Source organism: Citrus clementina, unplaced genomic scaffold (assembly GCF_000493195.1).
Source record: "Citrus clementina cultivar Clemenules unplaced genomic scaffold, Citrus_clementina_v1.0 scaffold_3, whole genome shotgun sequence".
In the NCBI taxonomy this organism is placed as follows: domain Eukaryota; kingdom Viridiplantae; phylum Streptophyta; class Magnoliopsida; order Sapindales; family Rutaceae; genus Citrus; species Citrus x clementina.
Genome location: NW_006262339.1, coordinates 37,969,889 through 38,035,681, shown reverse-complemented (window position 1 = coordinate 38,035,681; position 65,793 = coordinate 37,969,889). Strand labels below are relative to the sequence as shown.

Genomic DNA, 65,793 nt, shown 5'->3' with positions numbered 1-65,793 from the left:
GATTGAAATGAGCTAGATTGTAATAGGATTTGATTATAATAGTTATTTACTTGAGCTATAGGAATTGGAATCGGAATCGGAATGAACAACATTCCCATTGATGTATTTATTTTATTTTATAATTGGAATAAACTATTATAAGTTATTAAAATGCCCTTTGTTAATTGTATCCCTAAAATTATTTGTATATATTATAATTAAACAATAATAATAATAAAACTAAAAATAATAATTATGACAATAATGTTAATTAAAACAAAAAATTAAAAAAAATTAACAATAACAATAATAATAACAAAATTAACTGAAATAATAATATTAATAATGATAATAATAAAAATAATAAAAATTATTAATAAGTTTTAATAATAATAATAATAACAACAATAATTATTAATAATTAAAATAATAAAGTTAATATATTTTAATAACAATAATTTTAATCATAACAAGATAAATATTAATATTAATGAATTAATTACAGTATAATAACAATTAAAATAATAAAAGAAATAATTTTTAATAATAATAATAATGACAATAATAATCATAAATAATAATAATTAAAATAAATAAAAATAATAAAATTTAATAGAAATAATCTTATATAATAATAATGATATTAATAATAATAATAATAACAAATTAAAATTCTTTTCAAATGTCATTTTATTTCAAAAATGGACTTATATGTAAAAGTTTGTTACTTTTAGTGCCTATTGAATTTTACAGAAAATATAAGGTAGTGTAGTGTAACCAAACACAAAATGACAAAAGTTGTTGTATGTTGCAACTGTTGCAACATAGGCGGACCCATATATTTGATCTTCTTAATGATAAATGAGATTAAATTAATATTTTTAAAACCTTCAAGAGTGAATGGAAGACTGTCATTTTAAGCAGGGGCATAGACCAAAATTTGTAAATTGAAATTTACCCTAAAACTAACTATAATATTGTAAACTAGGCCTATTTATTTAGTGATAAAACCCATTTCCGACATATGATGAGCGTCCCAAGAGACTTTGAACTTCCCTAAATTTTATATGGTAGTTATCTTTCATGTGTTCTGGAGAATAGATATCCAAGCTAATGTTTGATAGACCTCTAAGTTATACAGTAGAATCTATTTATATAGACTTCTAGTAAAATATAAAAAAAAATAAGTATAAAACTAAGGGTAATACTGTTGCACTGGACTTTCTTTCTAGTGATAGCCCATGTTCATAAATGTACACTGCCAGTCCAAAAGCAAATTGAAGTTTCCTAAATTTTAATAACTATGTGAGACTAGATTTTCAAGCTAAAGCTTGTGCAACTCTAGATTTTCAAGCTAAAGCTTGTGCAACTCTAGATTTTACTACAAAATTAATGTATGTAAATTTTTAGTAAATTTTAAATTGTATATGTTTGTAGCTTGTAATAATTTAAAAATATACATGTAATATCATTGCATGTGTGATTATTGTTGAAAGGAAAAAAAAAATTGAAAACATTTTTTTTCTTAATGGCCAAACCATGGTTGAGCTAACTAAACTAACAAATGCTTCTTTAATCTCTATAATTTAAGTTAAGTAGCCTTTTAATTTTTATATTTCAAAAAATACCTCCAGATTTTCTTGCTATTAAATATGTTATACTACTCATACCTTTATTTTTTTTTCTTTACTTTTACAGTGATAATTTATCAAATAAAAGTAAAATAAAATTTAGTGTAATTTTTTTTGTTATTATTTCTCTTTTAGGATTAATTTTATAAATTAATTTGTTTATACATAGTTAATTAGTAAGATTGTTGTAAGGGTTTTAAATATTGCTTACATTGATTGATATTAACTTATTTAAAAATAATAATTAGCAAGATTGTTGCAAAATACCAATTCTTTCATATTAATATTTATTATTTTATTTACTAATAAATAATTATTGGTTAATTTGCTAATCAATTTTTTCAATGGATAAATTAATTAATGTCGAGAATATTATAGTAAGGATATTATTGTATGTTGAAATTTGATTGTGTGTAGCATGTGTGACAGGTCACATGACCAAGTCTTAAATAAAATTGATTAGTTTATGTTGAGTCCTAGTCAATAGGAGTTTATTATTTAATTGGTTATTAGTAGCATAAGTGTCCTATTCAAAAGCACGTGGTTCTATTTTTTAGGAAAATTTGTTTTGCACATTATGTAGTGCTCGGTTTCATGCTTTATTAGTTGGTGTAATTGCCTATATAAAGGCGATTGATTAATGAATAAATGAATCAATTCAACACTTCCTCTTTCCTTTATCTTTTGTATTTTCAGCTCTACTCTATTTTTGTACAAAGGCTTTATTTACAACAGTGGTATCAGAGCAAGGTTAAGAAAACGGCAGTTAAGGACAATAGCCTCTGACAATTTCGTGCAACCTGCAATTCCACGCTTTGATGGTCACTATGATCATTGGAGCATATTGATGGAGAATTTCTTCAGGTCTAAAGAGTAATGGCAAGTAGTTTCTGAAGGCATAACAGAAGCAGCAGCTGGCACGGTAGTGACGGATGCGCAGAAAACGGAGACTGAGGGGCAGAGGCTAAAAGATTCAAAGGCAAAGAATGACCTATTCCAAGCAATTGATCGTTCAATCTTAGACACCATTCTTTGCAAAGAGACCTCCAAAATGATATGGGATTCCATGAAGAAAAAGTATCAAGGGTCAACAAGAATTAAGAGGCAGCAGCTTCAAGCACTTCGTACTGAGTTCAAATTACTTCGTATGAAATCAGGAGAGTCAGTCACATAGTATTTCTCCCGAACAATGGCAATTGTAAACAAAATGCGAACTCACGACGAAACGATGACATATGTTACAATAATAGAAAAAATTCTTCGCTCAATGACTCTGAAATTTAATTATGTTGTTTGTTCCATTAAAGAATCAAAAGACATTGATGAACTTTCAATTGATGAGTTGCAGGGATCCTTGCTAGTTCATGAGCATAAATTCTCCAGGGAAGACAAGGAGGAGCAAGCTCTAAAGGCTTCAACTAACAACAATGTTACAACACCGAATAGATCAGCAGATCGAGGTAGAGGAAGAGGAAGAGGAGGACAAGGAAATAGAGATGGAGGTGAAAGTAGAGGTAGAGGCGGACGAGGCAATTTTAGAGATGATGAAGACCAATCATATTTCCAAAACAAAGGTAGAGGTCGAAATCATCAATTTGATAAATCCAAGGTAGAGTGCTTTAGATGTCATAAATTCGGTCACTATCGCTATGAATGTTATACAAAATTGCCTAACGACAAAGAAAAAGGGGGAGAAATCGAATTTTACAGAAAAGAAAGAAGTGGAAACCTTGTTGATGATGTTCAAGTTAATAAAGAACTTAAATAAGATGTGTGGTATGTGGATACACGCTGCAACAACCATATGTGTGGAAGTAAGTCACTATTTTCTTCCTTAAATTAAGACTTTCATTCTACAGTGAATTTTGGTAATTGGTCAACTGTTGAAATAATGGGAAAGAGTGATATTAACATTATAACCAAGAATGATTTTGTAGAAACAATTTCCAATGTTTTCTATGTTCCTGACTTGAAAAGTAATTTGTTAAGTGTTGGTCAATTGCAAGAAAAAGGGTTATGTAATAACCATTCAAAACAGTGCTTGTGAAATATATGACCCTTCTAGAGGAATTGTTGCAGTTGTTCAAATGAATTCAAACAAGTTGTTTTCGTTGAAGATTAATAGTGCACAATCTTGCTTAATGGTTGAAGTGAAAGATCCTTCATGGTTTTGACACTTTCGCTATGGCCACTTGAATTTTGGTGGACTAAAAACTCTCTAACAGAACAATATTTTAGGTCTTCCTAAAATCGCCATTCCCTCTCAAGTTTGTGAAGAATGTGTTGTTAGCAAACAACATCGTTCTCAATTCCCTCAAGGAAAGTCATGGAGAGCAAAAAATGTTTTGGAGTTGATTCATTCTGACAATTGTGGGCCGATAAAACCATCATCTAATGGAGGTAAAAAGTATTTAATTACTTTCATTGACGATTATACTCGGAAAACATGGATGTATTTTTTGTAGGAAAAATCAGAAGCTTTTGGTATATTTAAAAGCTTCAAGGCTCGTGTTGAGAATAAACAGGAAAAACAATTAAAACTTTTCGAACTGATCGTGGTGGTGAATACTGCTCAAAAGTATTTGAACATTTTTGTATTAATCACGGTATTTGAAGGGAACTCACAGCTGCTTATACACCACAACAAAATAGTGTATCGGAGAGAAAAATATAATTATTCTCAACATGGAGAGAAGCTTATTAAGAAGAGGGAGAATTCCAAAGAGCTTTTGGCCGGAAGCAGTAAATTGGAGCATCCATGTCTTGAATAGAAGTCCTATTTTTTTTGTTCCAAACATGACACCAAAGGAGGCTTGGAGTGGCCGAAACCCAGTTGTTGATCACTTCAGAATTTTCGGTTGCATCGTTTATGCACATGTTCCAGATGAGAAAAGGAAAAAGCTTGATAATAAAGGTGAACAATGTGTCTTTCTTGGCATAATTGAAGAATCCAAGGCATATAAATTAATCAATCCAATCACAAAGAAGATAATAATCAACAGAGATGTCATTTTTGACGAGGAAAGCACTTGGAACTGGAATGGGTAGCAACCTACACAAGTCATGTTTGACAGTGACAGTGAAGAAGAAAATCAACAATCGTTACAACAACAAATTTCAACAGTTCCTAATCTATCAAATGAAGCTTCAATAACTGCTGAAACGTCCTCATCAGTTGTAGAAGCTACTGAAGTAGCAGCTGAACCACGTCTTCGCCGAGGTCAAAAGAGGCCCATATGGATGCAAGATTATGAGGTAACTTGTGTTCAATCTGATAGTGATGATACAATTGCTTATTATGCTTTGTTCTCAGATTGTGATCCTGTTATATTCCAAGAAGCTGTCAAGGATTTAAAGTTGCAAAAAGCCATGGATGAAGAGATATGTTCTATAGAGAAAAATGAAAGTTGGGACCTGGTTGACCTTCCAAAAGGGCAAAAATCCATTAGGGTTAAATGGGTTTACAAAATAAAATTAAACAAGGATGGTGGAATTGACGAGTACAAAGCCTGTCTCTTTGCAAAAGGGTACAAACAAGAACATGGTGTTGATTATAAAGAGTTGTTTGCTCCAGTTGCAAGACTTGACACTATTTGTTTGGTGTTATCCATGGTTGCACATAATTTCTGGCCTATCCATCAATTGGATGTAAAGTCAGCATTTTTGCATGGCGAATTGGAAGAAGAGGTGTATGTTGATCAGCCTCCTGGATATGTGAGGCAAGGTTATGAGAATTAGGTATACAAATTAAAGAAAACATTATACGGATTGAAGCAAGCACCGAGAGCGTGGTACAGTCGTATAAATGCTTTCTTTACTAAGGAAGGTTTTCTTAAATGCCCTTATGAACACCCATTATATATTAAATATAGAGGTGATACGAAAATATTAATTGTGTGTTATATGTTGATGATCTCATTTATGTTAGTAATGACATAACCATGCTTAATGATTTTAAGAAATCTATGATGATTAAATTTGATATGACTGATTTGGGGTTGATGCATTATTTTCTTGGCATTGAAGTACTGCAATCCTCTGCTGGTGTCTTTATTTCTCAAAAAAAATATGCTCTGGAAATTTTAGACAGATTCATAATGAAGGATTGCAATTCGATTTCGACTCCAACATAGTATGGTCTGAAACTCTCAAAGAATAAAGCTGAAAAAAAGGTGGATACTACTCTTTACAAACAAATTGTTGGGAGTCTTATGTATTTGACATCAACAAGACCAGATATTATGCATGTTGTCAGTTTAATTAGCAGATACATGGAGAATCCAAGTGAAGCTCATCTTTTAACTGCAAAGAGAATTTTTCGCTATGTAAAAGGTACTGCAGATTTTGGAATCTTGTACAAAAATAGTGAAAATTCAAACTTGATTAGGTTCTCAGACAGTGATTATGCTGGAGATATTGATGATAGAAAGAGCACATCTGGAGCAGTATTTATGTTGAATTCTGGAGTTGTTGCATGGTCATATAAAAAGCAACAAATAATGACTTTGTCAACAACCGAAGCTGAGTTTGTTGCTGCAACATCAAGTTCATGTGAAGCTATTTGGCTGAGAAAGTTACTTGAAACTTTACACAACTAGCAGCAAGGACCAACTGTGATCTATTGTGATAATGTTTCTGCAATAAAACTCTCAAAAAATCCAGTCCTCCATGGAAGAAGCAAACATATTGATGTGAGGTTTCACTTCTTGCGTGATTTATGTAAGGAACTAAGGATGGTGTTATTGATTTGGTATTTTGCAGGAGTGAAGATCAATTGGCAGATTTATTGACTAAACCGCTAAAATCTGCAGTTTTTATGAAACTTCGAAGTATGCTTGGGATTTGCTCTTCAAAGGAAGCTGAAGTTGTTTAAAAGAGCGGATTACAATTTGGTGTATGTAAACTGATTTATGCAAATATCAATTTAAGGGAGGGTGTTGAATTTTGATTGTGTGTAGCACGTGTGGCAGGTCACATGACCAAGTCTTAAATAAAATTAATTAGTTTATGTTGAGTCCTAGTCAATAGGAGTTTTTTATTTACTTGGTTATTGGTAGCATAAGTATCGTATTCAAAAGCATGTGGTTCTATTTTTTAGGAAAATTTGTTTTGCACGTTATGTAGTGTTCGGTTTCATGCTTTATCAGTTAGTGTAATTGCCTATATAAAGGCCATTGATTAATGAATAAATGAATCAATTCAGCACTTCATCTTTCCTTTATCTTTTGTATTTTCAGCTCTACTCTATTTTTGTACAGAGGCTTTGTTTATGACATTGTAAAAGTAAAGAAAAAGTAAGGGAAATAGTGTAACAAATTTAAGAGCAGGAGTGCCTTGAGATATTTTTAAAATATAAGGATTAATGGATAAATGTTTATTTAATCTCTATAATTTAAGTTAAGTAGCCTTTTGATTCTTATATTTCAAAAAATACCTCAAAATTCTCTTGCTATTAAATATGTTATACTCATACCTTTATTTTTTTTCTTTACTTTTATAGTGATAATTTATCAAATCAAAGTAAAATAAAATTTAGTGTAAATTTTTTGTGTTATTATTTCTCTTTTAGGATTAAGTTTATAAATTAATTTGTTTATACATAGTTAATTATTAAGATTGTTGTAAGGGTATTAAATATTCCTTAAAATTGACTAATATTAACTTATTTAAAAATAATAATTAGCAAGATTGTTGCAAATGTATGGAAATACCAGTTCTTTCATATTGATATTTATTAGTTTATTCACTAACAAGTAATTATTGGTTAATTTGCTAATCAAATTTTTCAATAGATAAATTAATTATGGTTGAGAATATTATAATAAGGATATTATTGTAAAAGCAAAAAAAAAAAGAGTAAGGACAATAGTGTAACAAATTTAAGAGCATAAGTGTCTTGAGATATTTTTAAAATATAAGGATTAATGGGCAATCAAATCAAAATGCAAGAACTAAACGAGCATTTATTCTAAACTAATTTGATTGACAAATCAAAGAAAAGGAAACTAACCTTATTAAGTCAAAGAGTAGGACTATTTGAACTCATCAAGTTACTCACAACTTTTTTAAAAAAAAATAAATCCATTACTGGAATTTAATTAGTAGGGTTTTACTCCATGCACCCTAAAAAGTCTAAAAACTAGCCTCTATTAAAATATTATCGAGAACCAGCTTCTCTAGATTTTTATTTAAAGCCAATCTCTCAAAAAAAAATTCAAATTTATAAAAATTTCAACTGCTATGCATAGAGGAATAACAAATTAATGAATAAGAGGCTTTCAGAATCTCATGAAAATCATAGAGGAATTATGATTTATGAGAATTTCGTTGTTAGTTCATAGTAATTTAGAATGTAAATTAAGAACTGCCAAAAAAATTGAGTCATCCTTCTGAAAAATTGAAGACAAGAGTTTTAAGTGATTTGTGAAGGAGGAGAGAGGAGACATGGTTCATCACAAAAATGGAGTGGGAGAATAATCTTTATTTATTTATTATTTAAATTACATTTTCTTGTCCTTAAATGTGATTTTGTTGAAGGATAAATTAATAATTAACAAATTTATTAAATAATGGGTCTAAACTCTAAAGTAGAGATGACAAAAAGCGAGTTTGGGCTGGGCTTTTTCAAGCCCAAGCCCAAATTCACTTTAAGTTAAGTATGAGGGTTTGGGTTGGGCTCGAACTTTATTTATTATTAATTTTTTTTAATTTTTATAAATTTGAAATAAATTAATGATAAAAAAGTTATTATAGTCATAAATAAATTAAAGAAAATGAATATTTCAAAGTAAAATAATAAACAAAACAAATAAAAGCTTATAAATTTAATTTTCTTTAATATTAGATTCTCTAATTCAATACTCTCTTAATTAATTAACATTTAAGAGATAGTTTAATATTATAATTTTAATTTTTTTAAATTATCATTAATTTATAAATTAAGAATTTAAAATCTTTTCAAGTTACTTTTCAATTTTAATTATATTATTCTAATTTCTAAATTTATTTTTTTTTAAATAATGGACTTGAGCCTAGTCCGGATTGTTTTTATTAAGCCCTTGTCCAGGGTTCTCATATGTGAGACATGCTTGGGCTGGGCCAGAGTTTTTTGTCCATCTTACTCTAAAGAGTAAAATCATGAGTTCAACTTATCTTCTCTATAAAAGAAATTAAACAAAAACTGTTTGGTTTTAAAACGATTAAAAACATAAACGAAAAATAAATAAATAAATCAGAGATTGGTCAAATTGTTTAACCATGGAACATTAATTCTTTTATATACATATATACACACACACACACACACAACAAGTTTGTGAACTGTGATACGGTGGCATATGGCATCTATAAAGCACCAGCAAATGGTGCATCTTTTATATATATATAGTTTTCCAATAAAAAATTTCTGACTTTAATAAAGTCAGAGATCAGCTTAAAGATAAAAAAATTTAAATTTTAATACACTACATGATAAAATATAATATATTAGAATCTGTATTTATTTTATCTTTTAACTTAAAACGACTAAAAACAATTTAGAAAAGGATAGAAATTAACTGCAATCCTCAAAACAAACCTATTAAAAACTAAACTAAATTAAACCAAACAGTAAAAAATGTCCAAAACAAATCAAATCAAACCAGGTATAAACTAAAGTGAACCAAATACTAAAAAGTAAACCAAAAGTATTAATTTTTGAGAAATAACTGATGGACATAAAATCAATTTACCTTTTTTTAGGTAACAATTTCTATGAGAGAAGTTATGACAACTACTGCTTGCAGCTGAATCTGCACTATTCAGTGCCAAAATTTGAAAAGTTATTATCACTATTTATTTTTTTAATAAGTTATAATTTAAAAATTGAATTTAAAGTTTTTATTATTTCTTCGGTTTGGTTTCTGAGATACGTTTAGGTTCGGTTTGATTTTTTAGGAAAAAACCAAACCGAGCCCGAATAAATCAAATTCAAAGGAGAGGGCTTGAGCATTCGCAAAGTTATTGAAAGCTTGTTTATTTGCTTGCAGAGTTTAGTGAAAAGAACAAAATCTAAGATCCATCAGCATGGTATCCGAATCCGAAAACCCGGAGCAGAACTCATCCGGACTCATAATTTCAAACAACGATTCCATTCGATCTTTTCTTCTCTCCGCTTCAGAAGACGTTCAGCTCCTGCGAGAATTGCGAGAAACTGCTTTGAATCTCTCCTCTTTGAACAAAGTTCCATACAAGTCAATCCGAAAAATATGGGTCGGGTCTCTCCCTTCAATCCGACCCGACTTGTTTCGCCTCTTCTCTGGCTCTGAGTTCGTCTTCACCAGCCCCAAGCCGAGGGAGAAGGTGAGAAATAATAATGGGTAATGAAATTACTTAATTAATTTCGATGCGCTTTTTGACTGATAAAAATGTCTGTTTGTTGAAGAGTGAAGAACTGAAGGCGAGATTAAGGCAGCTAGCGGAAAGAGCGGAGAGGGATGAGTATCGAGAGCTTGTTAAGGATATATTGCCCAAGAGCAGTGCTACTGAACCCTTCTCCTCTTACAAGGATCAGCTTGGTTTTGGTAAATTCTTTTTTTTCAACTTTAAATAATTTATTTTAGTTTATTTTTAATTCATTCATTTGGATAGTTTGTTTATCTTAAGCATGTCAACATGCACTTGCAATCCAGCTAATTTTAATTACCGGAGTTCGTTTAAGGCTGTAGTTTCAAACTAGATGACTATTGCAAATTTGACGGAGTACGAGGATGATTTTGGAGATATCATTTACGTCTGTGAAGATTGGTTTTCAGATATTGGGTGACTTGAAATGAATATGGTTTGTTTACAAGTGCGGAAAAAATTTTATATTCAACTCAACTAATCACAAATGAGGCTAACGACTTGGGGGTTTAATTGCCCCCAAGGACTTAGCTGAGTGGGTTTTCAACCAGCTTTCTTTGGATGGACACCTGAATTCAAATCTTGTGGTAGGGACTAATATATCAATTCAGCTTTCGTTATGTGAACCTGTTCCTCTTCTAGCAAGATTTTATTCTTTTTGTAAATTTTTTATCTGTCATCTTTTTTGTCCCAAGTCTTGTTGACTGTACTGCATATCTCCATAACTCTGTAATTGTAATTGTCCTTGATACCATATCGTCTGCAAATAACAGGCAACAAAAAATATCAAAAGTTTTCCTTAGTCATGTGAATTAGGGACTGACACGCTATTCTTTTGCAACATCTCCACAAAACTTGTCCAAATTTATATTCTTTCTCCCACAACATGACCCAAAATTTATTAATCTCCGTCTTCGCAAATTTCGCCGCTTGAGCCACCTTAAAGCTAAATGTAGACACCACTTGACTATCACCTCATCCCCCCACCAACAAGATTGCTTTTGGCCCATTTTGTGAGAAAAAAATGTAGTGACTATTGGAATTTGTATGCTATTTGGGAGAAATCTTTGTGAGCTTCCTTTGTTCAGGCAGTTTCTTTTTGGGTTTTTCACTTCTAAGTTGAGTGCAACCTCTACAAGTAATGAGAATTTCCCTACACTTATACGTGCGTAGATTGAGAGTAGTGGAGAGATGCAAGAGGCCCACCAATGAGTGCATGGGAAACTCACCAAGAGTATGTATTGGAAATGCATCTATAGATTGAGACCACTGAGTTGAGAGAATTCAAGTATAGAGCCTCTGCAAAAGAGTGATTGTATCTCTATAGGGTATAATTCTGAGAGCCAAGAGAGATCTGTCTAGTGGAAGAGATTAGAGGTAGAAGAATCTTGTCCATTTTACTTCATTGATCGAGGGTGAGAACCTTTTTCAGACTTCCATCAGTGTAGACCAATTGGGAAAACTGCAAAATGTAGTGTCGTATCTTTTTATTGCTTGTTTCTCTTATTATACCATTTTTGACACCAACTTATTTGATAATACCTGAATTTGTGTTCAGTTATGCTCTTCTGAAATTTCTCTGTCCCACAAGCTTCATGCCTATTTTGTGTATGACTTTAAGTATCACTTTTTTTCTTGTGGATGTATGAAGTTTTCTTTATTTTTTTCTTTTTCCCTTTCTTTTCTTTCTACTGCAGTTATTGGCTAATTTTTTGGTATTCAAGACCTTATTGAAGAAATCAATCAATTGCACTGGCCTAGCACTAGCCACACACTTCCAAATTGTGCTGAGCGTATAATTTGTGCCACTGTATTTATGCCATTGAGCATCATGTTTACTTTTTTCACTATTACGATTTTTTAAAATCTTCTTTTTTAAGTTCTACATTTTGATTTAGATGCTTAAGCTTGTATAAACTCTTTTTCATTTTCTGCAGGTTTACATGTTGTACTTATAATGTTTACCGGCTATTTGGTTGGGTATTTAGCATTCAGAGCATTGTTTAGCCACAGCACTGCCATGGTACCTTTTTAAAGACTATCTTAAATATAAGTACACTTTTTTCTATTCCTCTGGTTAAAATTGTTTCTTTTGCCATACATACGTTGATGAGATTGATGGACTCGAACCTTAATTTTCAGAGTGCTGCAGGAGGCATCCTCGGATTGGTTTGTGGCATGCTCGTTGAGACGCTTCTTTTTATTATTAGAAGTTCCAATCATGATAATAAATCATCTGCTACTGCTTCCAAGCAAAAGAAGAATCAGTAGGCACGAGCTTTGATTAGAAGGTGAGAGTGGATTACACATCTTTTTTCATGTGGCAAGAGTTAAAATGTGAGAATATCGAAAGTGAAGGTTGCTGTCATTTTCGAACCTCACTTGCATTTTGCAATCCTTCCAAAATGGTTTGTAAAAGGAGGTAGTATTTGAAAGAGATTATTGAAAATGCAGTGATTCTAATGCTCTAGTTCCTTCACTGTTTTATTTTTTTTACAAATTTGTTAATCAACCATGGATTAGGTACTGGTCGAAAAGTGACATTGAAGAGATTTTGGATTTGTAAATTTATTGTGTGCATTCAGGTATAACGATGTAATCTAATTGTCTAATACAGATTTTCCTTCCTGGTTGGTTTTATTTTTCACAGTAAACACATATCTACAAGAACCAATCTTTATGTTTATTGTTACTTTATTAATGTTTCACAACATTAAAATACCCAACAAATTTGTTATCAAACTATTGCCTTTAATATTCACGTGTTGAATTCAAGGCAAAATATAATGTTTTCATGAACAAATTAAATTCTATTTGATGCGGGTAGGAAGAACCGAAGAAGTGATATTTTCTTAAAAAAAAAAAAGGAAAAAAAGAGAGAAATCAGAACTAAGTCAAGTCAATACAGATTGATCCCTTCTTTTACCCATTTCCAAAGGGATTGGGGTTGCATCTCGACTTCATAACGTCAAGAGCAAAAATTAAAAAGCACACTTCTAAAGAAAAGAGATTAAATAGATAAAAGTTAACTTGAAAACTAGTTGAATTTGTCCTAAAACTTATTTGTATCAAAAAAATAATTCACAATATTCTGATATGTCACAAACAACAGCCAATAAGTTTAACGAGTGGGTTTCTTCTTCCCTGGAATTGCAACTCTTTTACCCTTACGGGTCCTAGCATTGGTGCTGGTTCGCTGTCCTCGGCAAGGCAACCCCTGACTATGTCTAATACCTCTGTAGCATTGGATGTCAACCAATCTCTCTACATCATTTTTAATGCATCGCCTCTGAAACATGGCAAAAGCAAGTTTGAATATGAAAAGAAGAATCTGAAGATATAACATAGACAAGTGGAAGAGAAAGCTACCAAATCTTCTCCAGTCAAGTATCTGGAAACTTCCTCACGAAGAGAATTGAGTTCCACTCCAGTTAGTTCCTTGGTGAGTTTGTTCCCAATGTTTAGGTCACAGAGAATTTGGTGAGCCCTTGAGCGCCCAATTCCATAAACATGCTGTAGAGAGGTTTCAAGTCTCTTGTCATTTGGAATCTCTGTGTTTCCCACACGAAGGCCTTGTACGCGTAGACCATGAAACTGCAGAATACAATATGACACTAACGGTTTGTTTCAACCATATTCCTCCACTAGGTATCAATGCAAATATATCATTTAAGACACCAAAAAACTTGTAACAGAACTTGACTGAGCTTTGCAAATAAATCAACTGGGCAATCAGATCAAGGAGAAAACATTGCCGCCAAATTAATGCACAAGACAACAAACTCAAATCACTGAAGACTAAATTTACAAATATTGAGAACCTGAAAATTCTTAAATCTCCAATTAACCTGATGTCGCGTCTGATAAAAATGTAAAAATAATGTTCAATTAGCATACAGAACTTTACACCTTAATAACTAAGGCCTTTTTTCTTCTCAAAAGTAATGTTCTTATATGCATTTGCTCCATTCATAAACACGTTTCTTCCCAGAGAAAGCGAAAAGAAATCAAAATCCGAAAACTATTTTCTAGATGAAATTGAAAGACTCCATAGAGGATAAATTATTTCATTCAGTTCCTATTACATAACACCTACTGTTATATGGAGTAGTGCAACAAATTAATCAGTCATTCCCATAGCTCCATTCATTTTCTGCGAGAACAAAAAGAGACATTAAAAGATTAAAATTCTATTCTCTACTAAGATTTCTCTTGTAAAATATTGTCAATGTACTCGTCGTTGCTTTCATTCTAGAGGATTAGGATACATTGCTAGGTATACTGCTTACTTAGATTAAAAAATTAAAGAAAAAAAAAAAAGAAAAACCACCAACAAAAACATCTACAAAGGTCATATACATCCTAAACTTGAAATTTTCACTAAACCCTAGAAACTCTGAGCAAATGAGAAAGATTGTCAGATAAGCAGCGATGAACTGAACTCACCGAAATGGTCTGAATAAGCTGCCGACTGACATTGGATAACATCCCAACGGAATTGCGTAAACTAATCATCTTTATGTCGATCCGGTCCTTGCGCCTCGGCTTAAAAGAGAAAACATTGAGCATGAATATAAATAGTCAAATAGCACCTAATGGTTCATTTGAACCTTTTTTCAAACAGTTGGGGTTCAAGGTGGCAAATTAGACATTTTATCAAACAGAAGATAAGCATCCAGTTTAATTCATTCAACCGAAAAGAAAATAGCATCCAACACAATAACAAGAAATCACTATGTCAAATCACATAATGTTTACCTCTGAGTCTGAGATGAATCGGCAGTCGCAGCTGTGAAAATTCGAAAGGGAGTTGCGAAATGACGAGACGTGAAGAGTTTTCAGCTTTAATATCTAAAGGGCATAACTGGAAATTCAAAATAATAAAGGGTTAGAAATTGATTTTCTGGTCAATTAGAAGAAACCAAACTGTAGAAAATAAAAAACGACCGAGGAATTGCTTTAAATTTTTTATTTTAATTTTTTTTTTTCATTTTTATGGTGGCCGGTTTTATTGTTGATTATTGGGTGTTGTTTATATGCTCCTCTTTTTTTTTTTTTTTTTTTTCTTTTGGTTTGTAATTATATTTGTTGTTAGGAGTTGCCCTAACCTAAACTTGAGTTATAGGTTTTATCAATTTTTTTGTACTTAAGTTTAGTATCATGTATTTATGTCCCTATGACATTTTATAATTGGACTGATTTTGGTCCTTAATAAAAGGTATACTTTTTTATAAAAAAAAAAAAAATCCACTGAAAATCGTATGTTCTGCATTATTTTCTTAAATTACTAGAAATTGTATGTGTATTAAATTTAACATAGTATTATGTATTGTATACTCTAATATGTTATATTATAATTTACATTAAACTAGTATTATTTTAATGCATTATAGCACCAATCTTGCACTAATTAGGGGAACATAATGCTCGTCATAGGCCTGATTACGCTGAATGCATAGATAATTGGCATAAAAGGTGTTTTATAAAGGCCTCTTTGAATGAAATAAAGTGTAGTTCGAGTGGTAACGAAGCAATCTCTTGAATGCTCTAAAGAATGGTAGGAAAATGGCAGACACCTCATATTGCCCAAAGCAAAGTCTGTCCATTTACATATATACAATTTAAAAAAATATTGCACATGCAGAGAGTAAACAAGAAACTAATTCCTCATCTGAGTAACAAATTGAGAGAACGCGTGCTATTTAAAATGGAAAGTGAAAAAATAGCTCCTAATTGTTCGCTATTTTTCGCTTTGGGGTGCTATATTTTCACTGTAGAATATTTTCTCACATATTACAGGTTCAGGGCAAGTTCACACAGGGCTTCTGTCAAACCGAATAGGGTCAACACAAGTTGGCCCATTGATTCAAAGGCTTCCCCTCGATTTCAAGCAATCCATCATCCGCAATCAAAGTCAGACACACCGAACTGTTTACAAATCCAATAATATCCAAATGAATAATCATCAAATGGGCCCCAAACACGTCAGCATTATCAACTAAAAGTACAAGTCAGAATCAACCCATAATTTTAAGTCAGAATCAGTCCAAAATTTTATCAGCCTTTCTTTTGCAACTTGCACATCAATCGAATGGGACACACTGTAACTGGGAAGGTCGAAGACCCCATCACGCAAAGCCGCACCAAGCATTTAAACTTACATGAATTAATTATGACCCAATTGCTCATCTTAAACAAGATTAAGATTGCTACTAACACTTGTTTAATTATGTAAATATAAACAGAATCTCTATGAGTTGATAGTTTCATATGAGCACGCGAACTTATCTTAACCAGGGGAGTACTTATCTCTAGATAATTGCCAATTAGCTATTATTCAATTGTTGTTATGAATTACATGGCTCAAAAGTCAATAGTACGAGTAGGAGAAATTCAGCAAAGCTTCAAAATGTTCTGTCATTATGGGACAATTTGATGTGATTAAGATTTCTATATAACATTCCTCGTTTATTACAAACTTTTCACATGAGGATCAAGACTTTTTTCCTTCTAGTAATGGAGTCTAAAAGGGTCAGCTTCAGCTTAATCATAGTCTTATTTTGTTCTTTCTTTTCCACTGTTGTATTATCAACTGCAGAACGAAGCTTAGAAGAAGTAGAAACTGAAGCCTTGAAGGCCTTTAAGAATGGCATCACCAGTGACACTTTAGGAGCACTTGCCGATTGGAATGACACAAATCAAATTCATCACTGCAACTGGTCTGGAATCACCTGTAACTCTTCCTCAAAGCATGTCACTGCCATTAAACTCGTCGACAAGCAGCTCCAAGGCCAGATATCTCCATTCCTTGGCAACCTTTCAGCCCTCCAGGTTCTTGATTTATCTTTGAATTCATTCTCTGGAAGTATTCCGGCTCAGCTGGGGCAATGCTCCCAGCTTGCTGAACTAACTCTGTACTATAATTCTCTTTCGGGTTCCATTCCACCAGAAATAGGATCCCTTCAGAATCTGCAAGCAATGGACTTAGGAAATAACTTCTTGAATGGAAGCATACCTGAAAGCATTTGTAACTGTACTTCCTTGTTAGCGCTTGGTCTCATTTTCAACAATCTTACTGGTACAATCCCAAAAGACATAGGAAATTTGATCAGCCTTCAAATGTTTGTAGCATACCACAACAAGCTTGTAGGATCAATTCCAGTTTCCATGGGTAGATTAGAGGCCTTGCAAGCTCTAGATGTGAGTCAGAACATGTTGTCGGGAACAATACCTCCAGAAATAGGAAACCTGTCAGACTTAGAATACCTTCAGTTATTTCAAAATTCTATTGGAGGAAGAATCCCGTCCCAACTAGGCAATTTGACAAAGCTTCTCGGCCTTGAACTGTACACCAATCAGCTCACCGGAAGCATTCCCTCTGAGCTTGGAAATTTGGCTAGCTTACAATCAATGCATCTATACGAAAATAGATTGAATTCCACAATCCCAATTTCTTTGTTCCAGCTGAAATCTTTAACTCGTTTAGGACTCTCCCAGAATGAGTTGACCGGAACATTACCCCTTGAGCTAGGATATTTAAGGTCATTACGAGTATTGACCCTACATTCCAATAAGTTCACCGGGGAGATCCCTTCTTCATTGACAAACCTGACAAATTTAACATATTTGTCAATGAGCTTCAATTCCTTAACAGGGAAGCTTCCATCAAACATCGGGTTGCTTTATAACCTCGAAAATCTGACCATGAATAACAATCTTCTTGAGGGAACCATTCCATCTAGTATCACAAACTGTACCCATCTCGCATCCATAGGTCTGGCATTCAATAGGATTACTGGGAGAATTCCCACTGGTTTAGGAAAGCTGCAAAACCTTACATTCCTATCTTTGTCATCAAATGGTATGTCCGGAGAAATCCCCGATGATCTTTTCAATTGCTCAAATCTTGAAATTCTCGATCTGAGTGAAAACAATTTCAGTGGACTGCTGAAACCAGGAATCGGAAAGCTTAATAATCTCAAGATTATGAAAATCCGAACAAATTCCTTTATTGGGCCAATACCACAAGAGATCGGCAATCTGAGCCAACTCATGACCTTGTCTCTTGCTGAAAATAGTTTCACAGGTCCTATTACATCAGAGTTATCCAAGCTTTCTCACCTTCAAGGACTCTCTTTGCATCACAACCGTCTAGAAGGTGCAATGCCTGACAGACTATTTGAACTGAAGCAGCTAACCTATCTTGATTTGCAGCAAAACAAGTTGACAGGTCCAATTCCAAATGCTGTCTCAAATCTTGGGTTGCTTTCTTACTTGAACCTCCAAGGCAACAATCTTAACGGGTCAATACCAATAAGCATGGAGAGTCTTCATCGACTTTTGACCCTGGATCTCTCTCACAACCATTTAACAGGATCCATTCCAGGACCTACGATTGCAGGTATGGGGAGCATACAAATATATTTGAACTTCTCATACAATTTCCTGGAGGGAAGTATTCCAGATGAGCTTGGTAAGCTGGAAATGGCACAAGCCATTGACATTTCAAACAATAACCTCTCAGGGAAAATTCCTAAAATGCTTCAAGGCTGCAGAAATCTGTTCTCTCTTGATCTGTCAGGAAATAAACTTTCTGGTGCAATCCCTCCTGAAGTTTTTGGTCGAATGGATATGCTTATGAGCTTGAACCTTTCAAAAAATGGTTTAGACGGTGAAATTCCTGAAGAGTTGGTAAATTTGAAGCATCTTAGCTCGTTGGACCTTTCTCACAACAAGTTGACAGGCATCATCCCTGAAAGCCTGGCCAATCTTTCCTCCTTGAAACAACTGAACCTTTCTTTCAATCAACTTGAAGGCCGTATTCCTGAATCCGGCATATTCAGAAGCATTAACATGTCTAATTTGGATGGAAACCCAGCTCTGTGCGGAACAAAAACTCTCAGAACATGCAGCTCAACGAGGAAAAACTCCCACCATTTGTCCAAGAGGACAAAGTTGGTACTTGGCTGCTCAGTTGCTGTTGTTCTGATTCTAGGTCTCGTGCTACTGACGTTAGCACTCAGTCGATATCGATATGGCAAAAGGAGGAAGTCAGAAAGGGTTGAGGCCCAAGAACCAGAGTTCATTTCCGCAACGACACTTAGAAGGTTTGATCGAACAGAAATAGAAAATGCTACGGGCTCCTTCAGTGAGAACAATATTATTGGTAACAGCAATTTGAGTACTGTTTACAAGGGTCGACTAGAAGATGGGGAGATCGTAGCAGTGAAAAAACTGAATTTCCACCAATTCTCTGCAGAGTCTGACAAGAGCTTCTACCGCGAGGCCAAAACCTTAAAGGAGCTGAAGCACAGGAATCTGGTTAAGGTGCTGGGATATGCTTGGGAAAGTGGGAAACTCAAGGCATTGATTCTGGAGTACATGGAAAATGGAAGCTTGGAAAGCGTTATACATGGACCTGGTGTGGATCACTCAAGGTGGACGCTGCCCAAAAGAATCGATGTTCTTATTTCCGTTGCCAATGGGTTGGATTATTTGCATTCAGGTTATGACATCCCCATTGTTCACTGTGACATGAAGCCTTCCAATATTCTCTTAGACAGAGACTTTGAGGCTCATGTGAGCGATTTTGGTACGTCTCGAATGTTGGATGTTCATCTGCAAGACCTCTCCTCGTTATCAACAGCTTTTCAAGGCACTATTGGCTACTTGGCACCAGGTAAATCCTTCGAGCTCATCAGCGTTTCCTTATTACAGGTCTTAATTTCTATGTAAGTCTTGTACTTAATCATATATGTGTTCTTTTCTTATCAGAGTTTGCGTATATGAGGACAGTCACGACTAAAGTAGATGTGTTTAGCTTTGGTATAGTGGTCATGGAGTTCTTGACAAAACGGAGGCCAACAGGACTGGATGAAGAGAATGGGTTGTCGCCTATCAGCTTACGTCAACTTGTGGAGAAAGCTTTGGCAAATGGAATCAACGGGGTTCGTCAAATCACGGACCCTAAACTGGTTTTGAGTATTTATGAAGAGCAGGAGCAGCACCAAGTATTGGAAGAGCTGTTTAAACTGGCCTTAGTTTGTACGTCCTCAAATCCTGAGGATCGTCCCAATATGAATGAGGTGCTGTCTATGCTTCAGAAGCTAAGAGAAACCAGATTTGGAAATCGAGATGAACACTTTCCTTTCGATGAAGGAGAATCAAACACGACAGCGCCTTTAAAAGAACAGTTCTATTGAAGTTCATATTCCGGTCTTTATGGAATATTTGTTTAATCATAACTTCAATATAAACGCCCTGACGTCATTCACATTGGAACATTGTAACTTAATTTTGGCTGATCGTCGTTGATTGAGAGGATGATTGCTCTCTTACTTCTTTTATCTATTTATGTATTCCTAAACACTCTGCACATAGAATAACAAGCTGCAATTTTTCTTTTTTCTTTTTCTTTTTTCAGCTTTTGATAACCTAGCCATTTTGAGAAAAATGGAAAAGAGAAGACTGAAAATGAGAAACGTTAGCAAATGGTGAGAAAAGCTTGCTAGTAAATTCTGAATTTGGCTAGCAAATTCCATTTCAACATCATGTGTTTACAGTCACAGATGTGTTAATAATGATTAGTTTTAACTGTTAATGAAAATAAAAGGATATGAATTTGCACCAAGTCAATGTAGCCAAATACCCCCAATCTATTTTTCTTTTTCCGTTTCTTGGGGACACGACCATCTCGCAATTAATTTGATACAAGCAACTAATCGAGCTAACAAATCATGTACAAGCATCTAAAACGAGCTAAAAGAAACTCTCATGTATTCATTCATTGGATCTTGTAGTCATTAAGAAATGACACAACTGAAGCTGGTACATTATCAACGACGCCTTTGATTTTTTCAAATAGTTGAACATGGATTTTGCTAATCCATCAATTTCTTGTTGCTCAAAGACGAAGAATGCAGTGAATGCAAATGCCAGAGCTGCATTGAGTTTCGAACAATATCAATTTGAAAATGGAAAAACCTTGAACATCAAATCGGACCACTGAGGGATAGGAAGATCAAGAGTTGCTTAGCTAAACCGATTGACCAAGTGAAGACTGCAACATCAATTTGAAAAGATAAATAGAACCTGCAACCTGTAGAAATTTCAATGCAGTGTAAGGCCAAGCTTTCACCGGGAAAGGAAACAAGTTCAAGAGCATAGAGCAAAAGCAAGTATATGTCACTTTGAGGCTGACAAGTGCAATTATCGGACAAAAACCTTGATTTCCTGCTTAACTCGTTAAGAAATGGTTACCATAAAAATTGCTTGGAAGACCACCTCTGGAAACTTTAATATAATCTGCACTGCATACCTTGAACAAGTTATTCCAATCATCTGCTTTAGCCAACAGTCTTTTACTCTGAAACCCCATGTTCCTTAAAAATGCTATTCTTGCATGGAATCTTTTATTGTGGTTCTGAAATTTCAAAACAAGACGGAGCTATGCACTTAACATCGAAGCCAAATTTGCACAGAAAAGGCAAATAGTCAGTAGAACTAAATAATCTTGTGACACAAATGAGCTTAATGATGAAACTACATCAAAATCAAGAGAAGGCTTATTTGAAAATCAAATTCACGTACAATACTCTAGATTCTGGACAATGAACTGAGAAATTATGAAGAAACATCAATGGCATAATCTAACAAGCAATTAGAAAGAACAAATTCCACCATATGTTAAAGGAACTCTAGTGGGGTGAGGGATGGTTGCCAGCAGAGACCTAGACATGCAAGCAAATAAAGAGTGAAGGGGAAAAACAATAGTGAAAATTTAAGTTTTGTAACTAGAACAAGTACATCCATTACATTCGAAAAGTGAATAACATAAATGTTGAACGAGGGGGGAACATGGCTGTTTTTGGAGAAGTAGTACACACAAGGGAACAATAGAAGATATACAAAGCGCCTTAATGACCATCCATACTTACATGTTTGATGGTAAAATGCCATATCCAAAAGGGACAGCAGAAACCAGCAAAAGAAGCATGGCTTCTTCCACAACGGAAAAACCAAGAAAATAACAGAACCAGAGCAAGGAAGTACGTAAATTACGTAAATGTTTTCTTCTCATCACTCCACAGGACCACAGCAAAATGTCCGCAACTGCACTGACATACTTCAAGGTCAACACACAGTAATATTCACATAAAAAACATCCTACGAACAGACTATGTCTAACTTAAAAGCAAGTTCTGCAAAGTAAGCTCTTCTAGTGATGGTCAACTACGGCAGTCTGATTATTCTGTTGTGAGATTTGGTGCATAATAGAACATGTAGTTTCCTCGCAGAAATATGCCTTACTTGTCAGTACTTAAAGAGCTCAAATTAATTTCCCCCCCCCCCCCCCCCCCCTCTGTCTGTGATGCTATGATACAATTAACAACCAAGCCTAGAAAAGCAAACCAGTTCCGCCAAAACCAGCAACATCTGCTGTGGCAAATTTTTAATAGCTAGCCAGCCAACCAGGTGTCTAGAACAATGTTTACTGTGTCTATCGTGTTTGATATCCAACCTTTTAATTTGTCACACAATATTAACAGCTGACTTTTACAAGATCTTTGGATAAGCTAATGATCCTACAACATATATCAGTAAAAACTAAATTTTAACCATAATCTACAGCCAAATGTTGTCTTAGGTTGACTTTTGAGACCATTTCAGAAAATGTTTGATGTTATAAGTTTCCAACCCTCCTCACTGCCTAGTGATTGTTTGTTAAAGTCTCTGGAATAAGCTAAAGATGAGTCTCTGGCTAAATGAGAGAATGACTGAATGGTTGAAGAGACACCTTCCTGCAAAACGAACAATCATCACAGGCATATGCTAAACGTCTGACAACTCAAAAATAATTAGGCTAATCCTTCATGCCAGTACATTCCAAATATAAGAAACAGAGAAACAGCCTGCATATTACCATGGAGACTATGCGCTAGGATCGATTGCTCTCATAGTAAGTCCAACAACACTTATTAGGCGGTGAGAAAGAGAGAAAGAGAGAAAGAGAGAAAGAGAGAAAGAGAGAAAGAGAGAAAGAATCTTTTCACATTTCGTTGAATAAGGCGAAGGGGTTGGATAAGAAAAAGGCAAAAGAAACAAACCCAAGCGAGTGGCAATTCTTTCCCTCTCGACCACTTGCAGATGGGAAAACAAATCCCTGTCTCACACATTGCTTCCAATAAAACAACGGAAGTAGCCTTCAACCAATCTTTTCCCTTCTAACCACTTCCTCAACTCTTATTATTTCTTAATAAACAAAATGTTCCTCACCAAGGTTGTATTTCTAATGTGGACCTTGAGTCACATGGTCAGATCTAGGGATGGCAAAAATTCCCACGGGGACGGGTACCTTTGGGGATTTTTCCTATTCGGAGAGGGTATGAGGATAATTTTATACCCAATTTCTTATTTGGGGAAGGGACGGAGAAATTTTCTTACCCAATTTCTTATTCAGGGAGGAGACGGGGATGAGGTGGAATCCCCATCCCCTACCCATTTCCCCATTTTAATTTTTAATTTTATTTTAATTTTTTAAATTTACTAGTAAATAAATAATAAAATTTGAATTATAAAATTATAAATATTTGTAAAAATAAAAAATATCAAAATATTTATATTATTAAACTTTTAGGCCTAATTAACTAATTAAAGTCCTAAATTTTTATTTAGGACGTTAAAAAAAACGGGTAAATTCTATTAACCCAAAAATTTTGTTTTAATTTTAATATTAATTAAATGTTTTAAACTTAAATCTATTTTTTTATTTATTTTTAGATGTTATAATTGCCCACAGCGAATCACAATTTTTATATCTAATCTAATCTAATCTAATCTAATATTTGCTCTTGATTTGATCTGACTTAACTATTGTATTGTAAAAGGAATAGTCTGCATTTATAAAGTGCCCACGCCACCATTGAAAAATTTTGAATCTAAATTCAATTTTATTTGTAACAATTTTGTATTAGACTATTAATTTATTCACGATAGTTTGTAAAAGAAGTTTATATCCCTTACATGTTGCGTTACTTACTAATTTAATGTATGTGACTTTTGTAATGGATATTAATGTAAGATATATTTCAAACTTTACTTTTATTTGAATTTTTTATTTTAATATGATTAACTCAAAATCGAAAACAAAAAATGTATTAATTATTCGGGGATCGTGGATCCTTGGGGATCCCCTGTTATTATTTGAGAATGGGATATAGATTCTTTCAAGTAATTCTAACGGGGACGGGGACGGAAACGGGACGGAGACATATGCAAAATATCGAGAATAGGTATAAGTAGATTGGTCCCCTCCCCTCCCCTCCCCATTGCCATCCCTAGTCAGATCATCTAGTTCTACTGGGTCCTCTTGCCATGGCCAACGTGACAAATTGAGCAGAAAACAAGATATAACCACAGATAATGGCACTAGTTCCCAAATTGAATAAAATAATAAGAATGTAACAGAAGTCCTGAAGGATTATAAAATCTTGATTTCATCAGTTTCCCGAAATTAAGGATTTTGAAATCAGAAAGGCTAACAGAACATATTAAATGAAGAACACATAGAGCAAAAGACAAAATATATGTATGAAGAAAGGCGTCAGACCAAAAAGTAACGTACTTCCAGTGCTTTTGTGCAGGCAGCAGCAATGCAGTCAGAGATTCCGGTGCGAGAGGCTAATTGAATGATGTCACATGCTGATAGAGAATGGCTGCGCGCTCTGAGGCCCAACTTTTCATGGATCCATTACACAAGCAGGATAATATACCAAACAAAAGATCAAAGAGAGGAATCAAATAAAAGAAATGAGATTTTTAAGTCCATGCATCAGCATCTAGGACAGGAAACACTTGACAGCATCCTAATTTGACTCCTGTGATTTAACATTTCAACGTAAAATTAACAATTCTATGTTGGTATCAATTGTTGCCGTGTTTTCTGATTGTGTGATTGCCAAGTTTATGAAAGTTCAATTCAAGAAAATGAAAATCACGAGTTAATAGAGTTCCGTGGGTGCTTGGTAATAACTTGTATGAAGATAAAAATCATATTGAAATTATTTTCGGTATCATGGAAGGCGTTGAAAGTATTGTTTTAATGGTTGAAAGAAACCCCTCCACCCTTGTTATTACAACTCTTCACTTATACGAATACAAAAGCCCATTGTTTCAAAAACTTCCACTCAATTTCAACTTGCAAGCCATCAAACTAATCAAATCAAACCAATGGCTTCGCATCCAATCAAACGAATCAAGGAAAAAAAAAAAAATGAAACAAATCAAGATATAGGTTATAAAAATGGGCCCCTCCCGAACACGTCGGCAGTATCAAAATCATCACGTAAAAGAAGAAGAATCTGCTATCATTTTGCCTTATTGTCGTGACCAAATCGCGAGTCAGAAACGCAGAATCAACCCCATAATTTTTCTATCCGTTTTTTGGGGCTCGCACATCAATGGGTCACTCTGCAAGTCTGTAACTGCCGCATCAAGCATAAAAATTATATGATTTAATTATGACCCAATTGCTCGATCTTGTACAAGAATAAGATTGCTACTAACACTTGTTTATTGTATAAACGTAATACGTATTAAATCTCTATGAGTGGACGGTCATAGTTTCGTAATGTTTATATTAAACGTTGGCGGTATCTATCTCTTCTAGATAATGGCCAATAGTTCTTTGTCATCATGTGTAGAGCTCAAAGTCAAACATTAGGAGAAATTGAGCCTAAGGTTCAAAGAACCCATGTGATTAGCTTGACATATTCTGTCACTAACGGGACCGTTTGATATGATTTAACATTTCTATATAACTTTCCCCCTTCATTACAAACTTTCACATCTCGCAAATGGAGTCTCAAACAGTCAGCTTAAGCTTAATCGTAGTCATATTTTTTTCTCTCTTTTCCACTGTTGCATTATCACCTGCAGAACGAAGCTTAGAAGAAGTAGAAACTGAAGCCTTGAAGGCCTTTAAGAATGGCATCACCAGCGACCCTTTAGGAGCACTTGCTGATTGGAATGCCACAAATCAAATTCATCACTGCAACTGGTCTGGAATCACCTGTGACCATTCGTCAAACCATGTCATTGCCATTAAACTCGTCGACAAGCAGCTCCAAGGCCAGATATCTCCATTCCTTGGCAACCTTTCAGCCCTCCAGGTTCTCGATTTATCTTTGAATTCATTCTCTGGGAGTATTCCGGCTCAGCTGGGGCAATGCTCCCAGCTTGCTGAACTAACTCTATACTATAATTCTCTTTCGGGTTCCATTCCACCAGAAATAGGATCCCTTCAGAATCTGCAAGCAATGGACTTAGGAAAGAACTTCTTGAAGGGAAGCATACCCGAAAGCATTTGCAACTGTACTTCCTTGTTAGCGCTTGGTCTCATTTTCAACAATCTTACTGGTACAATCCCAAAAGACATCGGAAATTTGATAAGCCTTCAAATGTTTGTAGCATACCACAACAGGCTTGTAGGTTCAATTCCAGTTTCCATGGGTAGATTAGAAGCCTTGCAAGCTTTAGATGTGAGTCAGAACATGTTGTCGGGAACAATACCTCTAGAAATAGGAAACCTGTCAAACTTAGAATATCTTCAGTTATTTGAAAATTCTATTGGAGGAAGAATCCCGTCCCAATTAGGCAATTTTAGAAAGCTTCTCGCGCTTGAACTGTACACCAATCAGCTCACGGGAAGCATTCCCTCTGAGCTTGGAAATTTGGCTAGCTTACAATCAATGCATCTACACGAAAATAGATTGAATTCCACAATCCCAATTTCTTTGTTCCAGCTGAAATCTTTAACTCGTTTAGGACTCTCCCAGAATGAGTTGACCGGAACATTACCCCTTGAGCTAGGATATTTAAGGTCATTACGAGTATTGACCCTACATTCCAATAAGTTCACCGGGGAGATCCCTTCTTCACTGACAAACCTGACAAATTTAACATATTTGTCAATGAGCTTCAATTCCTTAACAGGGAAGCTTCCATCAAACATCGGGTTGCTTCATAACCTCGAAAATCTGACCATGAATAACAATCTTCTTAAGGGAACCATTCCATCTAGTATCACCAACTGTACCCATCTCGCATCCATAGGTTTGGCATTCAATAGGATTACTGGGAGAATTCCCACTGGTTTAGGAAAGATGCAAAACCTTACATTCCTATCTTTGTCATCAAATGGTATGTCCGGAGAAATCCCCGATGATCTTTTCAATTGCTCAAATCTTGAAATTCTCGATCTGAGTGAAAACAATTTCAGTGGACTGCTGAAACCAGGAATCGGAAAGCTTAATAATCTCAAGATTATGAAAATCCGAACAAATTCCTTTATTGGGCCAATACCACCAGAGATCGGCAATCTGAGCCAACTCATGACCTTGTCTCTTGCTGAAAATAGTTTCACAGGTCCTATTACATCAGAGTTATCCAAGCTTTCTCACCTTCAAGGACTCTCTTTGCATCACAACCGTCTAGAAGGTGCAATGCCTGACAGACTATTTGAACTGAAGCAGCTAACCTATCTTGATTTGCAGCAAAACAAGTTGACAGGTCCAATTCCAAATGTTGTCTCAAATCTTGGGTTTCTTTCATACTTGAACCTCCAAGGCAACAATCTTAACGGGTCAATACCAATAAGCATGGAGCGTCTTCATCGACTTTTGACCCTGGATCTCTCTCATAACCATTTAACAGGATCCGCTCCAGGATCTATGATTGCAGGTATGGGAAGTATACAAATATATTTGAACTTCTCATACAATTTATTGGAGGGAAGTATTCCAGATGAGATTGGTAAGCTGGAAATGGCACAAGCCATTGACATTTCAAACAATAACCTCTCAGGGAAAATTCCTAAAATGCTTCAAGGCTGCAGAAATCTGTTCTCTCTTGATCTGTCAGGAAATAAACTTTCTGGTGCAATCCCTCCTGAAGTTTTTGGTCGAATGGATATGCTTATGAGCTTGAACCTTTCAAAAAATGGTTTAGACGGTGAAATTCCTGAAGAGTTGGTAAATTTGAAGCATCTTAGCTCGTTGGACCTTTCTCACAACAAGTTGACAGGCATCATCCCTGAAAGCCTGGCCAATCTTTCCTCCTTGAAACAACTGAACCTTTCTTTCAATCAACTTGAAGGCCGTATTCCTGAATCCGGCATATTCAGAAGCATTAACATGTCTAATTTGGATGGAAACCCAGCTCTGTGCGGAACAAAAACTCTCAGAGCATGCAGCTCAACGAGGAAAAACTCCCATCATTTGTCCAAGAGGACAAAGTTGGTACTTGGCTGCTCAGTTGCTGTTGTTCTGATTCTAGTTCTCGTGCTACTGACGTTAGCACTCAGTCGATATCGATATGGCAAAAGGAGGAAGTCAGAAAGGGTTGAGGCCCAAGAACCAGAGTTCATTTCCGCAACGACACTTAGAAGGTTTGATCGAACAGAATTAGAAAATGCTACCGGCTTCTTCAGTGAAAACAACATTATTGGTAACAGCAGTTTGAGTACTGTTTACAGAGGTCGACTGGAAGATGGGCAGATTGTAGCAGTGAAAAAACTGAATTTCCATCAATTCTCTGCAGAGTCTGACAAGAACTTCTACCGCGAGGCCAAAACTTTATCGAAGCTGAAGCACAGGAATCTGGTTAAGGTGCTGGGGTATGCTTGGGAAAGTGGGAAACTCAAGGCATTGGTTCTTGAATACATGGAAAATGGAAGCTTGGAAAGCGTTATACATGGACCTGGGGTGGATCACTCAAGGTGGACGCTGCCCAAAAGAATAGATGTTCTTATTTCCGTTGCCAGTGGGTTGGATTATTTGCATTCTGGTTATGACTTCCCCATTGTTCACTGTGACTTGAAGCCTTCCAATATTCTCTTAGACAGAGACTTTGAGGCTCATGTGAGCGATTTTGGTACGTCTCGAATGTTGGATGTTCATCTACAAGATGTCTCCTCATTATCATCAGCTTTTCAAGGCACTATTGGCTACTTGGCACCAGGTAAATCTTTCAAGCTCATCAGTGTTTCCTTATTACAGGTCATGATTTCTATAGAAGTCTTGTACTAAATCATATATGTGTTCTTTCTCATCAGAGTTTGCGTACATGAGGACAGTCGCGACTAAAGTAGATGTGTTTAGCTTTGGTATAGTGGTCATGGAGTTCTTGACAAAACGGAGGCCAACAGGACTGGATGAAGAGAATGGGTTGTCGCCTATCAGCTTGCGTCAACTTGTGGAGAAAGCTGTGGCAAATGGAATCAACGGGATTCGTCAAATCACAGACCCTAGGCTGGTTTTGAGTATTTATGAAGAGCAGGAGCAGTACCAAGTATTGGAAGAGCTCTTTAAACTGGCCTTGGCTTGTACTTCCTCAAATCCTGAGGATCGTCCCAATATGAATGAGGTGCTGTCTACGCTTCCGAAGCTACGAGAAACAAGATTTGGAAATCGTCATGAACACTTTCCTTTCGGTGGAGAATCAAACACTACAGCGCCTTTAAAAGGACAGTTCTAATTTTATGCAATATTGGTTTAATCGTTTACTGTATTAGTTGTTTTTCTATTCATAAAAGCATTGCATGTACAACTGAAGAAGAGAAGCGTTAGCAAAAGGTGGGAAAACTTGCTTTAAGTTCTGAAATTGGCTAGCAAATTCCTTTTCAACGTTATGTGTTCAAAGTCAGATTTGTTAATGATGATTAGTAATAATGAAAAGGGGGAAAAAAAAAACCTGAATTTGATCCATGTGAATATAGCCCGTCTTTTTCCTTTTCTACCCCCTCTCTTTTTTCTTGGGGACACCACATTCTCGCCATATATTTGTTACAGGCAACTAATCGAGCTAACAAATCATGTACAAGCATCTAAAATGAGCTAAAAGAAATTCTCATGCATTCACTCATTGGAGCCGCTTCCGATCATTTCCCTCAGCAGGTGCTTTATGTTCATGCAGGATCTTGCAGTCATAGAGAAATGACACAACTGGAGCGGGTACATTTCTTATCAACGACACCTTTGACTTTTTCAAATAGTTGAACAAGAATTTTGCTAATCCATCAATCTCCGGTTCATATTGTTCATAAACGAAGAATGCAGTGAATGCAAAAACCAGAGCTGCATTAAATTCCAAAGAACGTCAATTTGAAAAATGAAAAACGTTCGAATATCTACTAGAACCACTGAGGAATAGGAAGATCAATAGTTGCTTACCTAAGCCAATTGACCAAGTGAAGGACTGCAACATCAATTTGGAAAGATAAAGAGAACCTGCAACCTGTATAAATTTCAATGTGGTTTAAGGCCAAGAAAAAATGTTCTAAGGGCACAGTGCAAAAGGAGGCTAACCATATGTCACTCTGAGGCTAACAAGGTGTCATTATCAAACAAAACAACCTTGATTTCCAGCTTACTTTATTAAGAAGTGGTTATCATAAAAATTGCCTGGAAGATGAGTTCTGGAAACTTTAATGTAATATGCACTGCATACCTTGAAGAAGGTATTCCAATCATCTCCTTTAGCCAACAATCTTATATTCCGAAACCCCATGTTCCACAAAAATGCTATTCTTGCAATTGAATCTTTTATCACTGTTTCTGAAAGTTCAAAACAAGATGGAGATATGCGCTTAACATTGAAGCCAAATCTGCACAAGGAAGGCAAATAGTCAACAGAATTAAATAATCTTCTGAAACAATATAGCCGGATCAAAATCAAGGGAGGGCTCATTTGAAAATCGAGTACACATTATTTATGATGCTTAAACACTCTAAATTCTGGACAATGAATTCAGAAATTTTGAAGAAACATCAGTGGCATAATCCAACAAGCAATTAGAAAGAACAAATTCCACCATATGGAAAACGGTACTCTAGTGGGGTGAGGGATGGTGACCAGTAAAGACCTTGGCATACATGCATACGAAAAGGGAAGGGGAATAATAATAGTGAAAATTAAGTGAATAAAACAAATGTTGAATAAGAGGGAAACATGGCTGATTTTAGAGAGCTAGTTACACGCAAGGGAACAAAAAACGAAATACTAAGCCTCAATGACCATCCATACTTACATGTTTGATGGTAAAATGCCATATCCAAAAAGGACAGCAGAAAGCAGCAAAAGAAACTTGGCTGCAGATGAGGTCAAAGTACTTCCACCAAGAAAAAACCAATAAAATAACAGAACCAGAACAAGGAAGTATGTAAATGTTTTCTTCTCATCTTTCCACAGCAAAATGTCTGCAACTGCACTGATATACCTCAAGGTCAAAAAACAATAATATTCACATAAGAAATATCCTAGGAACAAACTATGTCTAAACTTAAAAGCAGGTTCTGCTTCGTAAGCTGTTCTACTGATGATCATTTCCGGCCGTCTGATTATTATGTTATGACGTTTGATTTATACAGATCATGTAATTTCCACACAGAAATATGCTTTACTTTCCAGTGCTTAAAGATGCGAATTAAATTTTCTTTTTCCTTTGTCTGCAATACAGTGATATTACAGAAAGCCAAGCCTAGAACAACAAACTGGTTCTGCCAAGACCAGCAACATGTGCTGTGGCAAATGATTAGTAGCTAGCCAAGCAGGTCTCTAGATCCATGTTTGCCATGTCTATCATGTTTGATATCCAACCATTTAATTTGTCGCACAAAATTAACTGCTGACTTTTAAAAGATCTTAGGATAAGCTAATGATCCCACAACATATACCAGTAAAAACTGAATTTTAACCATACATAATCTACAGCCATATGTTGTCTTAGGTTGACTTTTGAGCCATTTCAAAAAATGTTATTTAAGTTTCCAACCTTTCCCTCCGCCTAGTAGCTTCTCCACTTTTGATTGTTCATTAAAGTCTCTGGAATAAGCTAAAGAGGAGTCCCTGGCTAAATGAGAGAATGACTGAATGGTTGAAGAGACACCTTCCTGCAGAATGAACAACCATCACGGGCATAAGCAAAATGTCCGACAACTCAAATTTCCATAGCAATAATTGGCTAATCATGCTAGTAAATTCCAATATAGGAAATGGAGAAGCAGCCTGCCCAGCATATGGTACCATGCAATAGAATCAATTGCTCTCATTGTAGATCCAACAACACTTATTAGGCAGTAAGAAAGAAAAAAAGAAAAGACAAGAGAAAAAAGGGCATGGAGTAAACAGGTAAAGGAAGCAAAGGATTGTCCTGAACGCAGCAAAATCAATGCAATTGTCAAAGAGACTGAAGCTGAACCCTCAGAGACCAAGGTGAGAACTTCACACATGAACCCAAGTGAGTGGCAAATCTCTCCCTTTTGACCACTTGAAGATAGGAAAAAAAATCCCTGTCTTACATATTCCGTCCAATAAAACAACGGAAGTAGCCTTCAAGCAATCTTTTCCTTCTAACCCTTTCCTCATCTCTTATCATTTCTTAATAAACAAAATGTTCCACACCAAAGATGTATTTTTAATATCTCAACCAACTACATTATAAAGTCATGCCTAACCACCTAGTTTTAACTGTTAAATTGTCAAAAAATGAGTATTGGACATGCCAAGAAAAACAACAGAGCCACTTCAATAAGATTGCTTCTTGGGCCTTCATATGACGAACACTAACTTCAAAAAATGCACCATGAATCCATAATTCCACGATCCTCTATGGACACTCATCTTTTGCCACCATAAGATTAATAAAACCGAAACTTAAAGAGGAAGACAAAAAGAAACGAAAAAAAAAACTGAAGCCAAACAAAAATCCTTCCATCGGACAATTGATATTCTTTCCCTTCAGATCTGAACCTAGTGCCACATGGTCCAACCATCTAGTTCTACTTGGTCTTATTGCTATGTCCAACAAAAACAAGATATAACCACAAATAATGACAATAGTCCCAACTTTAGTAAAAATAAGGAGGTAACAGGAATCCTAAGGATTATAAAAATTGATTTCATAAATTTCCTAGAATTAAGGACTTGAAATCAGAAATACTAACAGAACATATGAAATGAAGAACACATAGAACAAAAGATAGATGATAAAAATCAATATATGTAAGAAGAAAGACATCAGATCAAAAAGTCACCTACTTCCAGGGAGACAACTGGTGAGTATCCAGTATGTTTTTGGGCAGCAATGCAGTCAAAGGTTCTGGTGCGAGAGGCTAATTGAACGATGTAACAAGCTGATAGAGAATGGTTATATGTCCTGAGGCCGAACTTTTCATGTATCCATTTCACAAGCAGGATAATATACCAAACCACCCCCGTAGGAAGTTTAATAAATGGTCTGGAATTAAAGAGATAGAGACTTAAAGTTCATAGTATACTGTTAGAAAATCAAAGAAAAGAAGAAGATAAAAGAAATGAGAATTAGTCCATGCATTGCCGTATAGCACAGCAGCATGAAAAATGCAAAAAAGAAAATAGGCCAAACAACAACATAATTGGGATCTCATCTTTGCCCAATTCAAAATGTCTAATGACCTTGTTGTTACATAAAAAGATAAAGAGGAAAGATGATGATGACGCTCGTTCTACTCAGTGAGATATATACATGCATAAATGTGTTTTCTGTGTGCCGGTGAATGGATTATAACACAGTGCATTCCCCATACCAATATGCCTTTTCTGGTATTCTTTTTACCATATCTAATAGCTGAAATCAAATAAGGAAGGAAAGAAGACAAGAACAAAATTAAACCTTTTCCAGTACTTGTAAATTCAAAACTGCAATTCTGTTAATACTCATCAGTTCTTGTATGCAACTTCTCACTAGAAATTCAGAATGCTTACTGTACCTTTGATATCCCAGGCCTTCCAATATAATAGACAAAAAGTCCCAGAACTTGATGGGTTCTAGATTAGTGATGAAAAATGCCTGCATATTCAGTGAAAAAGCTTCCTTATGGATAGATATATGAAAAACAGAAAATATATAAGGCCTTTAAATTCAATGATCCAAAACGTAGAGTACCATTCCAGCCACAGAGACCATTCGTGAATCTAGAGCTTCAGCTGCACAGACATGAGCATGAGCGACATTTTCAACATAGGTAAAGTCGGACATATTTTCACCACTTCCTATAATAAACTGAAATGAGAAATTCAGTTACTCCAGAAAAGTTCTAACAAAACACTGGCATGAATAAGAAATACAAAATAACACAAAAATTAAAACTTCTGAACATTGAAGATGTGAAGAAAAGAAAAATGGAGCTTATAATGATCAGGTCTGCGTAGTATTTAAGAATCATTACTAAAATAAGTTGTATTGTGGCTGGGAACTTGAGTGCATCATTTCAAAAAGATTTCAAACAAACCTTAGTCCATATTTAAAATAAACCTGGATGGACTAAGGTTTGTAGAAAGAAAGACATGGGGATAAAAATGTGAACAAGATTCCAAAAAGATCCATAATTGCATTCAAATTTCAGTTGGCAGTCAAAATGTTAATACAATGTCCATCCCAGTCCAGAAATTATGGAGTTTTTTTAACACAGCAACAGTATCAAACCTTAGTCCATCCAGGTTTGGCTAGATTCACAAGAAGAGGCACAAGCTGTGTGTCTCCTGGTCCAAAGACATTGCTTGGACGAAGAGCACATGTTAAAAGACCATCGATATTGTTAGCAAACAGGACTAGAGCTTCAGCTTGAGCCTTAAGGTCACACATCAAGTCCTGAAACTGCATCATGTACACATCACAAGTCAAAGGATGATTAGATAAAATGAAACACTTTACAAGACGCATGGAAAACCCTTTTAATTAACTAACTTACTTTCCAGCGACATGTCAAGGTTTCATCCCCATTATGAATATCATGTGAACCATCAAATACAACATCTGCAGTACTATTGTATACGAGCCGCCTAACTTTCCATTCTCGGCAAGCAGTGACAACATTTTTTGCACCTGAACATAGAATTAAACCCAGAGCAATCACTAATCCACTAAAAGATATCTCTGTTTAGTTCTCAAAAGATCTTTCCTTCATTGGGATGTCCTAATTACCTTGAACTATAATCATGTAGCAATTGTAGAAATCATCAGTGTTCAGATCAGTGGCATCCATATAGAATACTGTGCTCGCACCTTCCAGCACTGCAAAAGGTGTATGCAACACACAAAAGTATATTCAACTTAAACTCTTGCAGAAATTGAACAATAAAATGCAAAAAGACAGTAACAAGAATCTCTACCATTTCCTTTTCTCAACAAAGATGTAAATGTCTATTTCGACATTTTCTTAGCAACCAAACAGTCCTCAATAATATAATCAACATCTATTTATTTATAGCTTCTTTTCATTTTTCATAAATCCTTTTTCCACATTTCCTCAGCAACCACTACACATAAAAGGGGAAAAAAAACCATAAATACATACAACATGCATTTACATTTTTTAAAGATTAAGAAAAATCTAACTCATAAATTTGTAACTAATAATAATCAATTCATAAATTCCATTTCTCATATTCTCTTTCTCCACATTTTATTCGGCAACCAAACAGCATCCAGTTCACGCACGAAATACAACAACATATGCATACTCATAATGACTCATACGTGTATACTTAAAAATACGTATGAGTGTATTTATAATTTTTGGTACACCTTTTTTGATTTGAGAGATATCGCGAACATCGACTTGGTGATACTCAGCGCGACCGGAAGAGAGAGAGTCGGAGAGGAGCGAGTTGGACTCGGAGGGGTCGAGCTGGAGAGACTGAGTCGAATCGGTGACTCGGACGATACATTGGCCGAGTTCTAACAGCCGCAAAACTAGCGATCTCCCGACAAATCCTCTCCCGTTGAGGACCACGCAGGTCCTCGGGATCGCCTCATCGAATGGCATGTCGTTTTAGTACCTTTTCTTTTCCTCTTCCTTCTTTGAATTGAAACAATCGACGACTCCAATTCGGTGTCGTTTTGAGGGGGAAGAGAGAGAGAGAGAGAGAGAGAGAGGGGCCTTGTTTGTTTATTTCAAGAGTGCGTGTGCGTTTGGCGGGCAAAAAAGCGAAGTTGCTCACTTAAGTGCGTTGCTGACTGTAGACTGTCAGGGGCCCACAGAATCACGTGGTCAATTTTCTTGATTTGGAATTTTGATTGATTTTTTAATGGGCATTCGCCTTTCGGTCGAAAAGGTGATTGGATTCAAAGTATTTTTAATATTATTTTGTAGAATTAAATTATGATAAATTCTTTTTACACCTTTCATTTTTAATGCTTTTAATTATAATTATTTTTTATACATAGTAACCAAAATAATTAATTTTAAAAAAATTTTAAGAAATCCAAATATAATTTAAATAGCTTAATTTCTACAGACTAATAGTATTAGAAAATGTTGAATGTATAAAACTATTCTTAAAATATAAATTATTGTATTTATTTTAATAATATATTTGTATGTGTTATAAAAATTTTAAATAAATCTTTAAGTTAAATAGATTTTAAATTTATAAAATATATTTCATCTAATAATTATAATAACATTATTTTTTACATAATATTAAAATAATTTAAATTTTATATATTTATTTTAATATTATATATATATTTATTATAAAATTTAGTTTAATATAATATAAGATTGTAAAATATTAAAATATATTTTAAAAATTAAAAAATATTTTAAAATGTATATATTTATTTTAATATTACATTTCTATTTATTACGAAACGATAGAGTCAAATTTTTTTTAATTAATAGAGCCAACATGTATTATAGTAAATAAGATATCTTAGTATCTCTTATTAAAAATTTAGGGGTTTACATAACTATTTCCTCAATTCTTAAAAATGTAGATGTTCTTTTCGCTTACTTTAATGCTTAAAACTCCAATTAAGATAGTAATATTATTATTATATCTAGTGGCGGCTTACGTGTAAGGAAGAAATTAGTTGCTTAAACATTATTTCATGCCATATAAGTTACCACCTCATATTGTATAAGAAAATTTGTACAGTCATTTGTAGATGTATCATTATTATTAGAAGAATACTAATTAAGTTGATAGATTTGTTTCTACAATAATCTACTCAGAAGAGAACGCTTCCTTTCTTGCCAATGTTGATGCAGTTTACAATTTTATTTATAATTATGAAGGACTAAAATAATAAGACTAATAGGTTGTGTTATTAACATTCAAGGGATTCGGGTCCTATGAATATTTATTTTTACATAAGAAGAAATTCTACCTCAAATGAGTAATCCATAAAATTGGCCTAATTATAACTCAAAACTAAGGCCTGGAATATATGTATATATATATATAGCAAGCTCCCTGCTTTGTATTATAATTGAGAGAAGCAAATTAGTCTAATGTAATAAAGTAAGAGGGTGACAGAATAATTAGAGAATCGAAACAAATGGAAGCGAACAAAAATACTATAAAAAATGGAGATAATGTTAGCTAGCCATAGTGGTTCAAGTGGCTATCTCATCTCAATCAACTATATGACCATGATTCAGTTTCTTTGAAAACTGAAAAGGAGAAAGTGATCTCAGTTCAGCTTGCAAAAATATAAAATAATGGGTTGTGTTTGGTAAACCCATCCACATCCAATTGAGCCACCAACATACATTCATTGATGGGGCTTTCTCCACTAATATATTTATTCTAAAGACAGATATTCACCCACTGCTCACCATTTCGTGTTTTATGTAAAAAATTATTAATTTTAAAATTTAGAAAGTGCATCACCTTTTTTTGTAACATTATTAGATAATTTAATAAAATATTAGTTGTTATTTTGGGTTGATGGGAATAAATCGTAGACTCTAAGTTCCCCATAATGGTAACGGAATATAATGTTCAAAATTTCTCATAACTGATTTTATGATTGCTTTGAATGTAATTTAGAAATCTATTACTGTTTCTCTGGGTGATTTTTCATTTTTGAAGATTTGTAATTATTGTTGAAGATATATTATTCATGATGGATTACATGAGTAGGGTTCTTGATTTATGCTATAAATGAGCTACAAATTAGTTAAGCTCTTATTTTTGGTGATTTTATATCTTTAAATTAGTAGGCTTGATGAATTTATATTGTTAATTTTGTAGCTATTATTAGTTCCAACATATATAAGATAAAATCATTTTTTTTTGTCATCTAGGTAAGATTAAACAGTTTTTTTACATTCAGGGGTAAGATAATTATTTTATCAATATTCTATTAAATTTTCTAATTGTGTTAATTAAAAAAGTAAAAAAGCGATATAAATTTCAAACAAATAGATGCAAAAGAAAAGTTTAATGTATTTTTAATAAAGTACAAAACATCATGTATTTTTAATAAAGTACGAAACATCATATTCGGCGGATGTCTTCCCCTTTGAGTATTATCTAGAAGCACATTAAAAATTATTTGTGATATCTTTACATTAAATTGCTTTGGTGATTAATGTGAAGATATCTCCAACACATTAAGATATCTTCACATTAAATTGCTTTAGTAATTACATTTAAAAAAAAAAAAAGGAAACATTACCCAAACACAATTATTGAATTATACGTACACTTAGTAATTAATTTATTATTATTATTTTTAACGAAAACCTTTATCACTAAATATTTCAAGATGTGTACTGTAACCATCCCAATCATTCAGTCAAAATGTCCTCCTCACTTGCTTTGCTGAGAAAAGAAGTATGTGCAGAAGGACCTGTCTATGGTACAGATTCTGTAACAAACATCTCCTGTAACAAACATCTCCCGTCATCCCACCATCCGATCTTCTATTGTTTAGTTTCTCACTCCACATCCAACCACATCCAACGGCTGATGCTGCAGTCTGTAGCTTACAGATTCTGTAAGCTAGTCAAGTCCTGTGCAGAATTGTAGACAAGCCAACCACTCATAGCCAAAAAGGGTTGAGAAATGACAGATTTATGCTGTTCCTTTGACAAATCTGATTCAACAACCATACCAAATCTTTGATCTTTTCATCTTATTATACAAATCAACAGCCATTAGCCGAATGAATTTTTGTATGATGAGCAAACATTTTCGAATTATATACACCTTGAAATTATGTTATATTTGCAGAAGTCTAAATTCTTGGTTGACCCTAAATGTAACACAAGTAAATTGTAAGAAAGAAAAAGAAAAAGAGAGTACATTTTATCAGTTCCCAAAAAGCCATGGCATTAAACTCAATTCAAGAGAACATGGAAATTTCAAATAACTTTGGGACAAATGACAAAGTAAAAATTAAAATTGAAAACAAAAAAAAGGTTAAAATGTATACATTGGTGGTTTTATTTCATATTGGCACCAGCTACTCTCTGTACACAAACAATAGTAGTTAAAACGATCCTAGAAGTTATCCTTTGCTTGACGAATGACACCTAAGGCTTCTGAATCATCTGCAGTGTCTGGAATGCGCAATGACTGCCGGATTTCTGGACTTGACGTGCGAAGAAATGGATTACATGACTTCTCCATCTTTATTGTTGTTGGAATCTGGGTAGACACAAAAGTAAACAATTATTGCCAAAAAGAAAAAAAATGATAGAAAAAGAGCAACATGTTGCAGTAAGAAGAGAGCGTGCGTTGCTCCTTGAATGAAAATGAACTTGATAGATAGTTATATAAGCTTATCAAAGACTGAGTGGAATCGGGTGTTGTAACAAGCCACAATTGATATGTTCCTGACATACAAATGATCGCATGCGAGGGCTGCTAAAAATTTACACGGACTGCACATGCCCTTAGCTAACCTAATAATATCATGTGACGAATTCAAGATAATCGTGCTTTCAAGTGCAAAGAATTTCCAACCAAACTAAGACTTAACAATTGTAAAACTGAAAGATAGCTATCCAAAGAGAGTCAAGGAACTAAATCCAAACAAAGAAAGTCCAAGAAATTACCGTGGGCACACCCTTGCTTCGAAGTTGGGCTATGTGCGCTGCATATGATTGAAGGGCCTCATTGTTGGGTTCTATGGACAATGCAAATTTTGAATTACTCTGTACAATTTTTAAATCACAGTTAGGGTTCTTAAAGTTTTAGCTTGAAAAAATTGCAAATTGCTGAAATGGGAAAAAGAAAATAATTACGTACCAGCGTATATTCATGACCACAATATACATTTGTATCATCTGGCAGAGACATTATCTTCTGAAGGGAAGAAAACATCTGTAACATAGACAATCAACTGTTGATGTACAAATCATATCAAAACAGTGAGCCAACATAGTTTTTATGTTTTTCACAGAGAAAGAAATGACTTTCATGCAGTGTATTAAACATCTTCGCAGACACAACCATTTACCAGTGTATATTTATTGTATATAGTATTTCTTTAAAAGGCCAATATCTAAAATGGCATATATACCCATTAAAAGGAAAATGAGCTTCCGTCTTATATTATTCTCTTTACACTCAATCATGCTATCTTCTCAATTCTTTTTAAATATGAATATAGAAATCTCATCATGGAAATAAAACTATGTTTTCACACTTTTAGAAGCCTTGTTTTCGATGAGCAACAAAGAGCAAAAAGCTAAACTCCTCTCAAAATTGGACTAGCTATGGACTTCTCAATTGGACATCCATATAGCTATAACAATTATTCAAGAATGATACAACAATAGCTCTGTTTTCAACTTAAATATCCCAAATCTTCTCACTAATGACAAATGAATATTTCTACTTGAACTAATATAGATGGCAACAATTTTAATCTCTTTAGGTCTTCTCCAAGAAAATTCTCTCCTCCCCAAACACATAAATGGGCACTAAATAGCAGGTTATTCTTTTTACCTTTTAGATAAGACTGATGAACAATTAAAATAACCTTTCAATTCAAAATAACATCATCCGCATGCCATAATTATAACAAAAAGTTCCAACCCACAAAGAATCAATGAAAGACATAATCTACCTGCCCAGGGGTTCCTTCAAAAAGCTTGCCACAGGATAAGCTGAACAAGGTGTCCCCAGTAAAAACTGCCGCTGATCCAGGAAAGTAGAAGCTAATATGACCTGTTGCAAATACAACCAATACAGTGAATCAGAAAAATTGGGAATAATCTGTAGAAATGACAAAGGTAAAACGAAATGCAAAATCACATCCATATATTCTGTACGTCAGGAAATAATACTCTAAAAAAGACAATTTAAAACTTTAAGAACATATCACAAATCTAAATATACTAATCTATATTTCGGAATTACACCTCACTTCAATTGAAGTTACAGAAGTCAGATGTCCATTATCCTTCACATTGGATGCATGTTATTCAGATCAAATTACTCTCTCTATTCGAGAGAACATCACGAAAGAATATGAAAGTAATCCTTTTGGGCTACAGACCCCAGATGTTAATTGTGTATCCATATGGAGCAGACTCAAAAATCAAATCCCAAAATTCCAAACCTGAACAATCATATGGTTATGTAATAAAAAAAATAACTTGATGCAGATGATAACCGTCATACATCTCCATGTCTACCAAAAGAATTTGTAGAATGAAGTAAAATTAACAACCAAAAACAATGCTGAAAATTCAATGATGCAGTGAATGGACCTTTTACATGCCATTTTAACTTTATAGAAATTTGGGGGGAAAAAAAAAGACAAGTACAAAGAGCAACTTAAAGTAGTTTAAAAGAGGGCAGAATCATTAAGTAACAAAAATGCTTCAATGACTTCATAAGATGATTAAGTAATGACATCCAACCTCGGGTATGGCCAGGCGTATCAATCACATGCACCTCATGACCAGCAAACATCCATTTGTCTCCATCATTCAAAACTATATCAATGCCAGGGATCCTATCCTTGTCTACTCCTGAACCAATCACCTACAACAAAGGAAAGTATAAAGCTTCAGAAAATTACATGCATCATGTAACCAATCATTAAGGATATGAGCTCTGTTCATAATAACGCAATAACGCATTCCCATAGTTCAATCATAACCTAGGGCATCAAATATGGGCACTTTAACATAAAGGCTTATGATGAACTAAAGAAATACTTGCTTCAGTAATAAAATTGTACACTTGGTCACTATTGACTATAAAAATGCTCATTTTGATAGGGGAAAATACTTGCATTCAGAAATTTTGGCTACCTGCCTATTCTATAATTTTAATTTTTGAGTCATGTAACAGATCGCGGTCTGCACATGTAAGTCAATGGAACCAGGATTAAAAAGCATACAAGTTTTTTATGCTAACTATGACTCTTTGGGTAATTAGCCAGGAGTATTAAACTTCAAAGTTTGTCCTTCACAAGTAAAGACAACATATGGTATCATCTGTAAACCTTATGGGGAAAAATTCTTTAGAGCCATTGGAGTTTTCTTCAAATAAACAGTGCGCAACGGAAAACATCAGCACCACATCAATGATCTTCACAAGGATTGCAAACATACAAAGTTCACAGAAAGATTAACACCAGTCAGCAGATGCAAAATTCAGAGAACTCAACCAATCAACAGCTAATTGTTTCAAGTATGAGTTGATGTTCAATTGCATGTCAATTACTCATTCACAATCAGCTACAAAAGTGAGAAAGAGAGATACCATATTCATACCTTTGCACCGTACCTTGCTTTTAGCTCCAAATTACCACCGGTGTGATCATGATGATGATGTGTATTTAGAATGTAAGTCAGATTTCGGTTTTTCCTACTCAAAGCATCTATCACAGGAACAGCTTCAGAAGGATCAACAACTCCAACAGTACCTGTGTCCATGTCATGTAAAAGATATGCATAGTTGTCCCTGAGACACGGTACCTGAAAATAAGATTGTGATTAGTAACGATGGCAACAATAAACATTACTAGCATGGGAAGGCAGTAGGCAGAGTCATATTAATAGATACATGTTGAAAAAGACTTCATTTCCTAGCTCCTTCAATGTTTCTTTGCTACAGATAAGAGTCTATGTTCTCATTTTTTGAGAAATAGGTAATCCAATTTAGCGACTTGGTGGTGAAGATGTCCAAGATTTTTAAGTCCAACATGGAGAGCATAACATTCTTACTCAAAGAAGCATATTAGAAGGAAAGGAAAGAATTATACATTAATCAAGGCCAACAAAAATGACATAACATAATTACAAGGAGCATCCATTACTTTATATTATAAAACATGATATTTAAAAATCAACTCACCAACTCAATTTGCAACGATGATGACATGTTGGAGATACTGCAAAACTCAGCAACTCTAAGAGATCGACTTGCTAAATGCAATGTCTTGAATGGCATTGATAATAAGCGCATGAAACCATACAGAAGACCCTTTCTAAGGCAAAGTTGTCTTGGTCCTGGCACAACACAAAGGCCACTCTGCCCCTAAAACATGGGAAACATTTCCAAACTTAATTACCACAAAATCATGAAATACCCACTTCAGAAAAAAGTCAGAGAAAATGTAAGTAGCAAATAAACTACAAGTATCACCATTTACATAGACATGAGCGTACAGAACAATACATGTTATTGTTTTATCAAAGGTATAAATGGACTAGTAGAATACAATTCATGTTGCAATATGAATACAAAACATAAATTGAACAAAACGAAAGACTGCGATTTTTTTCATTTGCCAATTAGAAATATAAAATAAACTTATGTGGATTATACAAATCACAAATTACTTTTGCACCCAAGAACATTCTTGTACCAAAATAATAGATGAATGACTACATCTGTGTGGAATCATACGAAATTCATTCCAAGAATATAATCATTTTGTATAATCAATAACATAATTTCTAATGTCTCACAATATCATCATTCATTTGGATGTGAAATTTCCAACTTCACATCAAATTCCTAACCTAAACTACATAAAATTCTACAAAACTACAATCCATAATAACATTTCCAACATAAAAATGAATTATAAAACAGCATTTAACTCAATTTTATATTTTAATTTTAAAAAATAATACCAGTAGCTCAGTTTGCACCAACAAATTCAGTTAAGTACAAGCAAAACAAAAACATAAACAAAGAAACAACTCTAAATAAAATAAAGTATATAACAATTAAACAAATGAAAATAACATTTAAAACAACATATAAAAAAAGTTTTCTTTATCGTTTTCAACTCGAAATTTGGATTTTGCCCACACGGTCGCATCAAATTGAAAATGTTGCCATTATATTATTTTCCCACTAACATTCCAATTTTTTTTTTTAAAGTGACGCTAGAAAAGGTTTTAAAACATACATGAAAGATGAAACCAACAAACGCAAAAACAAAAAAGAAAAGAAAAAGAAAATGGTAAAGAGCGGATACCCTTGAACAAGTGAAGGAGGCCATGGCAGCAGATGATGCTCTGGAGATCATTTGCATCTCTCTCTCTCTCTTCCTTTGTGAAAAAATGTTTAGAGAGAGAAAGTGTCCTTGTGACACAGAGAGAGAAGAAAGTGTTTTTAATTTATAAAAGGGAAAGTGATTTCAGTGGGCTGGCAGTCTGGCACTTGGCACTTGCTACTCAAGTATTATTTTATTAATCCATTGGATAATATCATATAGACACCTGTTTTATCACTATTTATTAACTAAAAGCATAGTTTATACATTTGTATCAAATAAGTCTTCACATTCTCCAGAATTGGCCTTTGTCTTTGCTTTGGGCCATTGGCCAGAGCTCTAAAGAAGTCCGAGGTTTGGACCTGCGTGTGATAAGAGGACAAACTATGAAACTATATCCAATTTGAATATATTAAAAAAATTAGGGGTCCAGATATTATTATCCCGATAATCATTTTGTTACTTTATTTATATTGACTTTTTGAGAAGGTGATTTTTTTTGGGGTGGAAAAAAATTAAATAATTAATTGTTGTGATATTTGTTTTGAGATGCTAAATTTTTTTTGGAGAGAAAATAAATTCTTTTTTTTTTAAAAAAGACCACTACCACGAGTTTATTTATTTTATTTTATTAGGGGATATACGGAATCTTAGCGATTGATGAATAAAACTTGTAGATACACTCAAAATAAAGTGTATTTTCAAATTGAATTAAAAGTAATTTAGTTGTTGTTCTTACTTCTTTTATTATTATTTTTATTCTTATTATTATTATTATATTACTTTGCTGGTAATCAATGTTCCAATCTAAGGGAGGTAGGAACTAAAACTTCAACTTAAAAACTTTGTCCTACCTTATTATTATTATTCTTATTCTTTAATAGTAATATGATACTAACTATGGCTTCATAAAATTGAAGAAATAAAAGAAACAAATTACTTCAAAATAAATCAAATGACTTAGGATGTTTTTTATTGAGAAAGGGAGATGTGACAAAAAAAATGTAAATTCTAAAAAATAAGAGGACGAGTGTAAATAACTTTTTGGGATTTAATATGCGAAATTTTTTGAGCTGATAATTGTGGTATTTATTTTGAAGATAAATAATTATATTTTATTTGGTGAATAAAACAATGAAAATATGTCGTTTTTGGAAACGATCACACGTATTTACTTAAAATTTCAAAGAAATTTAATTAATTTTTCGGTGAGAAGGGACGGCTGATAAAACTTACAGGGTGGCGACTGGCGAGGAAATTAAAGAGCTTTTAATTTTATTAATTAAATTCAAACGACAGTACACGTGGAGGTGGGGGCTGCCGTGTTGGTGTTATGATTATGCCACCCATTAAGGTTCGCGTGTGTGTCACCGACGACAGTTTTTCTGCTCCACGTGGCTCAAATTGATAATAGAGATTTTATTCCCTTTTACTATTGGGCCACAAGATGTATGTGCGTTTCTGGGATTTAAAATACCAAGAGTTATTTAAAATTTTAAATATAGGCGTTGTGTTGCGTGTTTATTTTTTAAGAAAAATTTTACTTTTTTTTTTTTATTACATGAGACTATTGCTCAGATTACAATTCATATTACATGAGAATATAACTGATATGTATAAATCAGACTATAACTGGGACCAACATACATCAAATCTAATGGAGCACTGCCCAAATTTTAACCCTCTCAAATATTCGAGGGATGTCTACTCCTCGCACTGGGGCAAGGAAGCAGACTGCCTTCACTCAATTTTATTTGAGGAAAGAAACATCCCCACATGTATTGTGGGGGTTCGAACTGCTGCTCTCCAACTTGAAGAGCAGCAGCTCTTTGGCCGAGTGGCTAGAAAAATTTTACTTAGAAACAAAGCAACACACACTCTTAGTTGGATTGATCAGCTGTTAGGAGGGTTCAACTGTCTATAATAACTGTGATATTAGAATAAAAGTTAAAATATATTATTTTAACCTACTCTCACATTTTTTAGAGTAGTGGTTAAAATATATATCATTTTTAACCTACTCTCACGTTTTTTAGAGTAGTGGTTCAAGTTTTTAGGGATTCAAAATTCTCTTTTAATTAAGAATAATTGAGTGGAACCAATTTGCAGTCTGTTTAATTAAGAATGATTGAGTTGCGTGGAGCTAGTTTGATGTCTATCTCTTTTGTAAAATGCGAGTAGAGCAGATAACCTTCAAATATTAGTGAGGGTAGACAATTTGGGCAAGGGCTTCACAGAATTTATAGTGCCGTTACTTAATAGGAATTGAAAATGGGCACCCTCTTTAGTAAGGGTAATATGGGCAAGGGGCTTCATAAAAAATATGGTGCATTTACTAAATATGAATTTTAATAGGCACCCTTGAATAATAGTGAAGTTAGACAATGTGGTTAAAAGCTTCATAGAATTTATGGTATGTTTACTAAATAAGAATTGAAATGGGTCGGAATTGGAATGGGCATTCTTGAATATTAGTGAGAGTAGACAATTTGGGAAAGAGCTTCATAGAATTTATGATGCATTTACTAAACGAGAATCGGAATGAGCTAAAAATTAGAATATGAGATGTGAATAAGAATTTATAGTGCATTTACTTAAACTATAGGAATCAAAATTAAAATAAGAATGAGTTAATTATTACAAATTACCCAAAAGTCCTAAATTAACTATTGTCATAATTTTTATTTTGTATTTTAATTATTGTGATTATTTATTTAAAAATTATTATGATTAATAATAATATGATTAGTATATTAATTAATTATAAAACTTTTAATAATAATAATAATAATAATAATCAAAATAATCAAAATCAAAGTCATTATCATGATCAACAATGGAAGCGAATCGATGGCGAAAAAGGGATCAACAACGTTGACATCATCAACATTCAACGACATCATTGGCGACGTTGCTGTTGGATCGCACGACTTCGAAAACGGTCCCAAGTAGGGACGACATTGGCAACCAGCTGCTGCTCCACAACCTACGACAATAGTTTGCCCATTGGATCGCAGTTGCTGCTACTGCTCGATTTGGCAGCAAAGGTTGGGTTACTACAATTTGTTTTGTTTGGCTCTGTTTTTTTTATTTTTTTTTTAATTTATAGGACGACATTTTCAAAATTTTAAAATGTTAATGCTGTAAAATTAAAATTCCTGATAATGGGAGACCAATTCCCATCCCCTAAGAATCAATCTCTCATTTTTTTTATTCCCAAATTAGGATGGCCCCAAATTCCTATTCCAATTTCCGCCTTTCTTGTCGATTCTAATTCTAAATTTTAAATCCCCAGTCCACGAAACAAGCGCATCGTCAATATAAAGTTGCAGTCTCAATAAACCATCCGATTGTAACATATCAACAATGCAATTAAATATCAAATGTCCGATTGGATTATCAATTCAAAAAAAAAAAACCGAGACGTGTTTTAGATGATCGTGATTCAAAAATAACAACACCGATCCTAGTCCTCTGTGATTTAAAAAATATAAATAAAAAAAAATCCTTTGTGATTACATCAAAGCACTAGATTGTGTGCATCAAGTTTTACATAGCATGGAGTCCGCATGAATCCTAATCAATAAAATCAGTTCACTCATCAACTTGAGGAAATTATTTCCGGTGCTTCCATGATGGTACAACAACAGGTTTTGACGTACTTCGCAAAAATGTACAATGCTGCCTCAGAGAACTGGAACACAGATTTTCTTCTTTCGTTTCAAGTAGACATCTCATAGTTCATCCTGCAAATTCGAAAAGGAATGTAGAAACTTTAATCAGAATATTAACAAATATGAACACCACATTCGGATGCCAATAGCCGTTATGGCATGCAGTTCTAACTAATTTTTCTTGAGAGAAAACTAATTATATGAGGTGCTGGGGCATAAACTCTGTCATGTTGCATGAAAAAGAATGAAAGACTCATATGGAGAAGCATTGTCATACCAAATTAATCGTCAAATCAACAGTGAGAACTCTGAAGAAGGAAATGGAATAGAATAAAATAAGGAAAATGAGAGAAACATGGAGTGTGTGTGTGTGTGTGTTAATTTAATACTTACATGATAATCGTCCAAATCATGGGGATAATGCTGCAAATGTAAAAAGAAATTAAACAAAGTCAAATTTGTGTTTCATCAAAGAAACTGAAGCATCACAATCATCATAATTAAGGATCCTATCCAACCAACAAGATAGCATTTTCAAGCCACACTCTCATTCTATTTAATTCTTCAAAATTATCTGACAAAAAGATGATAGAAAAACTCAGGCCAATGTTTCACTCAATCATCGTTTTCACCATGCCCATTAAGTCTCTCCAACTGTCTTATCTGAACTGAGGAGTGGTTTTTTCAAATCCTAATAGACAAAGTATGATACAGTAGCAAATTACCATTCCCAAAAAACATATCCATGATAATAAAAGAACAGATGAGGAAATCAAGAGAAAAAGTACCCTTCTACGGCGCCTCCTCTCTGCATACTCGTGGTCTCTTTCTATCTTCCTCCTCTCACCTTCCTCTCTAGCTCTTGCAGCTTCCTATACATATGATGATTCGTATTACTATTTGGAGGAAAATTCAAAAAGGGACAGTGGTGAATAATTGTAACATAAATTGCAAAAAGAACCCATAACACGTTCAGCACACCTCTTCTTCCCGAGCTTTCCTCACTTTCTCTGCCTCCTCAAAGGCCTCTTTTTCTGCCTGAATATTAAGCAAAAATAAGCAAGTTAGCAGCTCCAGCAGAAGTAAACAATAGATATGGATTTCCATAAGCTGCAGCTCACCTCCCTATTTGAGGAAAAGATATCTTCTACAACTTGTTTCGCATATTGTGGGTCATCACAAATCAAAATGTTGTCAAAAATTGACCCAGCCTTCACCTGCAGTACGACAATTGATCCACTTATTCCAATATTTCAGAAAGTCCATCAAGACACAAAACAGAAGTTCAAGTTTAAATTCCACTGAGACGTATGCAAAGATGAAGAGGGTCAAATAAACATTTACTGCAGCAGCTTCAACAGCTAAGATTGAATCTGCTAAGAGCACACCCACAGTGACTTCCAGTTGAAGATAGAAAACCCAATCAACACTCAAGTTCACCAACCTTTTTCATAGTGAATAAAAACATTTATTACCATTTTGATTGAATATGATGATGAGATATGAAACTAAAAAATTATTGTCGTGGACCTTGTGGTATATGTAGTGACTAGCTTTAAAAAATAAGATAATTTATTTCAACAAACTTAAACCTAAATCACTGACCTTAATATTCATTAACTTTGTTGGTTTTGTCAACTTGAGAAAATAAACAACATGCATGCTTTCACAAAAACATTGAATGAGATGATAATTCGTTGATTTCTAAAATTTTAATTTGTACCATTAGCTCCATGTAGAACAAGAAAGTTCATGATAGTTACCTGCCATACTTCAATTGCAACATACTTTATTGGCTTCAGGACATAAAGATCGGGGTCATCTTCGAACTCTGAAAAGTAAGAAAAGATAAGCAAAGTTTATGCACAATTAGAGAGGGTACATTTTGCAATTGAAAGATAGTTTGAATAGTCAGACAAAAAATGCAACCAAATACAACCAAATTCATGAACAGCAGGCACATACAAGGAAGAAAATTTTGTCAAGAAAAAAGAAACTTTTTGGCTTTTTGCTGCAAAGCATGTTTGTCGAAACACAACCAAAATCAGGCAAACAAATTTCTTCATGGACCCAATTAATCAAGGCATTTCTTTTTCAATCTAAGCTACAGTATAACATAAGTAATTAGATTTTGATATACAGACAAAATTTATTGAAAAAAATATTAAAATTCAAAGTCCTCTATCTAATTTATTCTCCTCACGTTGGGGTCAAAGACAGCTATAAAATACTTTGTTAGTACTTGTATGCACCACTTCATCAGGCAGTTAACCTTTGCCTGCTTATTTTGGGTAATAGGTTATTGATATTTAAGCACAGATCAAATCACAAAACCAATTTTTTTCAACATAGAAGTATGTGTCAGGTTGCAGGTAATCCCACACTAATTCATAGAAATGATTTTTCAATGTTCTTAAGCAATTGGACTTGCTTCTGGCAGTTTGACCATGCTACCCAGTCCAGTCAAGTTTCAAATTTACTGTACATTGAAAGTCTGATAAATGTTCATTTTCATTCATTGATATTTATTCTTCTTTGAATTAATGGTTCAAAGTTTATCTTCTACTTCCTGAACTGCGACCCAGTTAAGTCACTAAATCTTGCAGAGATGAAGTTACCTGGGTTATCAATCCAGGGAGTCTTCCATCTTCCTTTGTAGTTGGGGTTCTTGATTTTCTGCAAAACCACAAACATTTAAATAGTTATGAATTACATCAAGAATACTTGGTGTCAACTTTATTTAGAACTCGAAAGTACCTTGCGCTTCCATTTTCCTTTGTAAGCTGGATTTGGTATCTTTGGTGGCCTCCAAATTCCACCATCTTCTTCATCCCAATCATCAGGCTAATGCAAAATCAGCAAGAAAAGGTCATTCGATGCAGTAACTGTATATCTCTTTTATGGCTATTAACCAACCAACAAAATTATATGACGATTAATGGATCCCTCACAGACAACGGCTTCAAGATAGGCAAGAGAATATATAAACACATAATGATAGAAGTCAAATACTTGATAATGAAAATTAATTATTAATTCTCGTTGGCGGCAAGAAATATGTCTATTGAATCTCCAAAGTAGATGGCCATGAAATGTGGGATTATTATGTATGAAGAGTAAGCAACATACCTCTTTTGCCTTTGGATCTGGAATCTCGGCTGGAATTGAGTCATATCCCTACAATAAGAAGACAGGTAAAAAATTACAAGTTTAATTTATGTGGAACAATTTCCTGTACCATTCAATCCATTCAGAAAGAACAATATGCAACGTACCTCTGGTTTGACATCATTTGGATCATCAATATATTCTCTATCGTCCCAGTCTGCTGGCTGTAAATACAAATCAATAATATTATGCAAGGAAAAGGAAACTTAGTACAAGCAGGAGGTAAAGCCTTACAATGAAATGAGAGAGAGAAAAACCCCAAAGAACATACAATAATACAGCAAAATATCTATGTAAAAAATTCTAGAGTCAAATAGTGTTTTCCACCATAGTAGATATAATCCTCAAAACAAAGCATAACAAAAAAATTGGGATAGTAGTAATCTTGAACCAGCTCAAGCATACAAGAATGCTCCAGAGTTCAAATCCAAAGGGCATACCTTTTTGGCGTTAACATCCTTGATCTTTCGTGGAGGAAGTATATCCCAATCTGTGTACATGCTCCCAAAGTCTCTTTCTCGATTATCAACTAGGATACTATAACTTGCATCAGGCCTAAGAATGAATGTGTAGAAATGTGTAAGCTTGTCAGTTTCACATTGTAGATCCTTCTTGATGGGATAATTCTGCCCTTGATAGGAAAGTATCACATGAAGCTTTTTGGTCTGTGAGCCACAGATATCTGGTCCAAACATCAAACTGCATGGATAAAGTGATGGTCAGAGGATTTATACCTGTTTATAGTGAGAATTGATAATGACAAGTTATAGAATGACTTTCAAGCACTGGGTTTTTAGATGATGTTGATGACAAAGGGAAATTAAAATCACTAAATCACAAAGAAAGCAATGCCAGAACTAATGCAAAGAAAATCTAGAGGACAATCAAATGATGAGATCAACTAAAACAAAAACATACAGAGTGAAAAAAAAAATTACACATACATACATACATATAAAAAAAAAAGGACAAGGAAAATTGAATTTAAATTTAGAAAGCACAGGTCAAGCAGAAAATATAAAAAGTTGACAGACCTGTAAGGGGTATCACCACCAAATTTCTTCTGATTGACGTAACCTGAAAGAAGCTTAATGTAACCACCACCACATTCAATATCCTGCTCAAACTTAATAGAGTACTGGACCACTAGCGTTCTATTCTTGTTGCTGAACTCCGGTATCTTTGCAGATATGGCATAGTGTTTGGCATCGTTATATGTCTGAATACCTGCATGATTTCTGGGCCTATCAATCTCACGTTGACCAAGCACAAGTTAAATGGTATAAACATAAATTCCAAAGACAAGATTCGGCAATTTAAAGCATTTGTTTCTTTAAAATTATTCTGTAAACCATGCCAATAATATTTCACATTCAAAAACATTGAACAAGAACACAAAACAACTCAAATCTGCATAAATTTCGAACATGTTAATAAAATATCACATCAATGCAGAAAAGAATAAGAAAACCCATCAAGCTCTCCAAAATATTTAATACCCTTATCATCAGGATCTCCAGACCATTTTCCTGGCGTGTATTTAAAGGTTCCTGCTTTTCCTTCAGCTCTCTTCCAGTCTGATAAAACCCATCTACTCTTCCACCCATCTTGCAACACATTCAAGAGCAACAATATTCAGCTTCCAACTTGATAAACAATAAGGCAGCATTCAATAAAGCTCATTTTGGTATGAAAAACTGAATTTCCATTAGTGATTTTCTAAGAAGCGTACAAAGTGATTGTTAAAGAGATAAGTGCTACCCAGAAAATTGCTTTTTTAAAAAGGCACTTCGAGAGGTGCACTTATTAATGATAATGAATCACTTAATAAGTGTTTCTACAAAAAAGCGACTATGCTCAAAGTGCTTTCAACTCCCCAAATCATTAAGTAGTAAATAATAGAAGCTTGTAGAACTACTACTTCCACAACAAGCGATCAAGGTCACACACATTGAAGAATATAAAACATTCAAATCAATAAACGACAATAAGAAAGCATTCAATATTGCTGCTTTTTTTTTTGGGTCAAAAGCGCTACCAATTAGCCAAAGCGCTTAGAGAACTAGAAAAAGGTGCTTCTGCAAAGGAAGTTAATTTACTCAAAAGTGCATTCACTTACCTTCGAAGCGCTCTTCGAAAAAGATTTCTGAGGAAGCGAAGTGAAGAAAAACAGAGGTAAGTACAAGCAGAAGCTGAAGCTCGACTCTCATTTCTGCTGCCGAACAAAGCGGAACTGAGTTCGCCTTATAAAAACATCGCCGGCGTAGCACTTTTGTGAACGTGAAATCTCCAAAGTACCCTCACATTTTAACATAATAATTATTTTGTTGATTGGTAACGCGAGTCTGGAAGCTTCGGTCTCATTTTGATTATTCTCTCCCATGCTCACAGTCACGGCGATCAATTTTCCTCAATTTTTTTACATTTATCCCTCAAATAATAATTATAATAATAAATAAAACAAAAACAAAAAATCATAATTCTTGAATACAAAAATTACCTGACTACATAATACATGGTTTGCGCGTCACTCGTTTGTCACTCGTCCATAGGTGTTATAAAATTAGCACAATAATTAAAAAAAAATCTGAATGCAAAATTTGGTAACTTATAGATAATAAATTGCAATGGCAATGATAATAATCAATATGATTACATATCCGCCCTGGTGGATGATGAAAAAGAACAAATTCCTACTCTCTCCAAACTGTTTTCATTTGTATAATTTCAATAAACAAATGCCAACAAATGTGAAAATTCTTTGCACTTCATATCCAATGCCTCTCTTTTGATATTCAACATGACTTTTAAGTCCTACTCCAATCTATACCACAACCCTTGTGTAGGATTTTTATGTACATATAAATTAAGTCACCCAGCTCCTGGACCACTTGGTGGTCAAAGGGATACTGCATATACATTGAGGATCATGCAACTCGTGAAAGGAAGTCAAGTCACCTTTTTTGATTTTGTTTCTGCTGCTCGAACTCGTGGTGAAGATTGTGAGCCGCTGCCAAGTGCAGCAGCTGCTGATTCGACATGTGTGAGAAGATACTCATATATTTTCTTCCTTAGCCTATCAACTGTCTCAGCTGAAACACGGGGTGCTTCTACTTCATCCTTGCTTGACCCAATCTTGTCTAACCAGTCGTTCACACTCTTGAGCTGAGACAACATCCCTGCTATTTGGCCATTATCAGAAAGAGACGAGGTATCGACATCAGCATCCAAGAACCTTTCGACAAAACCCAAGAACCAATCCTGTGACTCCATCTGCAACATCTCTGCCAAGTCAACAGCCTCGTCAAGGCCATTTCCCCTGGTCCATTCTGGTAGGGGTTGGGGCTGTGGCTTCTGACCAGTGGCTGGACTATCACCAGGTCTGCGAATTGCTCCTGATGCAACAAGCTTAGAGACAACTGTTGAACGGGGTTTCCCTGGGGTTTTCGCTGAAACATTCTTAGTGGAATTTTCTAGCACTATCATTGGTTGATTGGCAGAAACAATCTTTTGGCCTTGAGAAGAGGCCGCAGGAGCTGAAAGAGTAGAGTTGGTTTCTTTACTAAAAACAGAGAACGATGATAAATTAGTGGCTAATGCAGCTTGGACCCAAGAGGCTGCATGCTTCCGTCTATCTGATGTGACCTTTAGTGCTTCTTCTGAAGGGTTTTCCTCCTGATCTGGGGATGAACCAACTGGTAGAATTTTTGATAGAGAATCAGCAATCATGCGAGCATTATTCAAGCTTGAATGAAGCGTCAAGAATTGATCCACAGCTGGCTGTGGATTGTCTTCATTGGCAGAGGAAGTTAGCTCAGAATACAAGCTGCAAGAGGAATAAGAGTAGATGAGTTGGATCAAAAGGTCCAATTCATAAGGCCTTACATAAATAGAAAATACGAAATAAAGTACCACCACAACAGAAAATATACTTAAATTTCGCTTAAACTTAAGACTTTCCAAAATTCACTATAGGCATAGGTCCACATAAATGAACACGCTGCCTAAATGCCACAAACAAGACACACATGATAGTGTATCTATGACATTTCTATAAAACGATTGTATATCCTTTATCCACTAATTTGCAGCCTCATCATGCAATAAGTCTACGGTTTTACTTAAACAGTCTGTACCATCATCATTCCCTTTTATTAGGCCACTCAATAATTTTATCTTCCAACTAAATCATTCCAGCTCTGAACAAACTCAGAATTCCAACCATGCAGCAAAGGTGTTCAGTCATCTCAGATTTGTTGCAGCAGTTTGACTGTTGCTGCTGCTCATGAATGATGATAATTATGATGTTTGAAAATTGAAATTATATATCTACATTGGTGAAAAATACCTATTTCAGTCATCTCAGATTTGTCATCATCTATAGGAAGTCAACTACAAATTGGTGTTTGATTGGTTGCTACTGAAATATTTTTTTTTGGGTTGGTAGCTGAACACCTCTTCTACCATTTTTAGGTTGGTTATTAGCCCTAGTTCATCTTACTTAAAAGTATGAATTTTAAGTTTATGAGAAAAGGGGCATGAGCAGAGCACTAATAACCTACAGCTCATGCTACCCCTAATTGATTGACCATCCTAAAGCGACGAAAAGTTGGAAAGTCTTCAGAACTCATGCCTATTTTGCATTCCTACCCTCAAAACGAGAAAGCAAATCATGCACACTCTGACAGAGATTTGGGAGTTCTGCTTATCCACATGAACTATCAACAGGCAAAGAGATATATTTCAAATTATTTCTACTTGTTCTAATTGATCTTAAAGTTCAAGGTCAAAGCATTAATCAAACTGCTATTTTGACACAACGATCCTCTAGACAAAAAAAATTAAGGAAATAATGGACAATCTAGGCTGTGTACCAATCTCTTGGACTCAAGCTATTAAGAATCCTCTCAGCATATTTAAAAATCAAGACAGACATCCTATACAAGATTAGCAAGGGGAGAAAAGGAGTCTTTCACAGATGGTACATAATTCATAGTATCCAATGCAAAATAATACACCTAGTTTGACTACAATGACATCGTTTATTTTGGGAACGTCATACCTTAAACATCGAAGTAAGCTCTCTGAAGCAGAAGCCTCCAGCATAGCCTCTATTGCAGCTGTCTGCGCTGCATCTCTGTGCTTCATGACTTCCTGTAATAACAAATAGGTTTTCATAAGAAATATGAGGTTTAGAGAGGATGAAATTGACAAATTTCTGACTTTTAAAGCTAACTACTTGGTTCACATTTGCCTAAGGAGACAAATTACTGAAGCAAGCAGAATGGATCAAGTAACATCAGGTTCAAACCCCAACTTACAAAATATCTCAGCAAATTCTTCGGTAAATATAATCAAGGGAATTTATGCAAAAGAGAAACACTCTGAAGTTTTAACAAATATCTGTGCTTCCAGTATCCAATAGCCCATGAATGCATGTGTCAGTGTGTGATTACAAGTGTGCAAGAGATGCTGACAGCAAGCAAAGAACTGCATGCGTAAGCAGGATAAAAATTCAACAGGAAGAAGCTTAAAAGAAGCTCTCTTTATTGAAGGCTAAGGAACTTATCAAGAACCAAGTCATCATGTGGTTTTTACCTTTCCAAGCTTTGCAAGGGAAGAGGGGAGTGCAGCCCATGAAACACTTCCATCTGTTAGTCTTCTACTATTTATTGGAACCTTGACCAAATTTCCTGGAAGACCATTATTATTCAGTTCCCCTGATTTCCTTCCAATGAAAGTTTTTTTCTTATTTGATTGTTCTTGATCATTCAACATTCCATTTGCAGGAATCTTCTTGGCAGGGGTTTGAAACTTGTTCTCCTCTTTAGATGCTTTTGCAGACATATGGACCTTACCGTCCTCTTTCGATGGGAACCTATCACTTGATGTGCTTCTTCTAGGAGCCTGGAAAGTAGGACTTAATTAGATGAAGAGCAAAAGTGTTTAACATGAATAATAAAATATAATATAAAATGAAATAAAGAATCCAAAAAACAATTAGTAGGTTGAAAGGAATGCAACAAGAAATTTGTTATTTTGATAAAACCTTCTAGGAGATAACAGAAAATCTAAAAAATGGGGAAAAAAATGCACGAACCATCACTTAGTGATCAGATCCTTAAAAAATACCAAAATAATCACTGGTTCAAAATTTAATTAAGTCACTTTTTTCAAGTCCATAGACAAGCATCTCTTCCACTTTTCTTCTAATCATAAATCAACAAACACATTCTCAATTTAATTTAAGCAATTAAGACAAATGATTAAACTCACCGAAGTACTCCGAGCTTCAGGCTTGGGATCATGTTTGGCAGCTCTCAATTTTGAATTCTCCCTAGTCTTCACCTCCAAATTCCCTTCCCAGCTCTTCCGCAAAGCCTTGGCCCCAAACTCAAACCCTTGAACTAAATTCTTGATAACAGGTAACCTCCTCGCAGTGGGACTCCCCCCACGAACAGAACTCACCTTTTCCACTGATCCCACCTTTGCTGTCACCTTATCCAATCCCTTAATCCTTGATTGATGCTTAACTCCGTTGGCAAATTTCTCAAATGATGTCGGCAATGAATAAACACTAGTCGGAGAAGATGGGATTGACCTTGAACTTGATGACTTCGATTTCCCTAAAACTTCCTTCTTCACATTTAAAGTTAATGCCTTCGACAATTGAGAATTCGATCTACTCAAAGTCCCCCTTTTCTTCTCCAATGGATCATCTTTAGCTCCACCGTTCAATTTATTCCCAACGACCTTCTCCTTTTCACCAACATGACTATTGCCTGACACTACTTTCACAGGTGATTTCACTTTCTCCCCAGGCTTAGAACACGAAGAGCTATTACTACTCTTATTATCATTGTTGAGGAACCCAAGAGAATGAGTTGCCACAATATCTTCAGGGCTTCCTACACAAGGATGCCTCCCAGGAACAGGCCTAACCCCACGAAGAATGGGGACAGGAGAAGCAGATTCAAGCCTCTCAACATGAATAAACTGGCCTAACTGAATCTTATCACTAAGAATTAAATCATCATGTTCATCAGGCAAAGATACGTAGGTAGCATGGGATGAATCCGAAACCTTCAAGTAAAAGCCTTGGTTGGGGAAAAGCTCACCTCCGGCTAATGCAGGCACTATGCTCACAACTTGCAACAGAGAAGACCTATGCTCACCTGCAACCTTCACATCTGTGTTCATGTGTTGTAAAAGCTTGAGAAGCACACCAGGCACAAGATTTGCCATTGCTGAAACTTCCAATTTGCATTACTGTGGCAACCCAGATGGAAATGATTCAAGATTTCATGTAACAGCACAAGAGATCTTCAAGAAACACTCAGAAAGATTGGATTTTGATCAATACCCAGATTGAGAGAACAACTCAGAGATATTTCTTTGGATTCAGATTAGGAACCTGTTGAAGCTTTTCGGTACTAATAATAATAATAAAGGCACAAAGAATTACTAAAAACACAAAAAACAAAAACAGATTATACCCCAACTCAACTGACTTTAATATCAAAAAGAAAATATCACTAAATACGGAAACAAAGGCAAGAAACTAAACTGAATGGGAAGGTTTTGGTATTTTGATAAGTAACAGTAGTAATGGTGTACAGCTGGGAAAAACGAAAATAAATAATAAAAGTTTTACCAAAAACTCAGTGACCCAAAAAGCAATTAATGGGTGGGAGTGATAAAGAGCAATTCACATTTTATGAAGAAAACAAAAACAGAACAGAATAGAAAGAGCGGAAACAAAGTACAAAACTGATAAAATCTTTTGGCTGGGCTTTGCAAGTTACTATAAAATAAATTATTCCGGCTGAAAAGAAACCCAATGAGAGCAAAAGGCAACTTTTTTAGAAGATAAAGAGAGAAAAAGAAACGTAGCATTGAGAAGAAATGAATGAAGTGCAATGTGTGTAACATGGGAGCAGGTTAAAAAGGAGGAATAATAATTGAAGCCAGGCTTACTCTTCAATGCATGATTGACGTGAACATGCCATATGTATATTGTATCCATCATCTCCTCTACATATATGTATATAGATATCCTTAATATTTGTTTATATTTATTTATACGTAATATGGTTTGATTATTTATGATTCTTCACATTTGAAATGTGTCAGATTCTGACACAAACACATATATCCAAACACATGGACTAAGATGTATCAATGCGTGTGACTTGTCAAAGAAACCGAAGGCTGACAGACGCTTTGGCCTTGGTTGAGTTTGTGACTTGTTTTTTTTGTTGAGCCAATTTTATGGAATTCTTAACAGTAACTGCAACCGAATCTTGGCAGAGAATATAAATATATATATGTACAAATTTTTTTTTTTTTAATTTCTTCTTTATTTTGACCATCATAATCACAATAAAAAGGATATATTTAAAACCCTATATAAACGATTTAATGATAAAGGTGAGCATATAGCCAACTATAAACTGTTTTTTATTATATTCTAAATGTAACTCAATTTTCTTCTTATCTAGAGTTCAAATATCAGACCTACTATTTTCATTCAAACGAAATTACCAACTTACTTAGCAAAATATGAACCTTTTTTTTTTTCTTTTTAAAAAAGTTAAGGGTGAATAAATTTTATATTTATATTTTAGTCTCTTATATTTTCTAAGAGTTAGAATCCAAGCAGTCAACTAAATGAAATTACTTAAAAATCACTTATGAGATATAGAGTTAGATATCTTGAACCTAAATATTTTACATACATAAAATTAAACATTTATATTTTAACTTTAGTGAATTGGAGAATCAATAAACTTCTCTTTCTTTTTTTTATAAATAGTTTTATAAGTATTAATTTATTTTGTAATGGAAATGGGTGCATGTGCAGTGTTATGGGGATGTCAAAAACGATGTAATGGGGTGTCGGCTAGCCTGAAAAGTTGTCACATCCCCAAGATAAGTGCACTCATCTCTCTATCTTGCTTCTACTTTTTATTTTTATTTATCATTTATTTTATTTTTTGGGTGTGTTAGCTACAAATTGTTTAAGAGAATGGCTCTCAAGCAACATATCCAACATGGGGTAGGCATTTGGCGATGGGAACCCCCCAATCCACAAACTTGCAAAATAATTCATTAACAAAGGTATATATGGCATTGAAATTTCACTATCTTCAAGATGTGAAGTATTGTCACCACCAACATGATGTATCCTTGATTTTACAATTATCACAAAAAGAATTTTTATTCTTTCAATTCTTTTTTCTTTTTTTTTGGGTGGGAACAAATTAATGTCAAATAAAATGAATAGTGGTGAATTTCGTTGTTTCAAGACTACTGAATATTATTACATTGGTTTTGTCAAATTTTCAAATCAATTTATTTTTATTATGCATGAAAATTTGATGAAACCTATTGAATGATGGTTTATTGTGAAAATAAAATAACAACTCAGTCACTGAAATTCACCCGTCCAACCAATTTATACTGAATTGATTGATAACTGCTCCAATTAGCTTATCTTTTATATTTTAAAACAAAATCCAAATATTATTCAAATAGTTTAAAATTTTCAACCCCTATTAATAATGTTTAAAAATATTTTATGTCAATTTCTACTAGATCCAATTTTTAAAAGTTGCACTCCGGATCCCATTTGAATCTGCTCAAAATATTGGCTCATAGCAAGCCAATGATTTGGGACCATCCATATAGGTACTTAGTCCACATCTTTCATCACCTTATTTTTCTCTTATTCATCCTTTTTTTCCCCTCTCCAATGAATAATTGATACCCTATGATTGTCTTTTTAAAATAGCTAAATTGTTTCATATAAAATTATGTGTATGGAGTTAGTTCCATGTTAGTTGTCTATTATAATATTTTCAAAAAAGGGTTTGTTTTTGGTTGGCTGGTTGGTCTTGATCCACATAGTTTTGGCATATCTTTTTAATTCGTTTATCATATAATGTATAGACCATTATTAAGTTGGGGGACAATCTTGGAGGATATAATATTGGGGTTACATGAGAAAATCATCAATCAAACCATGTTTAAAAAATAATTGGTCTATACTTTCTTTTCCAAAACCTAACTGCATAGTTAGAGATTGTGTGTTAGGTAAAGGGATAAAAAAAAGGTTAAATAAAAGCACAAACAACCCCATCATGTTTGTTTTCTCGGAAATTAGCAAGAATTTTCCCGGAAAAGGCCAATTAAAAGTAAATAAAATGAACGTGCCAGAAAAAGTGAATTCAAACAATGAAGCATTGTTTTTAATATGGTTGACATTACCAAGTCAAACAACAGTATCTAGAAGTCCGCATTACAATTGCTCATAATTCATTCAGTAGTGACATAATGCCACATTATTGCGATTTAGATAATGTTTGTTACCATTTGAGCAAAAAATAATAAATAAATAAATAAAAATAAAGCTAAGTTGTCAACAAGTTAAAAACAAAAGCAAGCCACTTAAACATGATTAATTATTAATTAAGCATCATAATTGTGAATACCACTTTCTTTTGGGTCTTGTAATTGTTCCCCCCACTACCCCAAAGAAAGAGGTCATGTTTATATTAGAGAAATGAAAGATGCTAATTACATCTTTGAACGAGAAATTGAGGGGGGGAAAAAAAGATAATTTTTGAGAGAGAAGAAGAAGGAAGAAAATGGAGGATACATGAAGCCTTAATTGAAATTCGAACTTATATAAACTACCACTATCCCATGATTTCAATTAGATCAAAAGCAATTAATAACATAAAATGATAATTTTTTTCATTAGTAAATACTATAAATTTTTATATTAACTAATGTAATATTATCACCGCAAATCATCTATCTTTTCACTCTTCTAATAATATTTTTACTAAATAACTTGTATTTATGACAAATTTGATGCATGTGACAATTTGACAGTCATAATAAATTAAATGTTAACTTGAGATTTTTTTTTTTTGGGGGTTAAAAAAAAAAATCGAGCTTCACTCTCTTTTTCCACTCAAAACATTACACCACAGTTATGGTTTTATTATTATTATTACCACTTATTAGTTATCAAACCAACTTTAGTTGTTTTTAATTTTGACTTGAGGTATCACGGAAAATCTCATAAATGATTTTTTTTAATCTTAATTTCAACAAAATTTTCACCCAATAATAACAACTTTATACTCAAAGAAAAGGAATAAAGAGAGAATCCAAAGAGTCCATGATTCTTGGGGAAGGAAGAGCATAGATTTTCCTTTGTATGATTTATTTATTTATTTTTCTTATTCTTTTAGATTTCACTAAAATATTAAAAAAAAAAAAAGAACAAGAGAGAAGGGGGCAGAGACCAAAAGAAAATCATGCATACATGGACAATATCATTTCTCACTTTTGGAAACTACATTGAGTAAGCTCGCCGACACAGCATCTATCAATTGACTGATTACCGAATGATACCGATGCTTGGAAATTGTTCTTCTTGAAGAAAACAGAGCATAATTTAAAGTAATTAATTAATTTTACAGATTAAAACAAATTATACACACAGAATATTCTAAAGTTGTTGTAATTATTCGGGCGAATTAAAGATAAAGCAAGAAGGATTAGCAGAGAAGCAATCTCAAAGCAGAAAGGGGTCACTGTCAATTAATTTAATAAATTAACCAGAACAAAATCTACACATATTCAACTAAGTAGATTTTCCGTACTTGAAAATATATATAGGACCCGTACAGGACATAATTCTCCCTCTTTCTCTTTATATATAAAGTAATTGCTGGTAGTTGTGTTATAAAAATAATTAGTTGTAAAAAAAAATTAATTAAATATTTAATAAAATTGATTTTTAAAAATATTGTGAGTTTTGATAGTTAATCTTACTATTAAACTATTTTAAGTAAACAAATGAATAAAATGGACGTAATGCAAGATGAATTTAGTTAAAGGGTGACGAAACTCGTATTGGTATCTCGCCTCGTTGCCCTAGAGTACTTTTGATGGAATGTAAAACATGAAGAAGAAATAGGGTCAAGGAAAGGAAAGCCTGAATTATAATCAAAATTTATTGAAATATTGATTTTGTTTCCAATTTGAATGAGGATAGTTTTTGGTTTAGGTAATAATTGCAAGGATATTTGTGAAATTGTATGAAATAATAAAATTGATTCTGAAAATCAAAATTTAAATGTTACTTTTTTATGCTCTTCGAAATAAATTATAGGAGGGGTTGATTTTGACAAAAAGTACTTTTAATTTTTTTATCAAACACTAAAATTAACTTTTAAATTTTTAAAATTATTTTTAAACCTTCTAAAAGCAATTCTGAACTGGCTTTTTTTTTTCTAACTTATTTATTTTAAAAGTAAGATATTGCATGTTGATTTTATTGACTCTTTTGTCATATGACAATATTCAAGTTATAAGGTATAACGGTATTTTTTTTTTGGTTAAATAGGTTGAATAAAATTGATAAAAGTAATTTACAAATGTGAATAGTCACAACTAATAAGACCTCTTATTGTCTAGTTATTGGATAGATAAATTCAAACAAATACATAACTTAAAAATGCTAAACTTTCACCAGCAGTGAAAGATTCAAACCCTTTACTTTAAAGTTAAGTAAAGAAAACACCGACCAACCTGATGTTTCAAATTGATTTTTAATTCAAAATCAAACTGAATATACTGAATTAAATAAAATAAAGATTATTTGAAATCACCACTGCTCACTTGAATTAAATTTTAGTAGATTCAATTAATTTCAAATCAGGGACATTCTAAGGGCCCGTTCGGTATCATTTTAGAGGCCTTGTTTTCATTTTCCTTTTCTAAATTTAAGTTAGTACATGTTCGGTGGTTGGATTTCAAAAATCAAATTATAAAACAAATAATTTGAGATTCACTTTTATAACTATCAAAGTGAGAACGTGTTTAACATGTTCTCGCCATATTCCAAAACTAAACTAAAAAATAGATTAAAAAACAAACTCCAGTGACTCTCTCTTCATCCTTATCTCTTCGGGCTTATCTCTTCAACTCTCTCTCCCGATCTACTCACAGCGTTTACTCTCTCTCGGTGTGCTTTATCTCTTCGACTCTCTCTCGTGATCTACTCACAATGGTTACTCTCTCTCTATGTGCCCAAAACGGCTGCTATACTGGCCGCCGCCGCTGCTTCATTGGGCCACTATTATTGCTCCATCTCCGCCACCGTCGCTGCTCCGTCTCGACTGCCTCGACTGCTACTGCTCTGTCAGCTCCGTCTCTACTATTGTGAGTTCCTGATTTTTTTTTTTATTTGAGTAAATGCCCGCAGAACACCGTCGCCGTACTTCGTCTTTGCTGCCTGCACGCTAAAGCTGTTCAGCTTTACCGTATAAATCTAGGCTGCAGCCTCCGGACTCCATTGATAAATCCTTCATTGGAGCTTCATCACACAATTGTAGCAGAGTATCAAGGTAAATTATTAATTTTTTTTAATTAGATTTTGAATTATTTTAGTCATGGTGATTTGGGTTTTGGATTATTTTATATCTCATTTGGGTTGGGTTTACCTAATTTACATGATAGCTTTAATCTCGGTGGACCTATATCATCATCATATATGTTGGAATTTTTCAATTATTCTATCAGAAGAGAAAGCTATGCAAATATGTTACTGAATTTTGGTGGCATTCTTGGTTGATTTTGAAATGTTAGCTAGCCTTTTGGCTGCACACAGATTGTCTAAACTTCATGTTTTCTTTGCATTTATAATGTCCTGCTGTGAAATTGAAGGATGTAAAGGGTGTTGAAACTTTGCACTTTGTTCTACTTAAATCAGTGTCCTTTGATTTAAAAACTTGGTCAAGTGTGTTGCTAAGTTTTGGAGACAAGAATATGCTAGTGTTTTCTTAAGTAAAATAGAGAAAGTAATTAAAGCTTGTTAATTATCAAGATTTATATAATTAAATCTCTATTTTGTAATATTTTGGCTTCGTGTTTGGTATTTCAGAAACAAGTATTGAAGCAAATTGAAGAGACTGAACTATTCAAACCGAAGATTTGTAAAAGCTGATGCTTGTGAAATTTACTTGTGCAAATGCTTGAAACAATATCTGCTTGAAATAGTTGCAAATGCTTAGGACTATGGACTTTGGATTGGGAAACTGAAGTTAGATGAAACTTGCTGTAAGGAGCCAGACGTGACATTTGTAAAAGCTGATGATCCAAAGCCTATGACATTGGTTTCATGGAAAGTAAAAGCTGGTGGCATTGATCAAGGAATTGACATTTTGTTAGTTCCTTCATCTCCAACAAATCAACTTGAGAAATTTGCTGCATTGAAGGATGTAAATGGTGTCAAGAATTTACTGTCTGTTATTTAGCTAGCCTTTTGATTGGGGAGCATGCATTTATAACTTAACAATGATAGTTTGCAATAGTATTTGGGAATGTGGATATAATACTTGGGTTATTTAACACAATCCACATTTTTTGTGATTATATTGCAATTATTATATCACTTTATTATTTTGTGACTATGTTGTAGCAAATAGAAATGTGTACACTTTTATGCTATTATCCGAAGATGACTTTCAATGAGTTTTGTACGTTTGAACTATTTATTTATGTCGTGATATTTTTTAGGAGGTTATTTGGATAAATTATTTGCTTGGATTTTTATTTTATAGGGGAAAATTGCTACAAA

General features: G+C 34.1%; 8 protein-coding genes and 1 long non-coding RNA gene across 11 annotated transcripts; 3 read left to right on the top strand and 6 right to left on the bottom strand.

Annotated features, from left to right (window-relative positions):
• Positions 1 to 9,567: 9,567 nt before the first annotated feature.
• LOC18046041 lies at positions 9,568 to 12,620 on the top strand. The gene is made up of 4 exons (XM_006442916.2): positions 9,568 to 9,950; positions 10,033 to 10,171; positions 11,930 to 12,015; positions 12,135 to 12,620. Exons 1-4 carry the CDS (start codon positions 9,675 to 9,677, stop codon positions 12,261 to 12,263), a joined length of 630 nt encoding a protein of 209 aa, XP_006442979.1. The 5' UTR covers positions 9,568 to 9,674; the 3' UTR covers positions 12,264 to 12,620.
• A 253-nt stretch (positions 12,621 to 12,873) lies between these two features.
• On the bottom strand, positions 12,874 to 14,844 carry LOC18046040 (small ribosomal subunit protein S13, mitochondrial). The gene is made up of 4 exons (XM_006442915.2): positions 14,751 to 14,844; positions 14,439 to 14,537; positions 13,362 to 13,586; positions 12,874 to 13,281 (listed from the first exon to the last, which is right to left on the bottom strand). Exons 2-4 carry the CDS (start codon positions 14,505 to 14,507, stop codon positions 13,114 to 13,116), a joined length of 462 nt encoding a protein of 153 aa, XP_006442978.1. The 5' UTR covers positions 14,508 to 14,537; positions 14,751 to 14,844; the 3' UTR covers positions 12,874 to 13,113.
• Positions 14,845 to 16,473: 1,629 nt separating this feature from the next.
• Positions 16,474 to 20,319, top strand: LOC18046039 (LRR receptor-like serine/threonine-protein kinase FLS2). Its single transcript, XM_006442914.2, has 2 exons — positions 16,474 to 19,671; positions 19,767 to 20,319. The coding sequence occupies exons 1-2, from the start codon at positions 16,479 to 16,481 to the stop codon at positions 20,192 to 20,194; spliced, it is 3,621 nt and encodes a 1,206-aa protein (XP_006442977.2). The 5' UTR covers positions 16,474 to 16,478; the 3' UTR covers positions 20,195 to 20,319.
• Positions 20,320 to 20,630: 311 nt separating this feature from the next.
• LOC18046038 lies at positions 20,631 to 23,184 on the bottom strand. 2 transcript variants are annotated; one of them, XR_002906317.1, is made up of 3 exons: positions 22,915 to 23,184; positions 21,252 to 22,103; positions 20,631 to 21,090 (listed from the first exon to the last, which is right to left on the bottom strand). It is a non-coding gene; the product is annotated as an uncharacterized LOC18046038 (long non-coding RNA). The 2 variants fall into 2 exon arrangements; XR_002906318.1 differs by having other exon boundaries at positions 21,310 to 22,103.
• Positions 23,185 to 25,846: 2,662 nt separating this feature from the next.
• Positions 25,847 to 29,666, top strand: LOC18046037 (LRR receptor-like serine/threonine-protein kinase FLS2). The gene is made up of 2 exons (XM_024187700.1): positions 25,847 to 29,009; positions 29,104 to 29,666. The coding sequence occupies exons 1-2, from the start codon at positions 25,847 to 25,849 to the stop codon at positions 29,523 to 29,525; spliced, it is 3,585 nt and encodes a 1,194-aa protein (XP_024043468.1). The 3' UTR covers positions 29,526 to 29,666.
• Positions 29,667 to 29,746: 80 nt separating this feature from the next.
• Positions 29,747 to 35,989, bottom strand: LOC18046036 (3beta-hydroxysteroid-dehydrogenase/decarboxylase). The gene is made up of 12 exons (XM_006442911.2): positions 35,614 to 35,989; positions 35,011 to 35,100; positions 34,778 to 34,911; positions 34,513 to 34,683; positions 33,973 to 34,089; positions 33,797 to 33,876; positions 33,087 to 33,285; positions 31,822 to 31,939; positions 31,078 to 31,252; positions 30,498 to 30,654; positions 30,221 to 30,284; positions 29,747 to 30,124 (listed from the first exon to the last, which is right to left on the bottom strand). The coding sequence occupies exons 1-12, from the start codon at positions 35,852 to 35,854 to the stop codon at positions 29,910 to 29,912; spliced, it is 1,761 nt and encodes a 586-aa protein (XP_006442974.1). The 5' UTR covers positions 35,855 to 35,989; the 3' UTR covers positions 29,747 to 29,909.
• Positions 35,990 to 39,164: 3,175 nt separating this feature from the next.
• On the bottom strand, positions 39,165 to 44,396 carry LOC18048786 (hydroxyacylglutathione hydrolase 2, mitochondrial). Its single transcript, XM_006442910.2, has 8 exons — positions 44,275 to 44,396; positions 43,140 to 43,322; positions 42,557 to 42,760; positions 41,696 to 41,819; positions 40,897 to 40,997; positions 40,074 to 40,148; positions 39,881 to 39,979; positions 39,165 to 39,470 (listed from the first exon to the last, which is right to left on the bottom strand). Exons 1-8 carry the CDS (start codon positions 44,329 to 44,331, stop codon positions 39,324 to 39,326), a joined length of 990 nt encoding a protein of 329 aa, XP_006442973.1. The 5' UTR covers positions 44,332 to 44,396; the 3' UTR covers positions 39,165 to 39,323.
• Positions 44,397 to 47,784: 3,388 nt separating this feature from the next.
• Positions 47,785 to 53,378, bottom strand: LOC18048785 (calreticulin-3). Of its 2 annotated transcripts, XM_024189141.1 has the most exons (15): positions 53,254 to 53,378; positions 52,634 to 52,741; positions 52,169 to 52,361; positions 51,575 to 51,833; positions 51,242 to 51,298; positions 51,096 to 51,143; positions 50,724 to 50,810; positions 50,585 to 50,642; positions 49,730 to 49,797; positions 49,088 to 49,183; positions 48,948 to 49,004; positions 48,755 to 48,838; positions 48,360 to 48,389; positions 48,244 to 48,274; positions 47,785 to 48,038 (listed from the first exon to the last, which is right to left on the bottom strand). In XM_024189141.1, exons 1-14 carry the CDS (start codon positions 53,342 to 53,344, stop codon positions 48,260 to 48,262), a joined length of 1,251 nt encoding a protein of 416 aa, XP_024044909.1. In that variant the 5' UTR covers positions 53,345 to 53,378; the 3' UTR covers positions 47,785 to 48,038; positions 48,244 to 48,259. The 2 variants fall into 2 exon arrangements, with proteins under 2 accessions (XP_024044909.1, XP_006442972.1); XM_006442909.2 differs by lacking the exon at positions 48,244 to 48,274.
• A 453-nt stretch (positions 53,379 to 53,831) lies between these two features.
• Positions 53,832 to 59,140, bottom strand: LOC18048784. Its single transcript, XM_024188713.1, has 5 exons — positions 58,498 to 59,140; positions 57,411 to 58,403; positions 56,733 to 57,041; positions 56,197 to 56,288; positions 53,832 to 54,960 (listed from the first exon to the last, which is right to left on the bottom strand). Exons 2-5 carry the CDS (start codon positions 58,377 to 58,379, stop codon positions 54,084 to 54,086), a joined length of 2,247 nt encoding a protein of 748 aa, XP_024044481.1. The 5' UTR covers positions 58,380 to 58,403; positions 58,498 to 59,140; the 3' UTR covers positions 53,832 to 54,083.
• Positions 59,141 to 65,793: the final 6,653 nt, after the last annotated feature.

Coding starts and splice junctions, on each gene's coding strand:
- LOC18046041 (XM_006442916.2), top strand. CDS start 9,675: ATGGTATCCGAATCCGAAAACCCGGAGCAGAACTCATCCGGACTCATA. Junction 10,172..11,929: donor CAAGGATCAGCTTGGTTTTG/GTAAATTCTTTT, acceptor CATTTTCTGCAG/GTTTACATGTTGTACTTATA. Junction 12,016..12,134: donor TTAGCCACAGCACTGCCATG/GTACCTTTTTAA, acceptor CTTAATTTTCAG/AGTGCTGCAGGAGGCATCCT.
- LOC18046040 (XM_006442915.2), bottom strand. CDS start 14,507: ATGATTAGTTTACGCAATTCCGTTGGGATGTTATCCAATGTCAGTCGG. Junction 13,587..14,438: donor AGCTTATTCAGACCATTTCG/GTGAGTTCAGTT, acceptor TGTATTCTGCAG/TTTCATGGTCTACGCGTACA. Junction 13,282..13,361: donor ACTTGACTGGAGAAGATTTG/GTAGCTTTCTCT, acceptor GCCATGTTTCAG/AGGCGATGCATTAAAAATGA.
- LOC18046039 (XM_006442914.2), top strand. CDS start 16,479: ATGAGGATCAAGACTTTTTTCCTTCTAGTAATGGAGTCTAAAAGGGTC. Junction 19,672..19,766: donor TATTGGCTACTTGGCACCAG/GTAAATCCTTCG, acceptor TTTTCTTATCAG/AGTTTGCGTATATGAGGACA.
- LOC18046037 (XM_024187700.1), top strand. CDS start 25,847: ATGGAGTCTCAAACAGTCAGCTTAAGCTTAATCGTAGTCATATTTTTT. Junction 29,010..29,103: donor TATTGGCTACTTGGCACCAG/GTAAATCTTTCA, acceptor CTTTCTCATCAG/AGTTTGCGTACATGAGGACA.
- LOC18046036 (XM_006442911.2), bottom strand. CDS start 35,854: ATGCCATTCGATGAGGCGATCCCGAGGACCTGCGTGGTCCTCAACGGG. Junction 33,286..33,796: donor GAAGGCCTGGGATATCAAAG/GTACAGTAAGCA, acceptor CTTTAATTCCAG/ACCATTTATTAAACTTCCTA. Junction 31,253..31,821: donor GCTACTAGGCGGAGGGAAAG/GTTGGAAACTTA, acceptor ATATCAGTGCAG/TTGCAGACATTTTGCTGTGG.
- LOC18048786 (XM_006442910.2), bottom strand. CDS start 44,331: ATGCAAATGATCTCCAGAGCATCATCTGCTGCCATGGCCTCCTTCACT. Junction 43,323..44,274: donor CCTCCTTCACTTGTTCAAGG/GTATCCGCTCTT, acceptor CCCATGTTTTAG/GGGCAGAGTGGCCTTTGTGT. Junction 42,761..43,139: donor CATCGTTGCAAATTGAGTTG/GTGAGTTGATTT, acceptor TCTTATTTTCAG/GTACCGTGTCTCAGGGACAA.
- LOC18048785 (XM_024189141.1), bottom strand. CDS start 53,344: ATGAGAGTCGAGCTTCAGCTTCTGCTTGTACTTACCTCTGTTTTTCTT. Junction 51,299..51,574: donor AGGATGTTAACGCCAAAAAG/GTATGCCCTTTG, acceptor TTGTATTTACAG/CCAGCAGACTGGGACGATAG. Junction 49,184..49,729: donor TTGCAATTGAAGTATGGCAG/GTAACTATCATG, acceptor GTCGTACTGCAG/GTGAAGGCTGGGTCAATTTT.
- LOC18048784 (XM_024188713.1), bottom strand. CDS start 58,379: ATGGCAAATCTTGTGCCTGGTGTGCTTCTCAAGCTTTTACAACACATG. Junction 57,042..57,410: donor CTGAAGCTCGGAGTACTTCG/GTGAGTTTAATC, acceptor CCTACTTTCCAG/GCTCCTAGAAGAAGCACATC. Junction 56,289..56,732: donor CCCTTGCAAAGCTTGGAAAG/GTAAAAACCACA, acceptor TTGTTATTACAG/GAAGTCATGAAGCACAGAGA.